The 72089-nt window shown below is 43.9% G+C and overlaps 2 protein-coding genes across 2 annotated transcripts; both read left to right on the top strand.

Moving 5' to 3' along the window:
* The first annotated feature begins 25621 nt into the window (after window positions 1-25621).
* On the top strand, window positions 25622-26191 carry FERD3L (Fer3 like bHLH transcription factor). Its single transcript, XM_009821315.2, has one exon. The coding sequence runs from the start codon at window positions 25622-25624 to the stop codon at window positions 26189-26191; it is 570 nt and encodes a 189-aa protein (XP_009819617.2).
* Window positions 26192-43810: 17619 nt separating this feature from the next.
* On the top strand, window positions 43811-45438 carry TWIST1 (twist family bHLH transcription factor 1). Its single transcript, XM_059818985.1, has 2 exons — window positions 43811-44423; window positions 45087-45438. The coding sequence occupies exon 1, from the start codon at window positions 43811-43813 to the stop codon at window positions 44378-44380; it is 570 nt and encodes a 189-aa protein (XP_059674968.1). The 3' UTR covers window positions 44381-44423; window positions 45087-45438.
* Window positions 45439-72089: the final 26651 nt, after the last annotated feature.

Below are 72089 nucleotides of genomic sequence, written 5' to 3'. Positions count from 1 at the left end.
TGTAACTGATTTCAATGAGTGCAGTACTGACTTTATCTAGCATGACACTAAACAAGCCATCCTTTAAAAGTGCAAGTTTCATGCCTTTGCCTAGATACCGTTTCAAAAAAATTACGTCAAACAAGTAACAAAATTAAAAACTACATGATTATAAAACTACTGAGGGGAATTATAATAGTCTGTAGAAAACACAGGACCATGCTGGTTGGTCCTTTCCCTGGGACTGGCTGGCAGGTCTTCTGCAGGTGAAGCTTAGACCCTGTAACTTCACCTCTGCCCACACTCCTTTGGTACAATTTCAGACAAGTTGCTTCCAAAAGCTGACACAATAAGTAAACAGCAAATCCAGGCTTATTCTTAATTATCAGACCACTACTGTTACGTCTTCAACCACCAAACAGGAGATTCTTCTCACTCCTTATGTGGCACCTGATCTCTTGAGACCAAGGAACAACACCAAGTAATAGCTGGAAAGCATGATGGAGCACACCAACGTTGGTTCCCCTCATTGATATTTTTCTAGAGGATTCCACAAATATACCACATTCCTACTGTTAGCAGTGTGGGTAATAGCTCCATAACCTAGTATACTCACCAGCTTTGGGAAGACAAGGGTTATAATTTGAAATGCTTTGTTTCAGGACAAGGAAAACTCCTTTAGTGTGAGTACAATCAACAGCATAAAGTCTCATGTTTTATAGGGAAGGAGAAAGCATATAGGTCTTTTGGCCTTACTGAGGTTGTAGGAGCATCTCAAACCCATGAAACAAGTGAATGAAAAATCATTATAGAGATCCTATGTATTTTTGTTAGTTACTGAGTTACATTGTGATCCAGTGCCTGCTTTATTATCTCTGCCTATTGAGCTAAAGGATAAGCTTGTAGTTTTTTAACAATCATGACCTACAGGCCAAAGGTTTTAGCCTCATGCCTCAAAAATAGAAAGCTAAAAAAGTGCTGAACACAGCTTAAGATAACACAGAAAGCAGTAAGGCTCATTTAACACCTCAAAGCATCTTTCCTCAAGAGAAGTAGAAGAGGGTTAAAATCTTTCTTGATAAAAAGGAATTTGAGTGTAACCAATTACTTTATATCAGTGGAGAATATGGTCCAGTTAAAATCAAACAGATAGAACCTGATATGGAGAAAAACACTATACTTGTATACAGCAGAATGTCCAAGAAAAAGCTATTACAGAGAAGGCAGTAAAATTCCAGCTGATACAATGAGCAGGAAACACTGGGTAGCAGAAAGCTGATTGTGTACATGTCAATTGGAAGACCTTTCCTCAGGCATTCAATCACACAGAGTCCTGGGGAAAGTCCAGAACAAGAGCTCTTCATGTGAATTGCCAGGAAGGGGGAAAATGCACCCCTTCCTGGAAGGCATATTGTCAAACAGTGCCGAAACTACTAGAAAAAGTGATAAAAGAGGAAAAGATAAAGAAGGAGAAAAGAACAAAAACAAAACAAAAAAAACACCCAAACAAATAAATTGTAGAGCATTTTGAATGAGTAGGTATGTTGAAGAGCTGAAGAATGATACAGGTGTGGCAGGCCTTTACAAACCATTTATAAAGAGAGAACAAAATAGGACCACTCAGGAAAGTTCATCTGAGTGAGAAATTACATAAGCTACACTATGTCTACACTGGTATTTAATTCAAATTAAACAACCCACTTGAATGAAATATGAATTTAAGCTAGCTTTCCTAAAAGACATTATGGGGGCAAGCCCTAACACAAACACATAAAAGGAGAAGAGCTGAGAGGAGGAGGACAGCATTAGTGTAGCGAAAGACACTATTGAGTCAGTTGGTTGCAGGCCAAAAATTCGAATTACAAAAGACCAATCTTGAAATTGAATACAAACATTGTATGTATCCTTCATCTATGAGAGCAAATGGGATCTCCACGTATGCTTTTTGCTGTCTGTGAAGTGCAAGTACATGACAGCTTACAGGCAGACACAGCAATCAGACAGCACACAGCTGTCACAGAGATGTTGAAAGAATAGCTACTTTCCATAGAGCAGAGAGTATCTGATTTTCATATTGTGCACTTCAGTGCTGTGCATTTCAGTCAAAAGGAGATGATCTAGTATATATGTCAGTGGACATCTATTTATTTTGTGTCCTCTACAGTGATAATCACCAAAGGGCACATTCACTATTAACACTTTCTGCCAATGTGTTCAGCATACAAATTCTTTAAGACTGTCTTCACTAAGAAGGCGTAACCTGGATTTCCTGGTTAAATCGGCTAACCACTGAGATTGTCTCTTGAGTGTCAAAATGTGTACTAGTTTTCTAACAGACCCTGTGCTTGGCAATACTTGAGAAAGTGAGAATTTCACTCTGCTCATTTGTGGTTCTAGAAAAAAAAACTTGACTATCAGACACAAATAAGTTGTGAAGAGTCCAGTATACAGAGGCAAATAAAAGAAAAACCCAAAATGCATTATGGTGTTTCAAGTCTCAAAATTGTGAGGGGCTGATTTGGAAACCAATAACAAGCTTGTCATCTCCAGAAAAGTAAACAAAACTGTACTGAGGCACAACAGAATAAAAAGGCTGTGGATTTTACTGACAACCTGTAATTTATCTTGGGAAAAATAAATTAAACTACTTCTGCTTATGTTTTAAAGAAAAGATTTTATAACTTTATTAAAATGAAGCTGTGCTTGTTCAGGCAAGTAATTGGTGGTTTTAGGTGCCCCTTTCCATCTAACCTACTGACATTATTATCTGTCCCTTAGAACAGCCCGGTTTTGGGGACTTTACCTCTCATATTTATGAGGAAGAAGAAAACACTCTTAAGCTGTGAAACAGGCTAAGCAACAATTTCATTCTTAATACTCTCTTGTCCTTTCCCTCACACTCCTAACCAGTAAGTTCACACTTACAATCTTCTAAAGAATTCAATGAAAGCTTTCAGTGTTGGTATGAAAGTAATAGTGATAATCCATTAATAGTAATGATTAAAGGTGAATGGATTGACATTTTTGCATCATGTGTTATAGTGAAGCAATGGCTAAATATGTGGGAGATTGTTCCTATACCTCTAATTTTTACAAAAATATTTGCATGAACGACTGTGGAAAAAAAAGGTGTCCTTACATAGATAATTTAGTCTTTCCTTTCTGAAAGTGTACTGCTCAATTTAAGGCATCAGAATTTTGTGTGGGATGTCAGAATTCCTGTCTTCAATTAGCATGCTGTCTAGAAGAACTTGGCACCTCCAGCATTCCCATGGATTTCTGGTCAACTCACACTTTTCATAAATGTAAGCTCCATGCTGATTTTTCAATCAACTCTAATTAGAATAGTTTTAATTTAGAAGGGTACTTTGAAGATTCAGGGCCAAATTAACTTGAGATAAAGTAAGTGTCATTCCCTGAAGACACTGGAAGTGTGCCTGGTCCTAGTAACAGCAAATATGATTCACCATGTTTAAACCTTTATAAATGACAGTCTAGTGATGGTTATTTAGCCATCACTCAGTGGACACTGGCCTTCAAATGTGCTAAAAGCCAAGCACTGCTTCATCAATAAAGCCAATGGATGAGTTAAAAGTTCCACTGCTTGTTCATGCTGAAGGAAAGCCTCAAAGAATTCAGTACAAATTATAGCTAAAGATTCCCATGGTTCACTCTCTCCTAGCAACGAAAATATGGTGCTCCACACAGTTGCAGGGCCACTATGCCAACATATATAAAGAGTAAGGGGTGGGAGGGTTAAAGGAAGGATGTCAGTCATATTTGGGGGAAAAAATGACAGCAGTGGCTCACCAGAAAGTGTTATGGCTGACAGTCTCCATCATTATCTTATTTCTTAGTATCATAATCTGTAATTAGAGTACAGCTGATGTGCTGAGAAGTATCTTTTCCTCTATTTACAGAGAAGAGGGAAGCACTTATTCAAAACCTAGTCAGGTTTCCAAATGGTTTAAGTCCCATGCTAATTTTCCCAGATATTTTATATTAAGAAAGATGGATAGGCTTCTAAACCAATACTGTTTCTATGTCAAGAATTTGTTTCTATTTCCATGTTTATATTTATCAGTCTGAAAAAAATAGCATATAGGTGTCATTTGACAAGAAATATTGTGCTTGTCTTGTGAAATCCTGAAACTGCTGAGGTACACCAATAAATTTATTTTATGTGGTACACTATTAAAAATTACTTGCTTGACTTAGAATTATAAACATATATTTTATGTTACAGCTAGCTAGAAGTTTACATCTTAGTTGTGGTCTTTCTTCATCCATTTGCAGGCACCACTTTTGCTAGCAAACCATTTTTATTTATATGGGTATAATGTCATAACTGAAGCAGCAGAAGAAGCTAGCCCAAAACACCTCAAAACCCTCTCCATTACAGGAGATGAGATTTATAGTTCCAGGGTGAGCTCACATAAACACAATTACCATATGAACTGTCTGAGACGTAGATAGCATTGCCTAGGGCAATTATCAAGGGCCTCCTTACCTTTTTTTTTATCATGTCCCATACTGTATCATGTCTCACAAATAATGAGACCGCAGCAATCCCTGCAGAGCCATTGAGACAAGAAAATAATAGAAGCAGAAAGGATTGGTTAATCCTTTCTGCAAGTTAAAAGTTTTGCAATTTGGCACAGACTTTCGAAGCAATGATATAATGAATTTTGTACTTACATGATACATGATCTAAAAGGAAGTCCAAAAGTTAAGAGCATACATCTTTTGGGGGTCAGGTTTAAATTCCCAGGACTTTCAAGACATGAAGAGTGAACAGCCTGACTACTGAAATATGAAACTTAGCATTATCATCAAGCATATCCATCACTTCTGTTTGTTAACCTATCTGGAATGAGAGAAATTAGAGGGAGAGCCGTGGTGAGCGTCTGGCATGTACTAGAGTAGCCGAAGCATCTTCAAAAGGACCATGTTTTAAAGCGTTCATACCAACAAAGATAAACTAGAATGGACTCCTTTAAAATATAACTCGATCATTAAGTGACTAATTTAACAAAACATGTGGAGTCTGATTATGCCCTTAAGAAGAACTGGTTTTATTATTCCAAGCTTTATACATAGTTCTGAGCCACGAGGACTCAATATAGCAGACCAACCATTCAACAGATGGAAGTTGGCACGTGCAAATTTTTACCAACTCTAGAGTTTTTCCAGTACATTTAGGTTTAGGTCCACAAGTTGCTCTTCATCTCTCAAGTGACAGTTAATGCTCACTGAAGTCACTAGGAACAGAGAATACACATACCATGCAGGACCTCACTATCGCTCAGTAACTCACCAACCCATTGATACTGTTCGCATATGTAACAATGCTGTTGGAACATCTGCATAAGCCATTTATTCAATAGAGTCAATTAATCAACAGGGTGGAAATCACTTTATATTGTAAAGGATCATCTTACAGATGAGTTAAGCCCCAATTAAACAAATCCCACACAGTTCAGCTGCCCACGTGGTCTTCTCAATAAACAGCCAAAGTCCACATTTTTAAATTGAACTAAATAGCTGCATAGGAAAAAGGAACATGCATATGTAAACTTTGACATAGAACATTCTTACTCCTTCAGCCCTCAGGGTTTCAGATCTGCCATTCTATTAGAGGGATGTCATGTTGCACATCTCTGCTCAGTCTATGTCTCTCCTCTTGGGGTCAGCCTTTGAGTAGGAACATGAGACATCATGTCTTGCCACAGGAGCCACTTCTAGAGACAAAGATATCATGAAAGGTCTGATCAACCATACCAGCAAGTCACATATCAAAACTCTTCTCATACTCTTTTGGAATAAATCTCCTGAGAGCACCATCCATGGATTATGTATACTGCTGTTATTAGTGAACTATTATAAGCTGCTTATTTGAGATGACACAATTTTGTGTGTAGTCTTTTACAAATAACAGTTTTTCTGCTTTAGCTTGCTGAGTAGGGACCCACAAAAAAATTGGTATGGGGGATTTAAGTTAACTCCAAACCAAAATTTTGCAACATTTTCTGACTGATCAGACGAATGAAAATATTTAATTTTTTGGGGTTGGAAAAAAAAAAAGAACCCAGAACTAAATCATATAGTCAAGTTCTGCTCAACCCCAAATTCTCATTGACTCCAAACCTCTTTAAATAAAAATACCTGATTGGATTCATCTTTAGCACTAAGGAAGTCATTGCTGCTCTGCTTACTCAGTGAAACAGCAATACTGTGGTACCACACTCTTGGAAGACTCACCACCTGTGCAATGGATAGGGATGCAACACAGATAAGAACATCTGCTGTTTCTGAATTCTTCAAGTTGGTGAAAAAGAACTGGAGCTGCTAATATTTAAAATTATAAGTACTATAAATATGAACATATTTAACTACCCATTTTTAAGGCAAGTAATGTCAAATTGCAGTTTTAAAATTCTACATTCTCCAAATACAACATTTTATTAGTTACAGCAATATTATTAGGCAAAGCCAGCTGCTTGCCATTGCCTGCTGATCAGACTGATAAAGAATGCCACTGCATCTGTTTTTGACAAAAATAAAATAAAAAGAAATCTTGCAGAATACATTGGTGAGTGTTCATAAATGGTCACTTGGACAAAAGCTTACAGAGATCAGTGTCCATATGCCAATGAGGAGCGAATGAAATCACTCATATTGTACGGAAAAGCATCCCCAGGGCAAGGACTAGTGTGCAAATACACTGATGAGCAGAACCAGAGCTAAGGGAGAACCAGAACCAGAGCTAAGAGATGCCAAGTATGCCTGAATGAGGTACGCTGCTGCTACTTAGGGCAAATAGGGAATATACAGGAGCAGGTGTCAGCTGTAGGGAACCTAAAGAAAGGAGGGATACCTTCAAGGTAAGAACAAAGTTTGTGTGTGTGAGTGAGAGTGAGAGTGAGAGTGAGAGTGAAAGAGCACTGCAGGTGCTTAAGTGCTATGGCTCTTCTGGGGATGCTACCGGGTGGTGGAAATATTTGGCTGTTAATCCTAAAATAATACTTCTCTTATTCACTGGAGTGGGGCAAATATGACATGATTTTTAATGTAACATTTTTATTTTAACAATGCCTGAAGGCAGAACTTGAGCCTGACTGTGTAGAGACACTGAACAAAACACATGAAAAATGGCCCTTGTCTCAGGAAACGTAAAGCCTGTTAAAGCTTCCTGTTCTCCTTGGATAATATTCTGAGGAACGACAAATAGCGATGTGTTCAAAATGATGTTTATTTAAAAGTCTGTATGTCCTTTCTGAATCCAGCCAAACATTTTACAAAATTTCAGTCCACCACAATTATAAACCCTTTTTCAAAGAATCCTCACAGAACCACAACCCTTTCGGCAGATACACAAATCATCCAAATACATGCAAACAGAGATGCATACTGGAACAGAATAAATCCCTCAGTAAAGCTCCCTGTATTAACACTGGGACAAGAATTTATTCAAATGCTTGGAGATTGTAACCCTACCTCTACAATTTTCTTAGCTAAATTAGATATCAAAGCCTCTAGCTTCTTTCTAACAGTTATGTGGTAGCAATGAAAGGAAAATCCCAGCCTACTTAAGTTAAAATTCATCTTCAAAAGCCTGCTAAAATTATGCTTTTGTTCCTAGGCTTCCTCTTTGGCTGCTCCTTGTATTCAGCCCTGAAAGTTTCTAGAGTCCTGGTTGTCTTTCCTGGGTTTAGTCCAATCCTGATGGAGGCTGAGAGGAGCCTTTGTCCCCTTCCTCCCCTCCTTTCTCAAGGGACTCTTCTAACCCAGAATCAAGATAAACTACACCAAATGCAAGCTATTGACAAAATTTCTTTTATACCTGACTATAAATTACCTACTCTGCATAGTGCATCATGATGGGCACCTTGGAAATACGTTAAGGGACCAGAGCCAGAGCAATTCCCAGTCCAAAAATGTTAACTACGTTTGTCTCAGCTGGATTAACTGTATGGAGGAAGATGTAGCTCACTCCCTCTCACATATCAGTTTGTTTTCTCTCTTCTCCAAGTGGTTGGGGATAAAGCTTCATCAGTGGTGTATGTGACTATAAAATGATGGATAGAAATAAGAACTGAGGTGCAGGGTGTCCCTCATGCTGGTAGCAAGGCTATATCAGCATGGTACATGTTTGCCCTTGTCTTCTCACATCCTCACACAAGACCAGCAGAATTTTTTTTCAAAGTATTTATATAAAATAAAGTTTCATGGATATCAGCAAAGAGAATGATATAATTGAGCTCCAGTGGTTATACATACACACACAGCAATGCAATTTAGAATTTTGCACTGAAATATCTGAAAGATAAAAATCTTGGTAAAATGTCAAGTGTTTGTTCCTGTTTATAGAATATTTTTTGCCTGGATGTTTACCTTGAGCAATAATTCTGCATTCAAGGTCTGATGTGACTGTTCTACATGTAATCTCATTATCTTCCTGACAGAGAAATGTAGGAATGTAAATATGAAAGAACTATGTTTTTTGACCTAGAAACCATGCATTTTGTTGCTGATGTTTCTGAACTGTCCTGAAGCTAACCCAGCCTGTTGTGAACATTAGAATAGAAATCCATCTGGGCAAAACCTTGTTATATAGTAGTATAAGATCCAATCCTCAGAAACTCAGTTCCTCTAGTCAGTAGGCTGCTTTTGAAAGAGTGGTAGTGTGTCTTTCAAGGATAAGCTTTTAGAAGTTTAATTATTTAGTCTATGGGAATAGGCTCTGTAGCGAGCTTGTATTTCATGTAGCTGTTCTCCCTGGCAGGATCCTCCTTGATAATTGGTAAGCCAGACACACACTTCTACCTACCTTTCTTACTTGAAGGCAATCCCTAATATACTGCCTTTCTCAGGTGGATAGCGGATGAAACCGTATTTTCTTATATTCTTGCTTGTGCACAGAAAAACCTCACGTGCCTCTACTGATTCATTTCTTGGCTAGATCAATTTACATTGTGCTTTCTAAATTCTCTGGCTAAGACTTGGCATGTGTGCCAGTGGCATGTGATGCCCAGCATCCATATGACCAGCTTCTGTGGTGTCACCCTGCTGTAAATCATGGAAATAATGGAAAGCATTTCTGAATTATGTCCTTAGCCAATACTAGAAACCTGGCCTACTGTTCTCCATAAACTACAGCAACTGAAATTATTCCTCCTGTCAAGAAGTCATTTCATTCTTGATTTGTCTTACTTTTCCGCAGAATATTCTTATTAAATTCATATAAGCATCCCTCTGTAACAGGCTGATTACAAGGGAAGAACTGTATTTCATCCTGAGCTCATGTGCAAATATTTCCTCAGTTAACACGTCTCTCCATTCCCAGTAGGATTAGATCATTGTACCTCTAATATTTCACAAGAATTTGCTGCTGGTTTGATAAATTGAAAAGATGGCATCTTCTCTACCGCAAAGTCCTTTGCCCCACAAAAAAGCCATACTGTAATAAATAATAAATATACAGTACAGCTTCCTTAGACAGATTCCAAGAATTTTATATGCTGTAATTTAATCCTTAGAAAACCAGAGGATATTAAATGAACTAAACTGTCTTAGCCAGAAATCTCTGATTTGGGCTGGTCTTTGATGTTTATATCTGAAAGTCTTTGATGTCTTAAAATTGTTTCAGAAATTAGAAAAAAATCTTGACTTTGTAAATCATTTTGTGATTACATAAATGACAACATGATGATGAATGGCACAGAGTTTACAAAAAAGAATCATTTCTCTGAATATTAAGTTAATCAAAAAGCCAAGACTGTCTAGTATGAGCTCCTAGTGCCTTAAAGATCCTTTGACATTCCAGATGCACAATGAAACAAAAATAGTGTAGCCTTATTATGAGCACCTTTCCACATCTGCAATCCTGTTATACAATAAACTCTTGTTCTTTTGTAGCAAGATTGCACTGGTTCTTTTTTTCTTTCTTTTTTATTATTAATTTGAAACATGTGGGGAGAGGGTAATCCAGTAAGCCATAGGCATTTCATATCAGAGCTTTCATGCAATCACATGTAACGTCAACCATCTGGGTGGAAGGATAGATAGAACTTGTTTTATATCAATAGACTGTGAATGATAGCAAGGAGCAGAAACAGTAGAGTTCAAATGAATATTTTATATATATATATATTTTCATGTGTATGAACACAATACTAGTAGTATTCACTTGAACATAGGCCCATTGATGGGTTAAACTGGTTTTGCTACTAAATAAAATAGCAAGCACTATACAATAAGGATGTTTGTTCTATTTACAACACTTTGAATGTATAGCATTGTAAGTGGATACAAATGACATATATGAAACATAAAAGAGAAGGAGTTGTATGCATATACGTGTGCAAAAAGAGAGATTTCTGTCAGCAACATATTTTTCTGATTGGTAAATAAATGCCATTTTGAAATTCCACAAAACTAGTGATTAGGTAGACAATTAAAAGATAATAATTTAGAAACCAGATGTCTGCTTTTACTTTGAGCAAAGAGAAAGCATTATCTCTGAAAACACATTCATTTATTGTTTATTTTCAAAGTGAACTTTAAAATTAAATTACAGTGTTTGAAAGAAAAAAATTATATAGACATCTGAAAGAAATAGAATCTATTTATAATTTTACCTTTTTGATGTCAAAAGATATCCTAGAGGAAAGCCTTAGGGATATAAAGTCTTCTCAGACTTACAGTAAAGGCATGCAGTTTTTTAAGATGCATAATCCTGTATCAAAGTTTTGTAAAAACCTGATAAAAATTCAAGAGTTCGTGCATCTAGAAGATTAAAACCAACAACCAATGCAAACACTTAAGATTATTTACAGTCCTGTGAAATCCAAACTGCATGCATGTGGAGTACTCTGTATGTTGTATAAACTGCAGATCAGTCTGGAATTCTGTACAATAAAAGCAGAGAGGAAAATACATGACACACAGTATCTTTGCCTGTACAGTACAAATTAATGAGTTTCCACTCCATGTTTGGGTAACTTATCATCTAATCATTAAGACAATTCTATGCTTTTAATGTTTTTTTTTTTTTTAATGTAGCAGTCCAGATGTTTGTTCTCTGTTCTCTACAAGTGACTGAATAGGAACAAATTCCAAGGTGAGAATCTGAACACTGAAATTATGTTCTGGTTGGCTGAATAGTTTTGTAAATAAGCCATTAAAAGAGGTATTGTCTTCTAGGTTAGTTTTTTAGAGAGTTAATAGTTTGACTGATTGATTACTATTTTTTTTTTGCTTGCTTGCTTGTGAGTAGTGAGCATTCTACACAGTCCCCTACCTTTTACATTCATTGCTTCATTTTCAAGAAGAACCGAAGCCACAAGCTAGCAAATCACTTAAGCACTTGATAATTTCAAGTTCTCATCACACTTGAAGTGAATGGCACTACTTCTGTATGGATATCTATGAACACAAATAAGTGTTTTGCCTTTTTGGGACCTAATCATTGACTAAAAAGATGAGACCTATTGTATCAAAATATTCTGCTATATTTCATGCATATTTTCTCAGATGCCATGACCACAAATGCAACCAAGAGCTTTTATTGGCCATCTATCCTAAATGAACTCTCTGTGGAAACTTTTTCAGAAGCTGAGGACGAGGTGACATGCCATCTCCTCCTGTTGGGAGGAAGTGTGGTTTTTCAAAGGAAAAAGGTGTCGGGGTTTAGAACTCTGGATTCCAAGAATAGCAGGATCATAGAAATGCTGTTTGTAGGGGACATTTGGAGGTCTCTCCCACACAAAGTTTACTTTTGCTAGCACTAGATCAGGTCAGACATATCTTAGTGCTGTTCTGTCTAGAAAAGTTTCAAGGATGAAGATTTCCCATCCTCTCTGGGCAGCCTGTTCCAGTGTTATACTACCTGTCTGCCACAATTAAGACGTTTTTGCCATCTTTGCATCTCCCCTTCTAGTAGTTGCAGGTTGCTAGGTTGCTAATAGATCATTCCTTAGCCTCCTCTTTGTCAGACTAAACAAGTCCAGCTTCTTCAACCTCTCTTCATGATCATCTTCAAAGTACATCACTCCAACCTCTTGTTTCTCAGCATCCCTCAGGTATTCGGGGGGTCCAAACTAGGCTTTGTTTTCCTTATACATCTTCATCAGTGCCAAGCAGAGGACAATAATAACTTCATTTGGTCTGCTCCCATGCTCACCCTAACATAGTCCAATACATGGTTTACCTTAATTGCAATTTGCACCACTGGATTATATTCTACCTGTAGTCCATCACAACCCTGTCCTTTCCAGGGGACTTTACTCATTTCCCAACCTGTACTGGTACATGAGGTTGTTCTGCCCCAGGCTCAGGATCCTTATGATGTTTATGTCAGTCCAGTTCTTAAGAACACTTTGAATTAAAGTTTTCCCATTCTTCATGTCAATCATTCCTCCTAATTAGTTCTACCTGCAGATTTACCTGAAGACATATTCTGTGTCACCATCTAAGTTGTTGATGGAAATACTGAACAATGAGTCCCAGTACCAAACCATAGGGTACTTCGCTCATTACCAATTGGAACCCAGATCATTGATTTTACTACCCTTTTACTGTGGTGGTAAAGCCAGTTTTCAATGCATCTAAGAAACTGTTCTTCCAGTCCATACTTCCTCAGCTTCCACGGGGAATCCTTTTGGGGAGAGTGCCAAAAGCCATCCTGAAGACCAGGTATCCATTGCTTTCCTCTTGCCCACTTAAAATGCCATCTCAAGGTAGCAGGCAAGCTGGTCAAGCATGATTTGTCATTGTGAAGTCTGAGCTAGTTATTCCTGATTGCTTTCATGTGTTTGGAGACAGATTCCAAGAGGACATGCTTTATGATCTTTACAGGGATTAATATGGCCTTTAATTCCCCACGTCCTCCTAACTCTTTTCTTAAAGACGGGCATAGTGTTAACCATTTTTGATTGTAAGGGATCTTCTCTGATAACTACAGTTTTTTTCTGAGACAGCTACCTTGCAATCACTGCAGCCAGCTCTTTCAGTGGCCTTGGATGAATCCCATGCAGCTCCATTGTTTTTAAACTTCTCTCAGTAATACTTAACTCTTTCTACCGCATTATTTTGTTTCCCTCTCTTTACCAAACTGCATTGGTCCACACAGAGGTGTGAGATCAGGCTTTGCCTGTGAAAACTGGGACAAAAAAGATGAAGTCTATTTCAACCTTTTCTGTATCATCTCTCACTAGGTTGTCTACCTCATCAAACTCAAATTTTTCCTGAACTTTATTTTGCAACTAAGATATCTGCAGAGTCTTCTCTCACCACCTTTTATGTCCTTGACTACTTTCAGCTCTGACTAGATATTGGTCTTCACATTCTTGTCCCTAAATACCAAAGAAAAGTACTGTAAACATGCCTTTTCAGCTGTTTTCTTTCCACTTCTTGTATGTTCCCTTTGCATTTTAATTCATCAGGAAAATTCCTGTTTAGCCAAAAGGAGAGCTAGTGAGAGGTCTGAGACTGGTCAAGTGGATGCATAAGGCTACACTGGTCCTTGATGTTCCAATCATCACTTTCTGGCTTGTGAAGCTGAAATGAGGAAGGATTTCCATAGGTTGGTGGACAAAAAGGGTTCCTGTGGCTTCATGGTGCTTTTCTGTAAGACGTCTGCTTAGGAAACATGAAAAGTAAAATGGGAAACAGTGGCAGATAAAATCTGGAAAGTCCGAGTTCTGGAAGGGACTCACTGGATCTTTTTGCCTTCTTTTCTGAGTCAGTGTTAGAGAACTTCTCTCTGCTGGAAAAAAAAAGAATGTTTATTTTTAAACCGTTGAATTCTTGTCCTCTTAAGTTCCTCTATTTTTCCTAGATTTTGCTGTCAAGCTTAAGACTGGCCATATAGCAGTAAGTTCTATCATTGACTGAAAACATAACACCTGTGTTTTTAGCTGCGGAATGGTATTGCAAGTTTTTTCTTCTTTTTCATCCCTCTGAGCAGAACTATTTTGTAAAAGGCCTGAGATGCATCACGTATGGCCAGTGGGAATTTTTTCTGAATCTATTGTCACTGAAAAGAACACTGGGCTAATGTCTTTTAGTAACTTTATGCAACTACCTAGATCTACAGGTTTTTTTACCCAATAATTAATCTTAGTTTAATTATTGATAAGGTAATGGTTTTGAATATTAAAAGGCTATTAACTAGAACTCCCTGTTCTCCCAACTTCTTTAAAACATCCTTGCTATGTTTGTCTTTGAATAATAAATCAAATAATATTAAAACTTTCAAAAATACATGATGCAATTAAAACAGATGTGGTTTAAAATTTTTTGAAGAAGTTAACCCAAGTACTAAACAGTAAGTGAAAAAAGAATTACAAATGATGTGATTGCTTCAGAATGCATTAAGAAACTCCCTTTCAACACAGGCTTAGAGGAATGAGTCAAGAAATCCTGGAAAAAATCTCTCATAGCAATAAAGACTAAACCAAAACCACCATGGCTAATCTTTAACATCCTAGGACACTCCTTCTGAATGAATACTGTGTACTACTGTATATCAAGGTTTTAATTCCCAATGCTGATTTTCTACCTGAGCTAAGTAAAATGAGGTTTATATGTGTCCTTCTTTATTTCTGAAAAGTAGGAAAGAAAAAAGATTTGCCCAACTATTCAATTTTTCTGGAGCTAAAGTTAAAAGGGATTGTTCCATTCCTAACTTATTTTCTCTGGATCTGGTCTCACAAATGAGATAATCCCAGAGAGGTTTAGCTTTGAAAGAAAAAGTGAGTGATTTGACTTTCCTTGAGTTCGTGAGCCAGGATTACCTAGCAATTAAAGAATTAAGCTAGTAGACCAGAGATAGTGTTTGTGTTCTTAGCTTTGCAACTAATGTATTTTGGTAATCCAATGCATATAATTGAACCTACTTCTCTCCAGTTTACCCCTTCACAAAGTGATATACATTTTACAGGTGTATTATGTACTTGCCTATAATTGAAGTTTAGACTATTCTACATGATGTTTGAATGGAAATCGATATGAAAAGACAGAGTAACAGAGTATTACTCTCTACAACTCACTCACTCACTCTAGTGTTTGCAAAACATGCCATAGCCAGGAGCCTGTATCTACGTGGGTAGCAGTAAATAATTGCAGGTCCTTTTCTAAATGCTTACATAATTGCACTTGTGGTCTGTGGCTATTTTAAATACAAGGATGAAGTTGTCTGTGATTCACCATGTTCTTTGGGCAAATGAATTGACACTGTTGTTCTTCTTCGCTAGCCTGGGGAAAATCCCTAAAGGGGGATGACACTGCATTTTTCAGGAATTCTATGAAGTTGGGCAAATCTGGAGCAAAGATGACCTGGGGGAGAGGACATGAAGAAACTGTGTTGAGATTAGTGAGTTTACAGAATAGGTGGAGTACAAGTCCTCATTCCTCACTCTCTAGCCTCAAACGTTCACTTGGGTGCATTTTTTATTTATTATTTGCTTTTAAAATTTGCTACTTGTGTATGGTTTTATTTACTATTGTGCCCTCAAACCACTGTGTCCATGAGTAGCACTACAATAGTTGCTAAAACTTTTAGGTTCAGCCTTCCTATGTTATATTTTCCCTTCACTGGACAGAATTTGGAATTTGAAAAATTGAAATTATTTTCAATCCCAAGAGCTCTGGGCTTCATCTGCATGTGATAACCTTCCCAGAACTAGCTCTAGCTTCCTTCTAAATCTTCAGCCCTACTGGTGCAGTAGGAAAGGGTTCACCTTCCCTCCACACCACCACCATCAAGGCAGTGTGTACTCACAACTCCTGCTTCCCCTTCTCCAGCTAGGCTATGACTCTGTTTAACTCTTCCTCCCTTTAAAATACACTTTTTTGTCATGAAATGCATGAAAGGTAACCTTTGCCCCATCTTCTGGTAATGCTTAAAGAGCCCAGTAATGTCTGGGCTTCCCTTCTTACTAGTCACAGCAGAAATATAAAGGAATATTCAGTCCCTGCCTGGAAGATCTAATCTGTGATGGGAAGCAACATGTTTGTGATAAATCAGAAGGCATAACAGAGGAAAATCTCCCCTTCCTCTTTATGTTGGGAAGGTAATGGGAGAAACACTTCACCTCCACAAAAGTAATGTCTGGTCATCTTCTTTGATAGTCAGGGCCAGACCAGCACTTCCCCAGGTATTAACATAGTCAGCTCTTCCTTATTTAGTTCTAAAAACCTTCTACTCATTCATGATAATTCCTACACTATAACTACTGACAAGCACCAAACTCTGCAGTATACCAAGATTTCAGTTCTGACATAACCTAAAATGCACAGGAAATAGGAGGAATGATAACAAGTGATGCAATGACCCATCTACAGTGAGGAGGAGAGACTGCTTTGGTGTGGCTGTTCCAAAAAAAAAATCCAGCATCTTGACACATAGTGTATTTCTAACAACCCCAAAAGATTAATGTTATTTTCTTTTTACCCAAAACAAATAAAAGCTGGAAGACAGGGATGGAGAGCAAAATAAAATCCCCATGATCCAGGAGGAAACAGTTAACCTGCTGTGCCACCTGGACACTCACAAGTCTATGGGGCCTGATGGGATCCACCCAAGAGTACTGAGGGAACTGGTGGAGGAGCTTGCCAAGCCATCATTTATCAACAGTCCTGGCTAACAGGAGAGGCCCCAGATGACTGGAGGCTTGCTAATGTGATGCCCATCTACAAGAAGGGCCGGAAGGAGGATCTGGGGAACTACAGGCCTGTCAGCCTGACCTCAGTGCTGGGGAAGATTATGGAGAGGTTCATCTCGAGGGTGCTCACAGGGCATGTGCAGGACAACCAAGGGATCAGGCCCAGCCAGCACAGGTTCATGAAAGGCAGGTCCTGCTTGATCAACCTGATCTCCTTCTATGACCAGGTGACGTGCCTAGTGGATGAGAGAAAGGCTGTGGGTGTTGTCTACCTGGACTTTAGTAAAGCCTTTGACAAAGTCTCCCACAGTATTCTCCTGGAGAAGCTGGCGACTCATGGCTTAGATAGGTGCACTCTTCACTGGGTAAAAAACCGGCTGGATGGCCGAGCCCAGAGAGTTGTGGTGAATGGAGTGAAATCCAGTTGGTATTTGGTCACAAGTGGTGTCCCCCAGGGCTCAGTTTTGGAGCAGGTCGATGATCGATGATCTGGATGAGGGGATTGAGTGCTCCCTCAGCAAGTTTGCAGTTGGGCAGGAGTGTTGATCTGTTTGAGGGTAGGAAGGCTCTGCAGAGGGATCTGGACAGGCTGGATCGATGGGCCCAGGCCAATTGTATGAGGTTCAACAAGGCCGAGTGCCGGGTCCTGCACTTGGGTCACAACAACCCCATGCAACGCTACAGGCTTGGGGATGAGTGTCTGGAAAGCTGCCTGGTAGAAAAGGACCTGGGGATGTTGGTCGACAGCTGGCTGAATATGAGCCAGCAGTGTGCCCAGGTGGCCAAGAAGGCCAACGGCATCCTGGCCTGTATCAGAAACAGTGTGGCCAGCAGGAGTAGGGAGGTGATCGTGCCCCTGTACTCAGCACTGGTGAGGCCACACCTCGAATGCTGTGTTCAGTTTTGGGCCCCTCACTACAAGAAGGACATTGAGGTGCTGGAGCGTGTCCAGAGAAGGGCAACAAAGCTGGTGAGGGGTCTGGAGCACAAGTCTTCTGAGGAGCGGCTGAGGGAGCTGTGGTTGTTTAGTTGGAGAAAAGAAGGTCCAGGGGAGACCTTATCACTCTCTACAGCTACCTGGAAGGAGGTCGTAGGGAGGTGGGTGTCAGTCTCTTCTCCCAAGTAACAAGTGATAGGACAAGAGGAAATGGCCTCAAGTTGTGCCAGAGGAGGTTTAGATTGTATGATAGGAAAAATTTCTTCACTGAAAGGGTTGTCAAGCATTGGAACAGGCTGCCCAGGGAAGTAGTTGAGTCACCATCCCTGAGGGTATTTAAAAGATGTGTGCATGTGATGCTTAGGGACATGGTTCAGTGGTGGACTTGGCAGTGTTAGGTTAATGGTTGGACTTGATAATCTTAAAGGTCCTTTCCAACCTAAATGATTCTATGATTCTACAATTCTAAGCCCAAGAAAGGGGACAGGAGAAAGGACAGTTTAAGAGAGAAGAGATGAGACATGACAGTGAATCATAACACAAAAAGAGACAGGACATTGATAAGGACAGACCAGAGGGGATAAATCAGGTTGGATCTAATTTGTCAGAAATGAGAAGGGGCAATAAGTCACATTCCCTTAATAGACAGGAACCAATCATCTTCTTCTCAATATGATTTTGCTGCCAGCAAATATCTGTGTAATCTTCTGGCAAAGTATGCCATCTTCCCTTGGGTCCTGATGGCAGAGGGTGGGCTAACATTTGGCTTTATAGATTCAAAGGTAGGAAGTAGCATGATGGATCTAAATATCTCAGCCCTGCCACAGACACATGTAGAGAAAATGCGATGGATGGAACCTTTCATTTTGCAGTTTACTTCAAAAAAAATCTAGCAAATAACAATAAAACTGGTATGTATTTTTAAAATTACATTTACAGAATCAAACCCTTTAAGTTAGTAAGCAATCAAATCCTTCCCCATGTTGTTAATAAAACCATGTTCCACATATACATTAATAAACCACTTGATTAATGTATATTACATGTAATTCATATAAAAATTGTATATCGCATACAGAGGGGCCAAGTGCTCACAGCTGAGTAGTTTAATGGGTTCTTCTTAAGGTTAAAAGGCTGTATAACACAAAAGCTCCCTAAAATTAAATACCAGGTAACTCAAATTGGAGCCTTCAATTCCAATTTACCATATTGTTCTATTTGCCATAATTGTTCTAGTTCTCTTTGCCATATTGTGCTATTTCTCCTTTCCATCTCCAACAGAAATAATATTTATTCAGTCCACATTTATCAAGCACATTGATACGGCAGCTGATAAAGCATGAGAAATGTTTTTGAACAGCTCATATGAAATTATTAATCCTGTCTTTAAATGATGGCTTACATAGCACAGAAAAAAAAAAAAGAAGGTGAATCACTGAGCAACAAGAAAGAAACAAAACACTATTCATTATATTAGCAGCTTCTAATATGTTGAATGGGAATGAAATGGAAATTCAGCAGGAAAGATACCATGCGATACTGTAATTGGAGATGATGGTCATAAATATGCACAAAGCCACAAACTATTAAGAGAATATTCAGGACTAGCAAGGAAAGAAATTCCATATCCTTAGGAAAGTATCAAAGCCAGAAGCTAGCAAGGCAGTGGATGGTTGAGAAGCTTGGCAAAGGGAACACGTTCTTTAGAGATACGTTTCAGTGTAGGCCTCCTTGCTAGTTGCAGAAGATGCACCTGTGAACTATGAAAAATCATCTGGTAATTCCAGATTCTATAAAATGAAGCAGGTAATGTCTGGAATCTAAAAAAATGAAAACAAAATAAAAGGTAGAAGATCCTACCTGGTATGTGTACTGTCAGTATCAGAAGATCCAAAGATGAGTAGGTCAAAAGACAAAATGGCTCATTTGACCCAAGGTGATCCCACCAAACAAAAGATGGAGCCTATATATAGGGTTCTGGTAATGAATCTTGGTTGACCGTCATACATACATTTATTCTGATAATATATAAGCAAAATCTTTAAGTAACTATAGCTTTCAGCCTGACGTTTCACTGCATTTTAAAAATTGTGAGAAGTGGAAGAGAAAAAAGCATTAGTTAATGGCTCTAGTGCATAATTATGTAATAATAAAATTAATCAATTGTAATAAAAATTTAGACAAAAAGTCTAGACTCCTAAGTAAAAAATACATATTTTTATTGCATTCCATTTTCCACAAACAATATTTGTATCGCAAGATCAAGATGAAAGAAGCTATGTTTAAATAACATTACATTTTTTCATGCACACTGATAAAAAGCCAGGAAATTCAAAGTTAAGGTTGACGTTCCAACCTTAATAAATGTCCTGTTCTCAATCCCTCCCACCCCTAAGGTTATGATTAAGGAAAAAAGTATCATTCATAAAACTTTGCAAGCATGATGAATCACATCACACCCTAACCACAGCTATTCATTTCATTTGTCTGTGATTTACTCAAGATTACACTTTCAAATGTTTTCTTCGACATTTGGTCCTATATGGGGAAATATCAACAGTTACTTCTTTAAACTCTTCAAACGGTGTGCAATACCACTGTAAATAGAAATGAATTGCACTTTACTGGCAGAACGTACTTAGTTTTATTAGGTTTTGCCCAAAATATTGATTTTTGCTAATGATTTCCTATGTCAGGGAACGATGATGTTACTGAATGTCACATTTTTGTCAGGAAAAGCCGAGTTGTGAAACCTGATCTTTGTAAGTAGGTGCTTGTATTCAAATTGGAGTCCTATTAAAGACAGGCTGTGACACAGAAATGCATTCATACAGTCAGATGCATGTAGAATCAGTGCCTGAAATTACTTCTGGGACCAGACTGTGTTGCTTTGGCTTCACTGGATATATTCCGGTTTTAAGAAAAAAACTGATCCCTATGCTGGACTGGTACACTGGACTTCACCTGCTTTGTGAGTCACATATATCATCAACATAAGGAATCAAGTTAATTCTTATGCTGCCTATACAGGTAAAGTATTTGGGAAAAAAAGGTTGCAGAGAATTCTTACAGACTCAAATTCTAGTCACTGCACCCAAATATATCCAGTTGTGTTTGCCCATGTGCTCTGGATATATATCCTACTGGATTTTTTTTTTTTTTAGTGTTTATTCATAAACTGCTGATTCTAGAGTCAAGGTTCATCCCACAGGACTGAAGTGATCTGAGTTAGAAGCCAGTATCCCCAAGCCCCTTAGACAGTCCATCAGGGCAGACAGACTTCAAGTGGACTGTGGAGTCCACTACAGGTGCTCACATCTCTGCAGCCCTCAGAGTGTTTCCATGATGACTTGATACTTGGATAAGAGCCAGCAGTTAAATAATACGAGCCCATATCTAGTATCCATTTTATTTTTCTTAACTGATGGAGTCAATCAATTCTTTCCGCACATGAGATCCGCAGAAGTCAAAGTGAGGTCCTCATCTCCATACACTTCACATATCTCCAACATACCAAAGTCTTTCCCAGCTGTTTCAACCATCAAGGCACTGCTTCCTCTGGTCTACATTAGCTTTGACTTTGACTTCAGCAGTCTCCTCCTTTCCGCTTTTGTTGCAAACCACTCGAAACAGTACTGACCAATTAATCTGATACTTTTTGTTTGGCCTCCTTCAGCTTCACAACTGACTTAGACGTATACTGTTTGAACATAAACTCTATCACAGTCCAATGTTCCCTGCCTATATAACCCCATAATGCATTGAGACATCAGAGGTCTCCTTTACCCTTCCAGTGACACCACGTTCAATCACATTTTGCTCTGCTCTCATCTGAATAATACTACATTCTTCCAGTATCAAAATAACCAGTCTTCAGCTAGCTTTGCTTAAATACTTACTTTTTGTATTAATTCATCGGTGGTGCCCATAGTGCCTTCCTCTCCACCACTGATTGAGTAAGTGTCAGGATAAGATATTGTCCAAACTCTATCCATTCTCTTGCAAGTTGGCCCCATCTCCACACATGTATACTGCACTGATCTGGTCTGGTCTGTCAGGAATGCAAACTGTGAGCTCAACAGGACAGGAACTGCCCTGTGTTTTGAGGTAATGAGGTCCTGATTCATGGACATTACTGTAATTTTAAGGTTTAACAAGAAGATCAGACAGCTGCAATGTCACTAAGTTGAGAGAGATGGCATTAGTCTGCTACACACTACACCTGTTTCTGTTAGTCAGAGCAGAGTTTGAGAATTATAGCAACTCTCTGACTATTAATGGATCAATTAAAGGAGAGATTTTTCCCATTTTATAAGAAAATTGTGTAGATAGTTTTTTTCAGTTGCATATCTAACTTTTTGTGGTTTCTAGAGTAGACAGTAACTTCCAGCTCCTTGCTTACTGAGTCATATCTGATGGACAGTGTCCCCTTATTTCAGCATCCCAGGATCACCACTGACTGCCAGTGAATTTTCCAGTAAAGCACAGGTCACTGTTAAAACCTACAGCATTTCAAGCAGTAATGTTAAGTCATCAGAGTGGCTGTCTTTTCCTGTATGATAATGTGGAAAATTATCAACACAGGGAGTCAGCACACAGGATTATAAAAGGACTAAAATTATTTCCATAGAAGTACGCCAAATGAAAATGCACGTTGCTCTCATTCCTGCTAGTACTAAGGATATTAGATTTGTTATATAGGGAGACTTGTTAAGAGATATTGATTTTCAAAATTGTTAACAACTGGGACATAATCAGGGATGGGTAGAAGAGGATATATATGCTTTTCTGATAGGGCTAATAGATCAGAAAAGCTGTTGTGGCTTGGGTTTTAAACCCAAACCCTGCATGAGCATCAAGAATCATATCATCATATTTCTGAAGAAAAATATTTATGGAAATAGCTGCAGACTTTCTTGAAATAGCTGCAGACTTTCTTGAAGATGTAGTCATCAGTGCTCAGCATCTGTAAGCATGTTGTGAGCAAATTTTTTTGTGATAAACAAGTGAAATGAAAAGGTGGGATAAGAGGTGGGTGAAGGAAGGTAAAGAATCATAGAGCAAACTGTATTCTTAGTTAAAACAAATCTAGAACACGTGTTTGAGCACCTAATGTGGTTTTAGAAGATTTCAGAGTATTAAGCAGCCCCTCATGAGTGTTTGTCCTGCTTCCCCTACGTTGCTGCATTGTCTATGCACTGAAAACCTGTCCCCCACAGCATTGGATATCCATTATGCATTTCCTCAGCTCCATACTTTCCCCAATGTGATAAAAATCACCAAATATGAAAAAAATGTTAAAAACCATACTTCAAATGGCAGTTCATTAATCTTATTGTACATAATTTAGAAGTTGCTATAAGAGAAAAGTCAATATTTTAGCAAAAATAAGAGGAAAAAAACAGGAAACAAAGCAGCAATAAAAAAATTCTGTTTGACAAGAGGATTCACCTTGGTTACAAGTCTTCGTTTTCTGCTGGGACCTCCCAGTCCTGGCTTAGTCCTGGCTTTAGTGCTTCCTTTAAGGATTCAGTGATAGGCACACCCTGCATTAACCTTTTATGCTTTATGTCATATTGCTTTGTGGTGCAATACTGACTCAACAATCTTCTCACTTTACGTTCTGGCAATATAAAATGCTTCTGGTCCCGGCTGTCTTTGTAGTTTGTGTCCTGCAACAATCTGAAACTAGAGATGTGAGCAAAAGTTTCATTCTGAAGAGACCGTGGTGAAGAGCTGCTTTATCCTCTTCTAAGCGCCGATTTCCTACACGAAGGGAAATTTGTGTCAGGTTGACACAGAGCCGACGAATTCACATTTCTCCATTAATTTCTTTAGTTATCTGAAGTATTTGTATTTCCCCGATAATTTCACACATCTTTGCTGGCATTTGTCCTTAATTTGTCTTTAAACGAAATACTTGCCACCTCACCTAAAAGGAGCTCAAATAAATTACGTTGCTCTGCGGATCGATCATACGTATTTATCCAATCTTTCATCCACCGAGCGTTTTTACATAACACTTAACATTTAGACCTCTTCAACTTACTATTACTTTTGGATGCTCTCTAGTCAACACTTCTCTTAACGGATGTTTTACAGCTCCTCTTTGCCTTATTAGTTCATTCACCAGGTGTTTTAATGAACGATATGCATCATAAATAAGCACATCTCTGAGCGACACTCTCCTGGTTCGTTCAGAAACCTCCTGGCGCTAGTAAGAATGAAATCAGTCTCCCCGCTATTTGCTCTTTATTTAGCCTTAGGCATGCCACTAAATCATTAGAGCCGACACAACGCCGCCGATCACTGCCGCAGCAGTGGCGATGGCGGTGGTGCGACAGGATGGGGAGAGGTTGGCTGTCGGCCCCGAGGAAGGGTGGGGAGGGAAGGTCCCCCTTCTGCAGGGCCGCCGGGTACCTGCAGTGCCGCCACGGCCGCCGGGACCGGCTGCGGCCCGCTCCGGAGCTGTCCAATGTAGCCCCGCTCCCGCTCACCTTCCGCAAGCCGCCGCGCCGCTCCGCGCCGCGCCGCGCAGCCCGCGCCCTGCCCGCCCCCCGCCTCTGACGGCCCGCGGAGGCGGGGGGCGAGCTGGGAGGGGAAGCGTCCTTCCCGCGGCATCATTCCCAGGAAAAGAGGATGCGTGGTTCGCTCGCTGTGTTGCAAATGACGGCAGATCCCGGTCCGCGGTCGGAAATGTTTGCGGTCCTGTAAGCAAACAGGAAGGATTTTCGCGGAGCGGAGCGGGATCCTTCGGCCGCCCCCACCCGCCTCCTTTGATCTGATGGGCTTTGAAATCCCCTTAGAAATTAGAGACTAATTAGCCCCAAAGCGAGAGTGGCAACAATGCATGACAAAGGCGAAGATTAGGCTTTAAGAAGGCAGTGCAAGAGTAATGGCCAGCCACTCCTAAACGAGCTGTGTGCACAAATCGTGCCCGAAGGAAAATCGATCCGATCCAACCTGGGTGTGTCTAACACTGCCAGCGACTGCCAGGGCCAAACTGTTTCTTTAAAGACAGTCTATGGTGTGGGAGGGTGAAGAGACAACCCCTAACCTCTTCCAGCCTCCCAAGACAAAAGCAAAACAATCCCCAACGTCCGTCCCCAAGGAAACCTTCATCAAAGAAAGGTATTCAGCGGTGTCGGGTGTACGGGTGTGTTTGTACGCATTTCACGGTATTTTGCGCGGTGTATCCAGCGTTATCAGCGCGTGCAGCCAGGTTGATTCCCTTGTGCAGCGCCGGTGACCGGGACGGCTCTACCAAAGGTGTGAGAGCAACCGCTGCCCTGACTAGGACCAGCTTATCCTCGCCTCATGGGCAGGAGGAAGGAGTTTCAAAGCAAGTGCTTTGAGATTGCCTAAACCGAAATGAGCTTTACGAAGCGGCCTTTTACTGGAAAGGTGTTTGAACTCTAGTTGAAGGGGATTTAGGGGGAATGGAGAGACGATTCCAACAGTTACTACTGGGAATGCAATATCGGGTCCCCTACAATGCTTACTTAGGCTAATGGAGGTCCTGTCATTCAGCTCCCATTGCGCTGGGATACAGGGTAAACATTCCCCGGTGACCCTCTGCGTGCAGGTCCCCTCTTCAGGACATCATTAAAAGCATACATGCACTTGCCTGACATCAATTGTCAGGCTGGCTCTCAGGGTTCAGAGATCCCGACAGAAAGCAGGAAAACAAGCCCAGTGGAGACCCGGCTCTGCGGCTGCGGGCTTTAAAGAGGCTGAAAATCGTTTGGTTGCGGGTATGGAAGAAGAGATAAAAGTGCTCAGCAGGTAAGAGCGGAGGGTTTTGCCAAGAAGGAACTGTCCTTGATCGCTGTGACAGGATTGACTCTCTGGGGACTCCTCTCTCGGGAGCATCCACGCGTCCCCGAGGGGGCTGCCTGTCTCCTCTCATCAGCATCACGGCGAGAAACTTTACAGCCGCTCTTTCTAGTCCTGCTAATCCTGTTATCCGGGAGGTTATAAATATTAACGCCGCCGGGGCTGGGGATGGGGGACCAGATTAAGCCCTGTCTGAAGTAAGATGTCAGCCGGCCTCTTCCCAGCCCACCAGCGCCCGGGGCTGCTGGATGAGTTGCACGGCAGAGCCCCGCAAGTGCCCTGCCCAGAGGCGTTGCTGGGCGCCTCCGTGCTGGATTTCGTGGCCGACCTCTCCCTGGGCGCTCCCCAGGGACCCCCCCGGGCCGGGCCGAGCCTGGGGCTCTGCCAGGTCACCTCCCGGCCTCCCTTCGGGGACAGAGCCCTGTCGCTCCGGGAGGGGATGGCCCGGGGGCTGCCCCTAGCTGCCTTCGGAGATGGAGATCCCGAAGACGACGAGGAGGAGGAGGAAGAGGAGAGGATGCAGAGCGCTTCCCTCCTGGACAGACCCAGGAGAAAGCGGGTTATCACCTACGCCCAGCGCCAGGCTGCCAACATACGGGAGAGGAAGAGGATGTTCAACCTCAACGAGGCGTTTGATCAGCTGAGGAAGAAGGTGCCCACCTTCGCCTACGAGAAGAGGCTCTCCCGGATAGAGACATTGCGCCTGGCCATAGTGTACATCTCCTTCATGACTGAGCTACTGGACGGCTGCAGCAGGCAGGAGGCGAGCTAGGGAGCTCCGGGGCCCGGCGGGATGGGGCTGGGGGCCGGGCACCACCCACGGCACCCACCAGGTGGCCCCGGGCGCTTCCCTCCCCGGGGCGCAGAGCCGTGCTCCTGCCTCGGCTTCTCCCAGCGCAGCCAGGACCATGTAGGTGTAGGGTGCAAAACGAGGAGTGTTTGGGGAAGCGTGCGTTGGGGGCGGGGGAAAGGCGGGGGGAGAGGAGGGATGGAAAGGTTCGGCATGTGTAGGTTTGCTAATATATGTAATTGTTGGGAAGGGAAGGGGGAAAGGGAAGGTCTGGGGACTTGCGGTTGTTGCTGCGTCGCCCGCTTGCTTTAAAATTTTGCAATTTGTTGCCTTGGAGAAAGGTTGGGCCGAGACAGCAGAGCCGGTCCGCTTTGCGGAGTGGGTTTCCAGCGGATTCACTTGCCTACCCAGCTGCCTGCCAGGGAGTAGGAAAATCTCGGCGTGTGCATTTTAAGCTAGCTCTTTCTGCTTTTTTAAAAAATAAACAACTCCTTTTCTTTGAAATCCAGCCTGCCAAGTCCATGCCGTGTGTCACAGGGCCGGTAAAGCGGAACATCTGGACACAACCGTTTGTTGTCACGACTTTCTTCCCGGGACCAGTTCTGCTCTTGCGTGCGGGCGGCCAGCGCCGTCGCTCGCACCGAGCAGGAGCTGGCGGAGGAGGGCCCGGCGCGGGGCGGCACGGCGGGGGCTGGCCGGGCTGCCCCCCAGCCTCCCTGGCAGCGGCGGGGCCGGCCTGGGAACCCGTCCGCGCCCGCCTGAGAGAGAAAACTTGTGAGCCTGTGGGCTTTGATTTTGGGGAGGTCAAGCGGAGACCTTTTCTCTCTCACTTGATCACCACCCCACCCCCCCACCCCCAAGGTTCACTGCTGCAAGGAGAGGAGATACAGAAATTCCGAAAAGCCGGAGCGGGGGGGAAGGGGGAAGCCCGGGCCGGCCGTACCCTGGGGATGGGGACAGGGTCTGCCGCAGGGATCGTTTTGTTAGCGCTATCTACCAATGCCTCGCAGCCGCTTTTACAGGGGCGAGAGCCAGGGAGAGGGGCAGCGGAGGGTGTGGCCGTGGCCGGGCTGGGAGTGGGACAAGGGGCCCGGAGGTCTCCCCTAGAAGCCTGTCCGGCCCTTCCTGATGAGCCCCTGCCCTCTCGCTCGCCCCCCGGCTCTCCCTGCTATTGGCACCTGCCCTCCCCGCTGCCGGGGAAAGACTTGGATTTCTCCCCGTATTTGCAGCGGGCAGGCAGCAACCAGCCTGTCCCGGGCCCAGTCCAGCCTGCGTTCGACTTAAGAACAAATGTCCCATCCAGGCCAGTGGTTCTGCATGACTTTGCAGCACAGCTTTTATCTCCACTGTATAAACTTGTCATGATATTAGTGAAATCAGGATTTACCCTGGATGCAGACTAGTACGGCTAAGACCTAAACCCACCCTAATATCTCTTTGATTTCTTCTTTCATGTTTTTGTCAGCTCCTATAGTAATTCTTCTTCTTTTTCTCATTCCATTCACTTTAATATTATTATGAGTGAACTAATATCCTGTATTAATACCCTAATATTCTTTCTCTTCTCACTTGTTTCCTTGGTTTCTTTTTCCACTTGTTTTTGTTGACCTCCCTGACTCCACACATTGCATTTGCTCTACAGTTGTCAGAATGCTTTTTTTCCAAGAGGCAGTTGGATAGTTAACGCAGCTGGATCCTCTCTAGGAACTGGGGTGTTTCACCTCTTCAGATGGTTGTTGGGGTTTTTTTTTTTTTTTTTCCTAAAAATAAATTGAGAAAAGGAACTAAGAATGAGCCATGTTCCAAAATCAACAACTGTTCGCATGATCCAGATGCATTTTACTGTTACCACTGTCTCAAGCAAAACGATGAAGACAAATTCTTTTAGGATAATGAAATGTGCAATTCAATATTCACTTCTTAGCACTATTTCTCTATGATCTCTATAGAACTGTGCTTTCCACAGCATGATTATGTATCTTTTCATATTTTTTTCTTGCTCATGTCACTGGATAAAATTAGAACTCTATAGCACACAGAGTCTTAAGTTAAGAGATTCATAACGTAAACATGTCTGTAACAGATAATTCAAAAATTATTGGTTTTCTCTACTTGGTTCAATAACAAAATATTGGAATTTGTTCAAGATCCAAGGTTTTTCCATACTTGTGTTAAAGACTAGAGAAAAGCAGAAAGAAAATGTTACATTTTATTTTTAAATACAAATCAAAATCTGGATCCTACATTATGAATCCTGATTTTTAATGGATCACTGGAAATTTTGCAGCAGCAATACAGAACAGTAGTAACATTCTTATATGAGCCACTGATTCTAAAAATAACATTAGAACTTAAAAATGCAGTTGCAGTATAAGCCAATGAACACAATAAACAAACAGCACAGGTAAAGTATCGAGATACATTTCACGTTGCACCAAAGATGTTGGAGGAGCCTCTCAGCCGCACATTGATTTATAGGAGCTGAAAACCTGATGAAGGTTTAATTTTTTATATTTTTCTGTCTCATGCTTTTCCAAAACTGGCAAGGATTTACCACAACAGTAGACTGGATGCAATTTTTTCTTAGACACCTGTGTTAAAACCGCAGCGTGTCCTTATGCCCATGAAGAGCTCAGTGAAACAGTGAGATACCATACTGACCCATCACTTGGCCCATGTGGATGTGTTGAAGTCCTGGAAGCTCAGTATGCTAAGAATATCAACCAATTATGGGAACATTGCCGACAAGCTTCTCGTTGGAGTGCCATCCCATCTCCCTGAAATACAAGACTGAGGGGTCCCTTCTCCCCTCATTCTTATATCAATCCAAGATAGCTGCATCCTAGTCTGTGGAGTCACAGTGCGATAAAACAGCATGTCAGGCTTGGGAAGCCAGTGAAACCCTGGCCCCAATGAAGTGAGTGCAAAAGTGCTGCTAACTTCAGTAAGGCTAGGATTTCACCCACTGTAGCAAAAGGCCTTTCCCTTGCTCAGAAACCCTGCTTGCCACCAAGGCTGAGGCCAGTCCCGGTCCTTGGTCTCCCCAAAGCACCGTGCCATTATCACCGCATTAAGAACAAAAGCTGACAGTGTCAATTACTTCTGGGAAAAGATAATAAGGGGGGTTTTAAAGCCTTAGAGCTGTTTGATCATAGCCCATTTTTAGATCCTGGTCTGAGGCGGGTTTGTTTATATTCTCTTTGCCCACTGAAGGCTGCCTTTTCGTAGAAAGTTGAGTTCCCTTGAAGCTATCACATTACAATTAGTATTCAGACATGTAAACCAAAAAATAAGTCTAAATGAAATCGTATTTGAGGGACATTTCCAAGCTTTCTAAGAGAAGTATAAATAATCAAATGATTTTGCAATCTATAGTCAGGCTGATCTTGTTTTACAGCTGCTCAACCTGAAAGCAGGTTTGAGAAAATTAGTGCTGGAAACAGAACAAAATATTATGATAGCACTGCAAACTCCTGCATCCACATTCTGACCAGCTACTATGGCCCCATGATTGGTGTTTATTATCGCATTTGTCAGCGTTTCCATTATAAACACTCTAGTATGGAGGGTTTATAACTCAGCTATAAAAATTCCCTCCAGGATGAAACTTGATAAGTGAAGTCTTAGTCCAACAACACTTTTTTTTTCTTTTACAAACTTTAAAATAAATTCGTTTTTGAAGTCATGGGGGTACTAAGCAAAAGTGGTGGAAAAGAGTTTTTTATTTATTTTTGTTCTCTGTCAGATCAGTGGTGCTTCTCAAAGAGATTTTCTATGTAGTCCTTTTGGTCCTTTCAATGAACTTGGGCATTTTGGGGTTTTTTTAATAAAAAATAGCCGAGATCCTGAGGCTTGAAGTGTGACTGCTGTGCATCCTGAGTCCCCGTTTTCATAAGCATTTGTTGATTTTACTAGGCTTGAATACTACCAATCTGCAACAATGACAGCCAAGCTTTTCCTATTACTTACACACCAGAAAAGTTACAAGGACGGATAGGTATGCTGATGACAATCTTTTTGTAGTACATTAAAAATTGTTGTCTTTTCTAAAAAGTTGCTAAATATGACCAGTTCAGATTATTTTCTCTCAGACTTTACTCCAAAAAGCATGCTGGTTTCAGATATGGAAGTGAATATTCATCACAGCAGCATACTCAGAATAAAAGAATTGATCGAATAAAAATATTCAACTCCCATTACCTTAAAAATGTAGCTGTTTAAGAATTGCTGCTCAGATATTATTTTAAAATTTGCCTGTATTTCATCCATATTTGACTTTTTCCCTTCTCTGTCCTAGTTTCAGGGGTAACTTTTGGAGTGCTTGGCACTAAATTTTAAGCCCCTAAAATTTTTCCCAGCCACCACTCCACTGATCACCAGCCACAGTCCAGTTCAGTGGTCCTTACACACCTGAAAAGAAGTCAAAGTAGGGAAGAAATCCTGTAATCTCTAGATTTCAGTTCTGTAGTGTCAATTTTCACATGAATACACACTTGTGAGGACCATAATGTATTCAAATTGTTGTGTGCGTTATATTATCTCAGTGTGGCTTATACTGCTCTCAAAGGCTTCAGTGTCGTAACTGTGACGCAGACCATCTCCTCCTACACTGAGGGATTTTAAATGTTTCCCACGTAGAGTTATTGTAGTGAGGAAGGACAGGCTTCACTATTGTCACACGGAGCTTTATTTCAAACCAAAGTAATCAGGCACCCTAAGATGCTAGGGTGTTTATGTTTATGCTTTTGCCATAATTTCAAAAAGAGAGATAAAGAGCCTCCTGTTGATCTAACTGTCTCTCTTTAGCTCTGAAAGCAGAAAAAAGACAATAGTTGTCCATGTTACTTCCAGTTCCATCTTGTCTTGCTCCAAGCTTTACAGGGGTTCAAGGGAAGGTAGTGCATTTTCTGATTTTCTACACAGCAAAGAGGAAATCTGTGCATGGAGGGCCTTCACCATAAATAAATGAACTGAGAGAAGGAGGAGAAGTTAATTCAGATGTTGATACTTCTTTTTTTTTCTAGCATTGTTTACTTACTATACAGTCTTTTACTTTGTTAATGAATTCTAACCTTTGAAACTTAGAGTTATCAGAGGAAAGAGTGGTGACTATAGCACAAAGTGTACAGGAATAAATATACCACAGCAAATGCCGTCACTTCTTGAGCATTTTAGGTTTATGTGGGATAGACGATGTCTCTGATCTGGATAAAAGGTAGCTTAACAAAGACTTTCAAAACAACCAGTGATTTAGGATCATTCATTTTTTGTGTGACCAAGATGAGATATCATATAAATATCCTGATTTTTTGGAGGTCACTGCTGAAACAAAAGGCGTTAAAAAGTTGTGACCTGAAGCCATAGCCATTATTTTGGATTTTGCTAGTGAAATGAAGGTGTGTGGCTCCACTAGCCCTTTTCTCTTCAGCTGTGAGTAGTGATTGCAGTGCACTTACTGCTCATATCCAGTATTGCTGGAAAACTATATTGCATTTATAGTGCCCTGGGATTCCTACTCAAGCTCTTAGGTGCTTGGCAGGGGTGCTTCTCTGTGGAAATCCAGGTGCAAAGGAGGCAGTGGCCCTTGCTCCCAGAACCCTGCCAGGGGAAGGGGCCGTGCTGTCTCCAGGTGGTGTTTCTGGGTATAATGCCAGTTGCAAAAAGCACCCACCCTAATAAATACAACGAGAGATTAGAAATAGAAAGAAAAGTTTCAATACACAGACAAGACACAGAAAATTTTGCAAATGTAAGGGAAGACCCAAAAAAGCCTTGACCTCCCGTTCCAACCCCAGGACTGGTGGCTCTTTGAATTTGCCTTTCACCCCTCCACTGCTCTTCTTCTCTCTCTCTTGGTGTACAGAGGGCCCTTGCAATACAAAAAATGTCTCCTTTAAAACATATTTGTTTGAAAAATGAACACAAAACCTGGTAGAGCTAGACCCAGCCACCGCACATCAGATTTCATGTTGCAACAGTGTGCTACATTTTCTATTAAAGCTGGCGCCAGTGATCACATTCTGCCATTCAGTCCGCTCTGGGTGGTTGTATATTTTCTTAATGAGGATCTGAAATCAGCCCCCTTCACTTAACTGACAGGCTGCCAGAATTATGCCATCTTTCCAAACGCAGAGATCATATGATCCATCTGTTGTCTGCAGCCATGCAGGGGAAACATTTTCCGAAGAGAAATGTGGGTTGGCCCCAAAAGTATGTAATTATCCAAATGCTGAAGTGTTTCAGATGTTTCAAGGTGCTCTTGGACCTGATCTTGGCCCTCTAAGCTCCTATGAAGTCTTTTAGAATAATGTACAAAACTAAGCCATTGAGTTGGCAGGAAATTTTCAGAGTAAAGGAATAAGTTAAAAATTATTCTTAAATAACTTTGAGCTGAATCAGAGATTTAGGACTCAGCAATATCATCTGGGACGTTTGGGAGTGCTTACACTTTTAAGTAGTTCACATTTTTGTTGTTAATATTATCACATATAAAACAAAAAGTAGAGAACATTAAGTGAATATGCAGAAAGATGTTTTAATCTATTTTTAATCATATTTTAATGGTATGCCAGAACATTGCAGTAACACTGCAGCATCCTTGACTCTCATAACTCTGCAAACTACCAGATGCAAGAGAAGTTGTGGGGTGATGAATAATAGTCATGGAGAAGAAAAAAAAAAAAGAAGAAAAAGAAAAAAGATGATTGAGAGACTGTGAAATGAAGGGCTATCTCAGATCTTTCCCTGCCTTACTTGAAGACGCGTGGAATTAATTTCATGTTACATCTGAGCCAGTTTAAATTTTCTTTGCAGATATCTTGAATGTTGCCAAATATGATTAAACTGATAGTTTAGGTCCTCATCAGGTGCCACCTCCTTGACATACAGAACCCAAATTTTAATCATGAGCAAATGGAGCTTTCACCGAAGTACTGATAACTGTGCTTGAACTACTAAACCAAGCCTTGGTAAGATGGAGTTCAAGTCCTATTGCTGAAAACACCTTTACCAGCCCGGAGGTATTAAATTTGGAGACATGCACATGTCCATTACTTTATTCTGTCAACCATACATGGGTTGACAACAGCACAAGTCAATTCTCACAGTTTTATGTTCCACACATCCAGGAACTGAATGATTACAGTATCCCCTGTCAGATCACAACTGCCATACCTATAGACTGAACCACTGAGGAAGTTCTGTGATGTTAATATCATGGGGTTTGCCCTTGCAGAGAAATGAGTTCTAACAAAGCTATGATGAGAACATACGGTACTTGTCATATTTAAAATATACAAGCATACTTCCTGAAAAAAACAGAGATTTCTCATATTCTCTTTGAGAGCAGTAACAGCATGAATCTTCAGTGCCCATTGGCCTAATCCTTTGAAGGATCCAGTGCATAAGCCAACTCTTTGACTGAAGAGGATTTTGGAGTATAAGCTCAGTGCTTTTTGCCTCCAAGCTGAAAAGACATATTAGGTAGCTGAGAATGGCACAGAAAGCTAAAAGTTCTAATGACACCTCCTTCAATCCTGCTTCCCCACCAAAACACAGTTCTTGTGAATCTATGGGTCATTAGGACCATTTATTGAGAGGGTTTCTGAATCACCTCCATACTACAGAAACACCCGGTATCACCCCAAAGATGTAGTGTGACCTCAGAGATGAAAACAGGAGGCTTTATGCCCGAAGTCTTTTCTTTTGCTGAAAACATCCAATGACACATTTTCAAACGACAGGAAGTCTACATGGAGGTTGGTAATGTTTGCCTTGCAGTGGCATGGTGGAAATACTGGCGGCACCGTGGAGGATTTCTAGTCAGTGAAAATCTAGGGAAAACACGAGCTACATTTGCTGTGGTTTCTTTCCACTCTATGCATAATGCTACTACCACCTGTACGGTGCTGCTCTGCTGCACCTGTATTGCAAACGGGGTGATGTTATCCGCATCATTTGCAGTGGGGAGCCGCTAATCCATTCCCTTCAGTTTTGCTGCCGTTGCAGTAGCACCTATTTCAGTGTGGATTTCAGATACCGTTTTCAAATGTTCTTGAGCAAAGTTTAACTGCAACTTTTTGTCATGCAATATTTTGCTAACCTCTATGACTTAAGGAGAGGTGGAAATCCTTTTTTGCCTCAATGGACAGTTTGGGAGGATATGTGTGAAGAAATACAGTGGCTCCCATAACCACAAGGAATGAAAAAGCCTCTTCTATCTCTTTATAGCAGTATAGCTTGCCTCTGATCTACACTAGGTCTGTGAGAATATGAAGGGCTGTTTCTTGCAGTGATAGCTGAGTGACTGTATTGCCTTTTCCCCCTCCTGTCTATACGCCTTTGGGTTCGCCCCTTACCCTTGATGTGAGCAGTTACGAAGTACCTCCTATTATACATCAGATTTAGCGTTAAGAACTTAATTTCCCAACAGTGCGTCTAATCTTTAAACATGGTTATTTTTCTTCTTTTTTGGATGAAATTTACTACCCACAGTGAATTTTGTGCGGAAGTGGTAAGACTTAGACAGTTAACCTGCCAGCCACACTAACAAATCAGATAGTTTGACATCCAGACCAGACTATTAGTTCCTGCAATGAACTGACAACATGAAACCACAGATGGAAGGATTTGGTGTTGCAAAATTTTACCTGCCAAGTTGGAAGCTATGTTGTCCTCTTGACAGAGACAGCCCATTCTGAGATGCGTCTTTGAGAAGGAGAATGTGGCAGCTGTTTCACTTTGTGCAGCAACATGACACAGTGTTATAGGAAAGAAAATACAGAAAATTATCTTAGTTGATTGAAATTAAGCCAAATGACAGTGTGCCATACCACAGCCACTCAATTACATACATTGAATGTAGATAAAGTTGTAGTTACCCATAATGGAATCTGGCCAGAAGACAACATCATGAGTCTTTCCAAGACACTAAAGGATCTCCACTGACCAAAAGTTTAACATGTTGGCTGATAATAACTAGGTTGAAGGCCATTTGGGGATAACCAAAATAGATCGTAAATGTCAGTGTAGATAGCATATGGCTGTAAGCCATTGCAATATAAGTGATCAAACTTCTATCTCTTTGAAAGGAATGACAACCATTTTACTGTCAAATAATCCCCATTCAGCAAAAATTCCTGCAGACATACATCATTCAGATTACCCAAACCTCTGATACAATGGCTCCAAGGAAACAGTGCAGCGAACACTGTGAGGCTGTAGTTTGTTTTTATATTGCCTGCTTTTTTATTAAAAGCTATGCTGTTAAATACTATGTATTGTTGTAGAGAAAAGGATTACCAACTGAAGGTGTAAACTTCACTGTTTTGTAATAAAGCCCTTGCTGTATTCCACTGCACATCCTCTGCCTTTAAATTAATTACATCTGCTGTCACCAAGAGCTGCATTAGCCCATTTGCAAAGTGTGTAACAGCAAAGAATAGCATTAGATCAGACATTAGAAAATTTCATAAACTTCCTGAATACAAATTGAGACATAAACTTGAACATATTCTAGTCAGCAGAGTATTTTGGAATGAAGCCTCCGCTCTGACTTTGAAAATCTGGGCCACATCTTACTGCTTAGGGTCCAGCCCATAGATGTACCACTGAGCTCAAATCATCTTTGCTCTTACTAGGTCAACATACTTTAACAACATTTCTACCATGAAGCAAAATATGGATGTTTTGAAGACTGAAAACAAATTGCAACCTTCATGCAAAGGATTATTTTTTAATTATGGAAAATTCCACAATTCAGCTAAATATTAAGGAACAATGACTGACCCTTTACTCCAAACGCAGCCTGTCTTAAATATTTCTTTTTATTCAAAAATTCTCTCAGGCTGGACCTGTTTTCATTTTTATTTTATTTAAAGTTTAATTGACCCATTTTAGGGCTTGATCCAAAGCCCACTGAAACACTCCCCTTGACATCAAAGGATTTTGGACCAAGTCCTTAATGAATGCAAGCACAAATGTTCTAAAAGGAGAAACAAATATTTCTCTGCTTCTGACATGAACTATTTTTAGTGCTGCAAGGTCAGATAGTAGATTTTGGCATGAGAATATGTTTGAGATAGATACTTTTCAAGGTAGAAGCAGCATCAGTGTGGTATTTTACAATACCACATAGATACAAATACAGATGCTTGTCTGGAGGTCAGAGTACATAGACAGACAGACACATACATACATGCATGCATACATGGACAGTGAACGTGTGTTAATTTACTTTAACATATTAATAAACTACTGCCTCTTCTGGAAAACTGCCCTAGGAGTTTGGTAACAAAGATTTGTGCTCTAGATCAGCTTCATTGTGTGACCTTCTATACGGCCTTTGGTCAGAAATTAAAACTAGGGTATGGCCCTATGGAACAGATCAATCTCTAGTGAACAAGGTGCCCTGACTGATCATCATCCTGTTTTCTAGAAGTGGGCGAATGAGATTGGGGCTGTAAAATGAGGGGTAATGGTATACAGTAGATCTTTAAGCACCACAGCAGATAGTCCATAGCACAAAATAACTAGACTTTGATTCCACCCTGACTGCCTTTTCTGAAAGGAAATGCAGTCTGGCAGAGATGGAGATAAATCCCTCCTCCCTCAAAAAGTCTTCTAGCTCTAGGTAGGTGTCCTTAGAGGTAAGGCAACTGTGGAAAGATTGAGATGAGTGTTCACTTCTGTGAACCTTCCCCTTCCAGGATCCCCTCCCCTGCATGGCTACAGTCAGCCCCTGTGTGGTCTCAGGGTGGGAAGAGGTGGATGGTTTCCAACTTGCAGCCCTGGCATTCAATCAGGCTACCAATCAAAAAACCATTTCCATTTGCCTAGGAGAGCATATGTGTATGTCAAGACAATCTTCCATGCCGTTTCCCTCACACCAGGCTTTGCTGCCTACCTCAGAGGTAAAGGAGAGCCTATTACCCTGTCAAATGAACTCTTACAGGGCTCTTGTGAGTCATGGTTGTTTCTTACATGACCTTTTGTTTCATCTTGTTCTCTGAGATCCCAAGAGCAGCTGTAAGCCTAAAGGAGACCACACTGAGTAGGAAGCACAGGGGGTTCTTCCCCAGGGTGCAGACATGGCTAACAGGGGAAAAGCCCACTCCCATGCTGAAATTCTGGCTCTAGGATTCTGACTCAAATTGTACGAGCTGCAGGAAGAGTTTGAGTGCGTTCCTAGGAAGGAGGCTTTGTGGAATGCTTTATCCATCATCTGTGCCCAAGGTGCGCCCTCCCCCATCTCGTAAGAAAAAGCAGAATTTGTGGCTAAAAAGGCCTGAAATTTTATGGAGTTTCCATGGGCTGAGTGTACTGAAAGATTGAATATATAGATTTGAGTAATGTGTGGGAGCAGGAAGAATACAAAAAAGATATATTTACGTAGTTCAGGAAAGATGGAAGAGATGGAAAAGCAAAAAAAAAAAAAAAGTCAAAGGAGCTGAAATTGCAAATAAGCTCCATTATTAATATAAATAACTAATATCCCCTGGAGTGTAGATAAGCTTGTTTTACTAAGCAGTCTTTTCAGATTTAGACATGAAACTACATAAACAAGACCCAGAGCCATAATTAGGGGCAGAGCTCCACCATAGCATAAGGTATGTTGATCTCTTGTGATGGGAAGGACTGGTATTCTCTGGGGTGGAGGTACTCATGCTCTTCTTAAAAAGCCCCATCCACTGCCATGAATTATTTCTGGAGCTGAATAAAACATCTATAAATAAAAGATTTTATATTAAAACACGTGTTGTAAATCATTCCAGATCTTAATCTACGAGGACACCTGTCTCCTGTGTGGGATCGCTTGTTTGATAGTGGGACGGAGGTATTCCTTGGCCTTGCACTGAGGCGAAAATTGGGAAGAAAGGGCGATGCAGAGCAAACCAAAGCCCTGGGCGCGGGGCGGCGCAGCGCTCCCTGCCGCCGGAGCAGAGGCGGGGCGGGCTGGGGCGCGGGGCTGGCCGCGCACCGGGGAGCCCGGGAGGGCTGGAAGCACGGCGGCTTCCCTTCAGGAAAGTTAAAAAAAAGCCATTGTCACGTCCTCCTGTGCCAGCCAGCCGTTAGGACTTCTAGATGAATGACCGCATCACGACGAGCTTAGAAAATAAAATAAAAATGACTGCAGTCATTTTGACAATGAAACTGATTCCTTGAAGGATTCCCGTCTTATCCTTCCTTTTTCCAGAGCTTCCGAACGGAGCGAGTGGCAAAGCGCCGTGGGCTAGAAGCACACCAGGGAGAAGTGTCCGTGTGTCCGCGGAGGGTCCGCGGAGGATTCGCGCCGCCCAGCCCGGGCCCCGCTGCCCCGGGGGGGCGGCCGTGCCGCTGCGGCGCGGCGCAGGGCGGGCAGCGGCCCTCGGGGCGCTCGGGTCCGCCTGAGCGAGAAAAAACACTCGGGGCTCGCTGAAACGCGGAGGTTTTGAAGGAATCTGTGCAAACAGAGCCGGGAGCGGGCGGCCAGCATCTCACCCCCGTGAAAATCGGGTGAAGGGACTTGGGCTGCCCGCCTTGCTCTGCCCGGGGGGGAGCGACTCACCTGGGAGTCGTGCCCGCCGCCGCCGGCCGGGGCGGGGACCGGCGGGGAATCGTGCCCTCCGGTGGCCGCCGGCCGCACAGCCCCACAGCCCGCCGGCCACGCTCCCCGCGGCGCGGCCCCGTCCCGCGGCCCCCGCAGCCCGAGCCCCGCCGGCGGAGCCGAGCAGCACCGCGCCCACCGCCGCCAGGCCCAGGTAGCGGGGCCTCATTAACTGGCGCTTGGCAGCGCCTCCGTGTCCTTGGTTGCATGGGCTGCCGCGGTGAATAGCAGAAAGAAAAAGGAGAAAGAAGCCGAAAAATGAGTCCCGCTCTCAGACGCTTCATATATTCTTTCTGCCCGTTTGCTGTTGCTCTGTGCAAGTTTGTCCCAGGGCGCAGTGAGAGTTCTCAGCGCATCTCGGGGCGTGCTTTGAACGCGGAGCAAATTACAGCATAAACGACAGTGTGGAAAGTGGCTGGGTTCTCTCTTGTCCCTTTTGAAGGGATTGGGTCTCGACCAGGCTTTCACCTAGCATCTGTAGGAATTAAAATACATGGCCATGGAAATTACTGGGGAAACTTCAGTTGATTTCAGTGTGCTTTGAAATAGGTCTTAAAGGTACAGCTTCTGAGGAAACTCCAGACTGAAAGCTTCCACATCAAAATCAGTCAGGCGGCCGTCTCTAAGTGTGCATGTGTGTAATAGTGGCATTGCTGAATATCCCAAGAAATCCCTACCAGTGAGAGAGTTTGGTATTTTACCACAGTCAACAGCCTTTGAGAGCTAAATTACAATGTATGTATGTGCATGCCGTATGAGGAACACCGAACAGCCTGTTGCAACCCAGTTGTAATTTTTGTGTACGCACACAACACATTGGTGAGCAACACTGGAGTTGTAACAGCCAGATCTTGTGCACATTAGTTCTTAAACTTCTGCACTGATTTATTAACAGGCAGTCAAAATCAGACCTTTCATTCATTCCTAAACAAAAATCAAAGAAAGAATCAGACTGTTGGCCTACTCCCCTCAAAAACTGTGATGTTTCTGCCTGGCTAAGGCAAACCCTGCTTGTCCCAGCATGAGAGTGTCTCAGCAGCTGACAGGTGCCTACACAAGGACCAGCGTATAGTTGGGAGGATTCCTTCCAGCTGTTTCCCCGTGATCAGCCATGACCACAATGAACATCACAGCCCAACTTGTTCTGTCATTCTGCTAAGCTTATTTCTCATTTCATCTTCCTAGAAGCTTGTCATTTATTTAGCTCCATGTTCGCACCCACACCTGTAATCTAGGTGGTTACTTTACCAGTGTTACACGTTACTGCACAGATGACAAAATGCTGGAGTTTTCTATGTCCTGACAGTGCCCCATGCAAGGTCTGATCACACAGCACACATTTTCCTTAGCTGAGGCCCAGCAAAGCTTGCAGGAATGGACCTGGAAATAACCCTGGAAAGGCCCTGAAGCTGCTTGTAGCTTTGCTTGCCACCTCCAAAGAGCAAAGCAGGGTTGAGAGCCTGCTCAAGGAGCCAGGGGAGTCCTCACCCAAGCCATGCCTATGCATAGCAGAGAACAGGACATGGCATCCTTCATCCCATGCTCCAGAGTGATCTGCGGGTCTACCTTCGTGGCTTTTGGGGGTTCAAAACAGATGGTTTAACACTGTATGGACTACACTCTGATTACTGTTTTGGTACAGAATAAAAAGCCTCCATCTCCATCTCCACCAGAACTGTATATTTCAAAATAAACCAGAGTTGAATTGATTTTCTTTAAAGTCTGCACTGTCCCTGCTCCCCTTCCCTCCCAACACAGGCATATGCATGCACATGGCAAAAGACCAACTGTACATGCGCACACACACATAGAAACACACCTCACACATAAACACACCAGTATGTCTTTCTCTCTCACACAGCCCCCCAGACGTGACTCTGTGACACATCCACCCTCCTCCAGACACACCTCTACACGCCCGCACAAGGCAGCGTTGCTGCCCACCAGCAGGCCTGGGGGATCCAGGCGGGCTGCCACAGCCAGCCCAGTGGCAGGTCCCCTGGGCCGGACCGCTCCCACCACAGCTTGCCTGGCCTCTGCACTCCTGTGGTGGGTCTTGGCAGTACCAGCATGGACTCAGTTTCCTTTACGCTGAAGCACATGAGTTGTGAATCAAAGACAAATCAAAAAGCAAAATGAAAATCATGGGATTTTCTGCATAGCCATGGATCATACAGCAGTGTGCAGGTCCCAGGTAGCACCACATGTGTTCTGCTAACTCCTGCTGGTTGCTTTTGCTGCAGTTTCCATAAAGAGTAACTGACCCTAAACCCAACCATCTACCATGGTCAACCCCTCTTCTCTCTCTTCAAGGTCACCCCCTCCCTACATTTCTCTGTGTTTTCTAGTTTTCCAAATCATGTAACACTCCCTCTCTACCTATCCTTGCCTCTCCCACACACCCTCCTCTGCACACCCTCCTCCTGCCCCATGGCAAGCCGGTGGTGTCCTGCATCCCACTCAAAGTTCAGCTGACCCAGACAAGCCATGCCTCCTGCTGTAGCACCAAACCCCCAGGAGACGCTGCCCCTCCCTCCTTTCAGGCAGTGGATCACTTCCATTGATTTTGCTGATGTGGGGCTCCACCGTCCAGGCATGGCTCCAGCATCCTGTTCCCAGCAAGGTAGCAGTTACCCAAAACCAGATCTTGTTTTGTACTGTGATGTTTTTGCTGTAAGAAGCAGGGAGGAGTGAGAAAAAAGGGGAAGAAGGAAGGAAGGAAGGAAGGAAGGAAGGAAGGAAGGAAGGAAGGAAGGAAGGAAGGCAGGCAAGCCCCCAGAGCTCCCCACAGATGCTCACCACCACTGTTTCCAACCTTTGGTCTGTATGACACTGCTCAACACCCCAGAGGAGCACTGGGGCTCTGGGCTCAGCCGAGATTATTGGTAAGGAGGAGGTGGAAGGAGACCCAGCTCTTCTTACCTTGGGGGCAGCAGCTGCTGCCAACACAAGGGAACCCCCAAAGCTTTGTGGTGTCAAGGTGAGAGGAGAGTCCTAGGGGTCGCAGCACACACGGCAGGGACAAGCTGAAAGCAGGGAAGCTGTGCTCGATCACTGCGGGTCTGTGTGCCGACGTGCCTTCCCTCGCCTGGTAAGTCGGCCCGTTTCCTCCCCTGGTCCTGTTTCCGGCTGTTCCCCAAAAAGAAGGTTTAAGGCAGACTGTTATTTGCTCGCATGGCGGGAAGGAAGACTCAAGGAGGAAAGCTCACCCGGGGGGCAGCAGAGGAGCGGCGGGGCAGCTCCGCCCGCGGCGGGTGCCCGACGGGCGCTGCGGTGGGGAGCGGGGCCATCGGCCGGGCCGGGCCCGCTGCCCCTGGGCGGCGGCTGCGCCGGGGTCCTGGCCCCTCGCAGCGCCCGGGGTGGGAGGGAGGCCTCTGCCCGGAAGGCAGAGAGCCCCCAGGCAGAGGGGAGAGGCGGCCCTTTCCCCCGGAGCAGATGACAGCGCTCTTCCAGAAGCCTCGTCTTTTTCGTCTCTGGGATTTATTGCTCCTCTGCTATTTCGTTCGCCCTCTCCGCCCTCCCACCTCAAAGGCAGCCGGGGAGCCGCGGCACTGCCCCGGCGCTGCCCGCTCTGCCCCACGCCCGGAGGTGCCCCGTCTAAGCGGTGGCTGCCAGGCCGGCAGCGGAGGCGTGCGGTGCCCTCGCAGGGAGCAGGAAAAGTGCATCGCCCCATTTATTAATGGATGGCAATTTCTAGCTTTCCCTCCCAGGCGTTCCCCGTTTGAATCTGAGCTGTTGTTAAAAAGACACACCACCTGCTCTGTGCTGCTAGCGAGCGGGCAAGAAGGCACAAAGGCGGGGGATGGGGAGAAATAGTTTTGCCTGCGAACATAGAAGAGAATTTAAAATAAATAAGCTCGGTTCCCAGGAAGTGCTGGGCTCAGGCGCCTTCAGGGAGGGCGAACTGAAGTGAGCGGTCAGCAGGCACAGAGTGTCGGCAGAGAGGGTCTGCACACCCTCCCGTCTGCCGGTGTGCCAGGTTGGGGGCTGCAGGGGCGCGGATCCTCTCGGGTTTCTCTTAAGACGAGCTCAAGGACTGATGCGTATGTACGAAGCCAGTGCCTAGTTTCCCCGCTGCTTCCACCTCTGAAGATGGCTTTCTCCGAGCGCAGTCCTCCATCCTGACAGGACAAGGCTGTGCCGTCCCCCGTCCCCAGCCCAGAAATGTGCGGGTCTCTCGGCAAGCCAGACCTCGGGGGCGTTCGGTGATGGGAGCGCGGTGCGTGCGAGAGCGGGACAAAATTAGGATGTGCCTGGATGCTGCCCCGCGGGTAATTTCCCCTTCCTCCCTTTCGCTGCAAGCCGTGCCCGCTGCCGCGGGGAAAGCCCGAGAGATGCGGGCTGCCTCACGGCTGCTCCGGGGCAGCCGCCCCCCAGCGCAGGCACTAAGCGGCCCTCTGGGCCCTCCGCAGCATCGCAGGGGGTGCACGGGCACCCCCATAACCTCCCGGCCGCCCAGCACCACCCCAAAGCCGAGTGGGAACCGAAGGAGCCTGAGGGAGAAACCGCGGAGAGGGAAGCCGAGAAAGGGGTTGGGGTAAGGATGTATGGGGGGGGGGGGGGGGGGGGGGGAGGCCAGATCACTTGTGAATGGCTTGAAAAAAATAATTGGGGGAGGGCGTGGGGGGGAAGCGGAAACTTTCCTATAAAACTCAGCAAAAGTCCCTCCTCTCCACGTCAGGCCAATGACACTGCTGCCCCCAAACTTTCCGCCAGCAGGAGCTATAAGAACCTCCAAGTCTTCAACTTTCTCCCAATCCCAGACACCTCGAAGGGGCTCCAAGGAGGGATCGGGAGGGATTTTTTTTTTGGTTGGCTTTTTTTTTTTCCTCTTGGATCCTGATGCCATCCCCCCTCCCCCCAAAGTGAGGTCCTGCCTCCCTCCCTCCCTCCTCCTCCTCCTTCTCCTCGCAGGCCAGCGAAGCAGCCGATCAAGGGGGAGCTGGCGGGTTAGGTGCCCCCCTCTTCTCCCTGCCCTCCCCCCCCTCCCGGCCCGCTTCTCGCGTCTCCCCCCAGAGATGATGCAGCAGGACGAGTCAAACTCGCCAGTCTCCCCCGCCGACGACAGCTTGAGCAACAGCGAAGAGGAACCGGACCGGCAGCAGCTGCCCAACAACAAGAGAGGGGGGCGCAAGCGGCGCTCCAGCCGCCGTAGCGCCGGCGGCGCCGTCGGGGCCGCGGACGAGCCCTGCAGCCCGGCCCAAGGCAAGCGGGGCAAGAAGTGCGGGGCGGGCGGCGGCGGCGGGGGCGGCGGCAGCAGCAGCGGCGGCGGCAGCCCCCAGTCCTACGAGGAGCTGCAGACCCAGCGGGTCATGGCCAACGTGCGGGAGCGGCAGCGCACGCAGTCGCTGAACGAAGCCTTCGCCGCCCTGCGGAAGATCATCCCCACGCTGCCCTCGGACAAGCTGAGCAAGATCCAGACCCTCAAGCTGGCGGCCAGGTACATCGACTTCCTCTACCAGGTCTTACAGAGCGACGAGCTGGACTCCAAGATGGCAAGCTGCAGCTATGTGGCCCACGAGCGGCTCAGCTACGCCTTCTCTGTCTGGAGAATGGAGGGCGCCTGGTCCATGTCCGCATCCCACTAGCAGGCGGCGTACCCCACCCGCATCCCCCCGGCAGGAGCCCTAGGTAAGGCAGGGACCCCGAAACCGGCGGGGAGGGGGGGGGGGGGGGAGCTGAGGGGCCGCCGGCTGCGCCGTGGGCCGGGCACGCGTGACCGTGGGGAGAGAGGGGCCCTCCCCGTCCGGCGGGGCCTGGCTTCCAGGGCCGGCCGGAGAGCAGGGAGGCTGGGGTGCCCCCCCACGGCGCGTCCCTCCCCCTGCGCGTCCCGAGGTGCGCCCCTGGCCCCGCGAGGCCCACGCGTGGCGGGGCGCTGCCGGCGGCCGGCGGGGGTGGGCTGCGGGCGGGGAGGCGGCGGCGGTGCGGGTGTGCCCCAGCCAGATGGGGCCGGCCTGAGATCACTTTTTCACCAAGCGCTGCGGAGCCAGCGGGGCTGCTGGGATGGCTCCTGCTGCTGCTGCTAGTATTTTGAAGTGAATCCATGTCCGCCTGCGTGCTTCCCGACGAGCGTTTCCTACCGCCCAGCAGCCCCCTTCCCTCGGCTCTGACACCGCTGGCTGCCGGGCCGGGGTGTCACCCGGCCACCGCACCGCCTGCACGGCAGAGACACACGTTTCGCCCTCCGCTCGTCATGCCCGACACGTGTGTTTCCAGAGACAGAGAGGTGTAGGTGGATGTGTGTGTGTCTTGCATTTCAGTAACGAGTTTTCCGCCCTCTCTGGGTTTTTGCAGATGACATTGTTCCCACAGAAGGAGAAAATGGACAATCTAGAGACTCTGAAGTTGGATACGATTTTTTTGGTCTTGTCTAAAAAAAAATGTACCAAGGATTTCTTGGAAATTAGAAGAGCAATATCCAAATTCAAAGCAGGGCGTGGGGAGCACTTAAGGAAAGAGAAAGAGAGAAGGGCTTTGGACAGTGACTACCCTTTGGGCGTCGGTACAATCCACACATCTCTGCATTCTGATAGAAGTCTGAGTCGTTCGATTTTTTTTTTAATTTGACGAAGAATGTTGGAATTTAACTTTTTTTTTTATTTGCCTTTTTTGCATGCATTCCCAAGAGGTCGTGCCTATGAGCCACTGATGAAAGGAAATACATTATTGTGAACTTTCTTCATTCTTGAATGAAACCAAGCAACCAACCAAAAAATATCCCTGTAGAGATGAAAACCTTTTTTTTTTTTTTTTTTTTTTTTAGGGGGGAATAAGCTGGGCTCAAGCTGTTATATACCCGGTTCCTAACTTTTTTATTATTATTATTTTCCTCTGAGAAAAAAATTAAACATTTTATTTATTTATTGATGACCCATGTTAAAATGCAAATAGATCCGGTGTCTAAATGCATTCCTATTTTTATGATTGTTTTGTAAATATCATTGTATATTATTTTTCTGCAATAAATAAATATGATTGAAATTTTAATAACCTTAAAGTTTGGTCTCTCTGAGAACTCAGGGTTGGAACTGGAGATAAATACCTGCTTGTTGAGTTGTAAAGACACCCAAGAGAGAGGGGGCACTAGTATAAACAAACCAGGCGAAAAACGCAAATAAACTAGCTACTGACAGACACAGGCACGTTATTTATTGAGACAGCTTTATTATTCTGCGCTGAAGCTCACTGCATTGGGGGTGGGTGGGTGGGTAAGATATTATTTTCGCTCTTTCTCTCTCTTTCCCCCTTTAATCTTAACGCCGTGGGCCGCGGAGTTCCGCGGGGAGCGGAGCTTTCACCGCGGAGCTCCGGCGCTGCCGCCGTGCTTTGCCCCCCAGATGTAGGGCAGGAGCAAGGCCCATTCCCCAGCCCCCAGAGCAGGCATGTTTGCTGATATCCCTGAGGAAGAGGCATCGATTTTAAACAGGGATTCGTCCATCCACAGGCAAGGCGAGAGAAAGTGAGATTGAAACAGGGAAGTGTCTAGCGAGTGGGGTTTTCCGGTGGAAGTGATGTTTGACTGCTCTGCTCTCTAGGGCTTCATATAATATATAGACTAGCGATCACGTTTTCGTTGTACAAAGCTCGGAGGGATACGCTAACCCGCCCTCTTCTCCTTTTCTACATGTAGGGCGCATGTTGCCTCTGTTTCTTCTCACCATACCCTCCGCGGGGTCCCAGTATGCGGCGAGACCCCAGCTGTAAGAGAGAGGAAACCTCCAGCTCTGAGGGCTCGGAAGGAAGGTGAAGAGGGACGTTGTTCAAACAAAAAACCCAGCAACCCAAGGCAAACCCAAACCCCCACCCGTATAACCGGACAGCTGATTCCGCCGCTGCTGTCACTTGTTCATCTCCCAGCGCTTCGCAGCCGGTCCATGCCCGGGGAGCGGCGCCTCCTGCCCCTCCGCGGCTGCGAAGGGTGCGCAGGGGCGCCCGCCTCGGCCCTGGGAGCCGAGCAGAGTCCCCCGCGGAGACAGGGACCCTGCTGCCGGGATTCAGCCAGTGTCTAGGGTAAATAGGACGGGGTGTTTTTTCAAAACAGAGCCTGTTTGCATAGCCCAGGTTGAGTTGACTTTATTGCCTGAATGTTTTTGTTTCCATATCCACATATTACCGTCTATTGCTGACATAACAGTATTATGAATTTAATATCGTGCATATTTTAGGCCAGTGCGCAATGTTTACAGTAGAGCCCGCAGCGCTTGTTTGCACTGCCGGATTAGCGAGGACTTGGAAATTGGATGGGGGCTCCGGTGGTCGAGGCCCTCCGTGATGGAGAGGAGAAGGAGCCGCTGCGAGCTCCCGGGGGGTCGCTGCCCGCCCCTCCCCGCCGCCCCGGCACCCGCAGCTGCCCGCTCAGCGACTCGCACCTCTCCAAAAACCCCGCTCCGATGCGACCCGGCTGCCGAGGACGAGGTAATGTCTCTCCGCGTTACTTCGGCTGCAGCAAAAGCGAGGGGCAGGGGCAGCCGACGCGGGGCTTTGGCCGTGGGGCTGGGGGGATTCGAGGGGTTGGGGTGGTTTCCGTTCTTCCTTTTGGGGGAGAAATCACACCGGGGAAAGGGGGAAAACCGCCCCACGTTTAGGAAGAGGACAGGCTCGGAAAAAAACCGAGATGAGCTGCTCGATGCTGAGGGGAAGGCGCGTTTCGTGGACGGGGATACCTGCGAAATATGAATGAGGAATCAAGTGCGTTTTAAAAAATCCTGCTCGCCCTTAGGAATGGGCCGAGAGGTGCGGAGCAACTCCGCTTGATGGACTCAAACCTGATTGACCCCATCGCAACCAGCGAGCGGCCTCTGGGCCAGCCTGTGCCAGCCCTTTCCAGCAAACTGAAGCACCCGGGTGAGAAAAATCCCCGGTTCCCGTCCATGGGGCTCATGACACCTTCGGGTCTCCCCGCCTCACCCCTGAGTCCCTCCAGTCGGGTTCCTGCGACCGCCGCAGCCCTCCCCGAGCACACCGGGGCGCTCAGCCGGCGCTCAGCTTTCCTGGCTACGAACCGCTACCTGTCCTTCATTAAAAAAAAAAAAAAAAAAAATCGTAAAAAGGGGATAATCCCGATTTAAAAATAGAAGCGTGCCCTTTCCTGGGTTGGAATTGGGGCCTGCAGAGGCATGGTGCTCCTAGGGCTAAAGCCAAAATCGATTAAGTCAGAGTCAGGCTTACTGAAGGAAAAAAAAAAAAGTATATTAATTTGTCTTTTGGGAATTTTAAACACTTGCAATGACAAAACGAACTCTGCCTTTGGAAGTCCTGATTGATTTTGCTTCTTTCTCCGAGGCATCAGTATGTCCCGTTTATTCGCAGACAAGCAAACCCAAGCGGAGAAGAGGCCCGGGTCCAAGCAGCTCCCCCATCTCATCGCCGCGGCCCCGGCCGCGCCGCCGGGCCCCGCGGAGCGCGGAGGCGGTGGAGCGCGGAGGCGGCGGGCGCCGGAGCTGCTCGGCCGCCGCGGGTGCCCGGCGCTGCGCCTCCTGCGGGGCGGCGGGCGGGGGGGCGCCGGCCGCGGGCCCTCGCACATTCCTCGGTTTGGCAGGGCCGCCCCGCTGCTTTCTCCAGGCCGGTATCGGATTCCTCCCAGGCGTATGATTTCACTTGAAGTCCTGCCCAGGAGCCCTTCAAAGTGCGCGCTTGTCCCGCTCCCATGATGTCAGGCGGTTTTCCCTGCATCTGTAATTTTAAGCAAAACAAACAAACGCGCGGGGGGGCGGGGGGGGGGGGGGGGAGCGGAGAACGAGGGACACACAGAAGTCACGGAAACGCCGGGGAAAATGCAGGGCGAGAGGGGCTCACCTGCGGCGCCGGCAGCGCGGGCACCTGCCGCCCGGGGAGAGCCACCGCCCGGGCTCGGCGTCTCCGGGAGCGACGCCCGGGGACGGGGCTCAGCTCCCGGCGCCGGTCCCCCGCCGGCCCGGCGCTGCTCCCAGCCGTCCTCGGCGGCTGCGCCCGCCCGGTTCACACGGCGCTCCCTTCACCTGCCCCGCTCCGGCAGGCAGCGGGCCCGCCGGGGGGAGAGGGAGCGCTCTGCCATAAATTAGCATCTTTGGGAAGGGGGAGTGGGGGGTGGTGGTGGCGGCAAGTCCAGTCCACCCCGTAGAGGGATCCGGGAGGCTAAGGCGGAAAAAAGAGGCGCACACATCCACATCCCGCCAGGACTTGTTTTATTTGCTGCACAACGTAACCTGCCCGCAGTAAACATGGCACAGGATGTATTTTGCATTAACTTCTGCACCAGCTTCTTTCGACTTCAGTCCACTTAATGTTCTTGGCGAATCAAAGCACGTGTCCTTTGAAGAAGGTGTGTAATTGGAGTTTAAGGCATGTATGGAATTCCCAGATGTCTATAAAGTAAGAAGGAGCATTTGGCAGGTCACTTGAAGGTGGAGCAGGTTAAAATCACTTGTACAAAAGTCCCCCTTTTCTTTTTTAAAAGCAAACAGCCGGCCATTTATAAGGACCAAGTGATCGAGATTGCGGGAGGCTTAGAGCGGTTTTACAGAGCAGGAACAATAAAGCTCCGGAAACATAATAATGACGTCTAAAAATGATTGTCTAAAAATCCGAAATAAAACGCGAAACGAACCCAAATATTCAGATCGGGGGAAAAGCCGTCCGTTCTCCCAGTAATTCCCCTGTCTCCTCCGCCCGCTCAGCAGCGCTTGCACCCCTCTTATTTAGGCAGCCTTTTTGCCTTGGGTAGCCGACACTTCCCCGCTCTTCTCATAAAGAGGCAGCATTAAATTTGTGGGAACTTTACGAAAATTCTCTTCTTCCCTGCATGGACACGGGCGAAAGAGGACACGTTTCACTCCCAAATAATCCCGACGAACCACGCCGAAATCAAGGCGGCTACAATGATAACAGTAGCAATTAATAATAGCAGAAATAATAACGGAATGGGTTTGGGACAATTAAGCGGTCATCATTTGGCTTTGGGAGCTTTACCAGTGCTCGTGCAAAGTAGCAGCCCGAGCAGGACCGCGGGTTTGCTTGGGGGGTGCAGCAATTCCCGTCTGCTGCGGTGCAGAAATCCCGCCGCACAATATCGCGGCGGGACGGGGACCCGCTCTGCCCTCAGTGCGGGGAAACCTGGGGGTGGGAGGGGGCGGGGGTGGGTGGGAAGGATGCTCTTGGGAAGGGTCAGGATCGCCCCCTCATGTTTAGGGTTGCTTTGTTCTGTTTGGGACGAGGCAGAGTTACTAAACAAGCAGTCCAGAAAGGAGCAGTACACACGGCTGCAGTGGTGGGGGAAATGGGAGCTTCAGAGGCGAAGGGATTTTGACATGTGGAAAGTTAAGCAGGTACCTGAAGGGGGTTTATTTTGACCAGATGTTAGAGTTTTTATGAAAATGTCACGTGAAGCGAACAGATGTACAACTGGCAAATGGAGCCCCGCCTTGTAAATACTGGGAAGAGAAAGACTCACAGAAAATCAAGCGTAAATCACTCCTGCCATTTCCTATATGTGTATATTTACACATAGATATACAGTATGTAGGTTCTATTTAAATATTGTTTTTTATTTGTTTGTTTGCGGAAAAGAAAACGCAGCTGTTCAGTCCAAACTTGCTATCCTCTTCCAGTGTGCCGAGCCAAAGTCACTTTTTCCCTTCCTCCCTTTCCTTCCTTCTTTCCTCCCTCCCTCCCTCCCTCCCTCCCTCTCTCCCACCCTTCCTTCCTTCCTTCCTTCCTTCCTTCCTTCCTTCCTTCCTTCCTTCCTTCCTTCCTTCCTTCCTTCCTTCCTTCCTTCCTTCCTTCCTTCCTTCCTTCTCTTTCTTGCTTTCTTTTTTCTGTCTTTTCTTTCTTTTTTCTTTTTTACTTTATTTTTATCTCTCTCTTTCTCTCTCTCCCCCATCTCTTGCTCTCGCTTTTGTTCTTGCTCTTTTTCTCTCTTTCTCTTGCTCGCTGTCTTTCACTCTGCCTCTCTATTTTTCTTTCTCTCTTTCTCTTTCTTTCTCTCTTTCTCTCTTTCTTTCTCTCTTTCTTTCTCTCTTTCTTTCTTTCTCTCTTTCTCTCTTTCTCTCTTTCTCTCTTTCTCCCTCTCTTTCTCTTTCTTTCTCTCTTTCTTTCTCTCTTTCTTTCTCTCTTTCTTTCTCTCTTTCTTTCTTTCTTTCTTTCTCTCTTTCTTTCTCTCTTTCTCTCTCTTTCTCTCTTTCTTTCTCTCTTTCTCTCTTTCTTTCTCTCTTTCTCTCTCTCTTTCATTCTTTCTCTCTCTCTTTCTCTCTCTCTTTCTCTCTTTCCTGTCCGTCGACCCCCTCCTTTAGTCTCGGGTCCGTTTGATCCCAAGGAAAGTATCGGATCTCTGCTGGGAGGAGAAACTGAGACTAATCAATTGCCTTCTGTTTGAAGGTGGGTAGAGGCTGCTAAGAGGAGCAAAGGCGAGCCTGGGCTGGCAGCCCCGAGCCCTTCGGGCGCGGCGAAGGCGGGCGGCTGTGCCCGGCTCTGCCCGGCGCTCCCGGCCCCGCGCCCGCCGCCGCGGAGCGGGGGCCGCGGGCGGCGGGACCCCTGCCCTGCCCCGGCGGAGGGGAGAGCGGCAGCGCCGCGGCTCTCCAGGAAATTAAAAGCTGTCCTCGGTTTGACGGTTTCCGAAGGGCGCAGTCAGTCCTTCGCTAGCTGCAAGCCCTGCGGTCCTGGGTGGGTTTTGTTCTTTTTGCATGATATTGCTGTTTTCTAGAAGGTGTTTTGGTTTAAAAACTACGGTTCGTGGTACAGCCCCGACGCCCGTGGCTATCACTGTCGCGGCAGGCTGGCAGGTAGGGGGGGCGGAAGGTGGTCCCTCAGCAAGCCCACCAGCCTGGAGGTGGGCAGGTCAGTGAGACGCAGCCGCTGCCAAGAAAAAGACGCCCGCTGGAGCTGGGGGCAGGCTGGGGGGGCTCTCGGACTTCCGCAAGCACCTGCCTATCTTCTGGACGTTTCATTCACAAACCATTTCGATGAGCTGTAAATATGCCTTGCTTATTTCTGCAAATCTGCTTGTGCAAGTGGGTATCCAGCTATCTTTTGATATATTAATTTTGAACTCTGGTGGAGGCTTTTATAATAGGTACCTGTACTAAGTAATAGAGACGTTCTCGCTGAACTTCGCCAGAGAGAAATGAATCCAGGCTTTATTTTTCTTTTTATGCAAATCTTTTCGAAGGTAAAAAGGCTGACATTAAGCACATTAGTTTTGAGAATAACAATGCAGGCGTATATAATGCAGATAAATAGACTGAGGTGCTACCCATAATCTATAGCATCAGTCTAAAAATCCCTAGGGATCCTTAATCTAGATTTATTGCCTTTGAACCCCAATCACATGATCTTGTAAAAACGTTTAAAGTGAATGCAAATGGAAGGTTTTAAAAATAAAACACTAACTGTGAAGTCCTTTTCTCCTATCCATCGATGCTATAAATGATGGAGTCAGGATATTCAGCTGATAGCACAATTTTCAGCAACAGCCGATTTGTCTTGTATTCTTTAATGCAATTTAGAAAACAACGGGAGAATGGTTTTTACATCTGTCTCAGAATTTGAAAAGGAGTAAGGCTTTTCTTTGCGTGTGAAAGTGTACATGTTCCGGACACACAGACACACACACGCGTGCACGCACACACACACGCACACTCGCTTCTGAACCCTGGAGCTATCAAACATGTTTAGTGACTGAGTGAGATGCTGTCTACAGAGAGGTTGTTGATGTAGGAGCCAAATTAATGTTAATTTCAAACAGGCAGCTAATTCCTCCACGGAACCTCAGCACATTCAAAGTGCTTTGCTGTGCTTCATATTTAATTACTTGCGATGGAAAATATGTCCATTTCCCACATAGCAAGGTTAGTTAATTAATTAGGTCTCTTTCTTTCTTTCTTCCTTTCTTCCTCCTTTTCTCTTTCTTTCTTTCTTTCTTTCTTTCTTTCTTTCTTTCTTTCTTTCTTTCTTTCTTTCTTTCTTTCTTTCTTTCTTTCTTTCTTTCTTTCTTTCTTTCTTTCTTTCTTTCTTTCTTTCTTTCTTTCTTTCTTTCTTTCTTTCTTTCTTTCTTTCTTTTTCTTTCTTTCTCCCTCCCCAACCATCCTGGAACACCTTTCAACTTCAAGGTTTTTACACCAATATAAACCAGATCCAGAACAGACTCCCTTCCCCCTTCCCCTCGGTCCTCAGATCTGAACTTAAAACATATATCATAGATCAGTTTTCATCCAGCGAATTTAGGCATAGTCCTCGACCTGTATTTTCAAAGAGATTCTGGGCTGGAGTCTGCAGTATTTAATCCAGTCAGCTATTAAATGTCCTCCGGCTTGAATCAAGAATTTAAACAGGCATCTGTGTTGGGGATAATGACAGTTAAATCAGTTTGGGGTATAGTGTGTGTGACAGAGAGGGGGGAAACGGACAGAACGACAACGGTTATGTCTTTGATTTGGAAAATTCCTGAGTTTTAGGAGTTCTGTCAGAGTATTGGTGGGGGAGAACATGAAAGAAACCCCTTTGCTCAAAGGCATGGCTTTAATGGGGAGAAACAGTCCTATTAATACCTGACAGTGCCTGACACTCGCCTTTCTTCTGCCTGCCCAGCAGTAACGTGATACCCGCTCCCCGCAGTGATGGCCAGGCCCGGGGCGGGCAGCCCGCTCCCCGCGGGGGACCCGGCTCCGGCGGACGGGGCGCTCGGCCGGCGGGAGGGTTCCCCGGGGTCCATCCCCGCCGGGGGGGCTCCCCGGGGTCTTTCCCTGCCGGGAGGGTTCCCCGGGGTCCATCCCCGCCGGGAGGGCTCCCCCGGGTCTTTCCCCGCCGGGAGGGCTCCCCCGGGTGAATCCCCGCCGGGAGGGCTCCCCCAGGCGCCCCAATAGGAGGGGTCACCCTCCCTCCCCCTCCCCAGGGCCTCTTCTTGAGACCTCGGGGTGGATGGGCTGGGGAACCCAACAGTACTTCAGGCAGAGAAGTGTTTTGGGTTTTTTTCTTTCTTTTTTCCTTCCTCTGTCAACTATTGAGCCGATGGCCAGTTAGATTGAAAGATGGGGTTAGGGACTGGGTGGATTCCTAAAATCTTACAGGGCTTGAATCCAAGGAAGAGAAGAGCAGGGCGTGGGGAAGAGGCTCAGCTTTTGACTTGATGAAGCACGTGTCAGATTCTGCAGTTCAGGCAATTAAAACTTGCTTCTGATCAAAGGGCTTCATAAATCACTAGGAGAAGTGAATTGGTCAGAGACAGCTGTCTGTGTGAGCAAGTGGGGGGCAGCTGCCTATCCCCACCTTTCGGACACTCATCCATTCCCACTGCCTCTGAGGAGTCTCACTGGGAGTGGATTTTTCCTGCTGTTTTATGGAGGCTTATTTTATTTATGGAGGCATTTCAGCAGGAAAAATATATGGAGGGAGTTCATGACCACTGGTGACTACCCCAAGGGCAGAGGTGCCACAGCATTTTCTTTTTTGAGCAAAGCAAAAATGCTGGGTGCTGAGGAAATAGTGACAAAAAATATTTCCCTTATCCTTAAAGAAGCATGAGATATCTGATTCTCTGTGCTGGGCTCAGCCCCAGGACAGCCCTGAGTGCAGAGTGGGGGACTCATGCCCAGGAGCTCCTGGCTCTACCCTCAGCTGGCTCCTTTGCTAGGACCTGCACAGTGAAAGGGAGAGATGGAGGGGAAAAGGAAGAAGGGTCTTGCAGCTAAGTGAAGGCAAAGTCCCTTCGTTTCTGGAGCAGGGCAATGGAGCCAGGGAGTTCATGCAGCTCTGTGTGTGCCAGCCCCTGCCTGTGAGTCCTGGGGTGTCAGGGACAGTCCCACCATTCAACTCCCCACTAATGCATCTTTTCATGTCAGACTTGGTGTATTATAGGAGTTTACAGCTTGAGGGGCTGCTCTTTGATATTGGAATTTAGGGGTGAGCCTATAAGTGGTCTCAAGACGCTTGTCAAATTTGAGTGCTTTTTGGTGTGATTTATGGCAAAAGGCTCCTTTCTGACACTTCCAGATGCCAAACCTTTCACCTTGCAGAAAAAGTGCTTGCAATAGCCAGGGTGAGTTTATGCCTGCTCTTTAAAACAGCTGCTCTGGGGTAATAAGATGGGATGCAAGCCCAGTAAGGAACCTTTTTATGAGATTTGCCAATAGTTCAAATGGTTTCTACGATGGTTTCTACTTCCTTCCAGCATCCAGGCTATTCACTGACATGCAACACTGAACTTGTCCTATCCATCCGGAGGAATGCAGGACACACTTTCTCCCTCCAAATCCTTCCTTCAGATTGACTTCTTAAGTTGCACTTCAGTCAGCTTGTCAACCTTCCTCTGCCCTGTTTGTCATTTGGCCAGCAGAGTCATCAGGAGTCTCTGGAGATCCTTTTAATACGAGGCTTTTCAGAGGTTTCTCTGGACAGAGGGAAACTATGGAGTGAGAATTGGAGACAGGAAAACAGGGGGCATTCATCTTCAGAGTACATCAATCACCATGAACTCTCCCAGGCTACTCCAACAGGCTTGGGATTCCCTTGCCAGAGATGAGTCACAGATAAATTACCAATGGCCCACAGAGAACAAAAGGTTTGGCCAAAAACTGCAAGGGGGTGGGTGTTCTCCAAGAAGTAGCGGAAGCCTTGCTAACACATGCCTCTCGATGGATGATGGAGCCTGATCTGCATTCCTGGTTCTCATGAACAGCAGGAAATAAAAACAAATATAGCTCAAAATTCACTATGTACTGACTTCTTCCTTGCATTTCTTGGCAGGTGGACTCAGATGTTTGATCTCACTAAGAGACAGAAAGACTTTTCCATCTGAAGTTGAAATAGCTCTCCTCCCAAACTGAATGCATCAGCAAAACCAATTAACATTGAGCTTGGCTAGTGCTAGGTGGCGAAAGGACCGTCACCACGTTAGAGTTAGCACTGTAATGGCAGGTAACTGTCATCTGCTCACTTCCCGTACAGAATGTCAATATGACCCAGTAAGGCTGATTTTCTAAGATTCTTCATTGCTGTGATCAAATTATGCAATATGGAATAAAAACAACAAAGGAGGAAGTGAGAGAAAGAAAGAGAGAGAAAGAAAAAGAGAGAGAAAGAAGAAGACAAAGAGAAAAGAAATTAAGGAAGAAAGAATAAGAGAGAAAGAAAGAATGAAAGAGAAAAAGAAAAAGAAAGAAAGAAGAAAGAAGAAAGAAAGAAAGAAGGAAAGAAAGAAAGAAGGAAAGAAAGAAAGAAAGAAAGAAAGAAGGAAAGAAAGAAAGAAAAGGAAAGAAAGGAAGAAAAATAAGCTTTTAAGAGATTTTCCTGAATACAGAATTAGCACTGTCTGGTGCATGGTTGTCAGCATTTATCTGAAAATTCCCAGATAATATTTGTTGCCTGTGCATAAGGTTAATGGGAAGGGGAAAATAGACCCCTCTGCTTGCATCCACATTATCTCAATTTACAAGTGTATCTGCTTCCTGTGGATGATAAATGGGTCAGACCCATTTTTTATTGTTTTGTGCAGAACTGATCCTGTTACTTTGAACCCTAATTGGAAGCCCAGCAGAAAAGTTAATATATGTAAGACTGGCAGTTTGACAATCTGCTCTTTTAACAAAAGGCAACCTTGCTCCTCTCTCCTATCCTCTGTTGGCCAACCATATCGAAAGACTTAAGATTGCCTTTGTCCTGCTGCATGCATATTTTCCATGGAATGAAAAGAAACTTCCCCAAACTTGAAACCTATCAAATGTTTAGCATCTGAAGGATATTCATCTTTAGGAGCCAGGCCAAAAAGTCAATAAAAATTTAATTATTTCTGTAGCATATGGGAGCACTTACAAGACCAAAAATGTGATACTGTGTATTGGTATTGGGAAGAAACTCAACAGTATACTTCCATATTTGCTGGTCAAGACAGTGTCCCCACCAAAAGGCAACAAGAGCCCTTGAAACTGCAATTAATCCTGACAGAGTTTCTAAAACTAGCATACAAACAGGTCAGTGATCAAGCGAGTGATCACCTGCATCCCACTTAATGATAGAGTGGTGCTGAATGTCTATATGCAGGGAATAACACGTGTTTGTAATTTCTTTGTATGGTCAACAGGAAAAAGAATATTTGTATTGATAAGATTCTTGCTGTCTGAAATGAGTTATCTCCTCTTGTATATATGGGTATGGGAAGAGAGCAAAAAAATCCCAAACATTTTCCTGAAGAAACAGAAGGGAAATCCCCAATTCTAAAGTTAAAAATAGCTTCAGTATGCCAATCATCAGCAATGTCAGGCAGAGGAATGCTCCTTGTAGGGCTTGATCTAAAAGGATCAACTCTGTGGGAGTCCTTCAATTAATTTCCTGGGGCAATGGAGCAGGCTTCTGCTGAGTTATTTTAAGATATCCCAAACTACGTGTTAGATAAAGGAAAAATCAATCTGATAGAGGTAGGGGACTGACGTGGAACAGCTGATGCCTTTAGCAAGACTTGCCATCCATCCAGATCTAGTCAGTGAGTTTTAAATGTGAGAACCACCATTTCAAGTGATACATATCAGAACCTGCTGAAATAAAACCACACATCCATGTCATCACTTTCATTATTTTAATTAAGAATAACAACTATATAAGGTACTTATAACTATATAAGTTACCTAAATGAATATACATTTAAATTACACCCTATTTGTCTACCTAACCCGAACACATTCATACATTGAAACCTTCAGCCTTTGTTCGTTTCCTTTGTTGGTCTCACCAACTCTTTGGTCACCAATCTGCTTTGTTTAGGATGACTTGTTCCTGCGTTTATATGTGAAATAAACCTCCTCTTCTTCTTCTGCCTTCCCATTTTCTTCTACCCCAATACAGAACAGCACATGAAGCAAAGTTCTAAAAAAAAATTCCTGGAGCAGAGTTAGATTTAGGTCAGATGAGACAAAAAAATGCAGTTTTCCATTTTTTGTCCAAATACACCATCTGCTTCTAGTATTCATAGGTCCTGGGTAGTAGGTATTCAAATAGTGATGTTTAACTGGAAAGGATATTGTCTACTACCTGGTTACTAACTGGTTATCAACTCTTTATTACATGGAGACTTGCGCAGTTGGAGGTAGGACGACTAGTACATTTTGGCTTTATAGAGGCTTTGTTAGTCTCTCAGGTATAAAAAAGAAACATTTTTTTTCTTTTTTTCCTTGCACTGTTAATCCCTTCCTTTCCCTCACCCCAAACTTGCTTGGTGGTAGAGTGTAGTTTAAAGGATTTATTGGTATTAATTTGTTACCTTTTACCTCCTTCATACACAGCTTCACCATTGCTGAGTAATGCAGGCATCCCAGACAAATACCAATACCATCATTACACTCTACCATAAGTGTATCTTTTATGCCCTATAATGGCTGAGAAAACAGCTAACATCAGCCAGAAAAATGAGGCAGTCCAAGCTTTTTCCAAGTTGTGTCCTATACTTCCTGCAGAATATAAGCATGTTCTTACGGTTTAATACTTGCCCATGTTACAGGATTGTGGGAGGCTTACTTCATTAACCTCTAAATAGTCTATCAAATGGAAGGTGTTACCTAAGTACAATTTATTTAATTATTTATTTCAATGTATAGCATTATATATACCATATAGTTTAACTGCATATAATAACATCTCTATAGAATGCATATACACCTACACTACTGGTTATATTCCCACTGGTGTAATCTATGAAGACGATTTAAACCAGGCAGTCTTAATAGATGTTCATAGCAGACCATGGAGAAGAGTGCGACTGCCATTCTGAATATTTGCTTTTAATTCCTCATCATTAAAGAATTTGGGTAAACTAGATACCTCTATATTAATACTACATTAGTAATAGTAAACCTGTTGCCCCCTTAAAATCTGCAATATTTAATTCTTTCTTTTCTCTCAGAATGAAAGCTAGTTCAGTCTGAGCCATGTAGACTCTGTTAAGGTTACCTTTATCTGTATTGCTTGTAAACGAAGTATAAACTAATGCTCCCAAGAAATTATAGACTATTATGGCTAGATTTTTTATGGGAACAGTCAAGCTGGACGCTACACTTACTGGGTCAAGCACTGACCCTTTTACTCACATTGAGTAGCATTTCACTCTATAAATAGTCCCACCAAAGCCAATGGAGCCATTAATGAAGTAAGGAGTTACTCACTGTGAGCTGGGATCCCAGAACTGCCCGTAGTACTTCTTGTTAAAAAAAAAGTATTAATATCTACAAGCAATGGCAGGCTTTTGACAAGGGAAAATGGATTTCCATTGTCAGTGAGGAAAAAGGATTCACAAAGTAGAATGTGATTAGTGGAGTGAATTTTGTACCACATGCTGCCAGTAATAATATGTCTTCCAGTCATAGCATGAAGTGACTAATTTTTGCAAACCGTGATGTGGCAAGGCAGACTGTGACCTTTTTAACTTCTTTCCAGCAAAAGAAGAATATGGCCAGTCGGTTAGCAACATTGGAGCTAATTGTCCATGAAATTAATTTTAAATTAACTGTTAATTTTTAATTAATTTAGTAATTTCTCTTAGGAAATCTTCAATAATTCAATAAAGTAACATTTACGTAACTTTCTAGACTGGATATTTTGCAGCCTCATCAAATATAGTGAGTTTGCCTTTTCCAATGCTTACTATAGATCTCACAGCTGTATTAACAGAAGAACATCCCTCTCAAAAGCTGTAGCTGAGAGATATGAGCTGGTGTTTATTTGAGAGTCCACCCACTTTTTTCTGCTTTAAACCTTTTCTTCCCATCACCACTGTTAGGGCCAGGAATAGCTGTATTGTAAAGAGAAGGATCACAATCTCAAGGCAATTTGCAGTTTTCTTGATAACTTACACACAGCACATCTTCATTTCCTTCAGTTCTAACAGAATGCATGGGAAAACAGTGCAAACAATATTTTCCTCCATTTTCACCGCTCCTTTAATTTATGGTAACTGGAGTGAGGAGCCTACAGAGTTGCTCCTGAAGATGTCACTGAACTAGTGGCATTCTCTCTTCTACTATCCCAGGAGCTACCTTGAAAATGTTACGAGAAACCCAAGCAAATTCATTTTCAGTCCTGCAGTTTAGTGCTGAATACATTTGGTCTCTCTGGGCATCAGACAAGGTAAATCATGCCAGCAGAAAGCCTCTCTTTTCCAAGCTAGAAGCAAACAATTGCTTCTGGAAATCTGCTCTGTGAGTGATGCAACCAGAGTTTTTAAATGGTGCTGAGAACAAAGCTAGTATTAACAATCCTCAATGTATCTGACTGTCAGTACTGCCAAAAGATTTTTCCTCCTGAAAAAAATCTTGTTTTTTCTCCACACTTACTCTTCTTACCCAAATGTTCACAAGTAAGGAAACAGACACTTTGCTGTTCCCAGCAAAATAAGCTCTTCCCTCGGGCTATGACGAACCAATGACAGTTTCTTTTCATTGCACAAGCCTGGCTTAGAGACGTGGGCAGGAGGTTTGCCAAGGCCACCTGCCTCAAGTCAGTTAGCCACCCCTCGGGGACCTGCAGAGAAATGACCCACTGACTTTTGTGGGGCTCACAGTAGGCATCAGTGGGCACAGCGCTGCTGTAGGAGGGACTCTCCAGGTCCTCTAGTCTTAGTGCCTGCGTGGTCATCTATCCCACAAGGGCTGTAACCAGTGCTTTCAAGCCTTGCAGTCAAAACAGTTACTGGAGGAGACTGGTCTGGGATAATGAAGCTAGTTATTGTCCAGCGACACAGATTGTGAATTCCTAAGCTTCATGGATTTTATCTGACAACGTCAGTCAGCTCTTCACAACCTCTCTTCACTCAACTTTAGTAACATTTCTACTGCAATTTCAGGCACCAACTCACCTTTCTTTCCTCTCCATGGGAAAGGCTAAGTGAGAATAATCAATTACTAGTGGAAATAAACCATTTTTTGATGCAGCATTTTTTTCATTGCTTGCCAGTTTGGGACCTCTTCTCACAAGCTGGGGTACATCTATTACTCAGCAGTTCATTTTTATGGGTTGTATATAAGGGAGTGGGGGCATTGTTTCAAAGTGTTTGCTCATACAGCAGACAAAAAGCTTTTTGTACTGATCTGCAGAGATGATGGACACAGGTTGTGTTTATTTGCTACTATGCTTCGTAAAGGTATTAATCATCAGCCTCATACTGAACTTTCTTTTTCTGCATGTAACATCAAAAGGGAGGTTTAAAGCTCTATAACCTTTTCTCAAGAACTCTACTCTTGAGTATTTCTGTTTCTTGTTTTGCTTTGTGGTAACTAACCACAGGAGAAATTTGTCTTTTTTACATATGCTGGAAATAATTTACTGCCCTTAGAAATATTAAACCAGAAGAAACCCCCTACATTAAAGTAACATTAAGGGTCTGCCTAAAGCCCACAAAAAGCCAGGAAATTGAGAGTTAAAGCTAAAACTCTGATCTGATACTCCAGGCTTAATTTACCTCATAGGGTACAGGTACAGCTGGTGTCTCTAGTGAGGCAGTGAATGTTGCTGTGTGGAGTACTAAACATTCTCTGTAGCACCTAGATGCAACAGCCTAAGTGAAGTACAAATGTACTAAGGGTGAATTTGCTAAGGGTGACCCCTTTTTATACTCAGGTTAATTTAGTAGGATGAATGGCCACATGGAGCCTCTCGACAGCTACTGCTAACTTTACCTCCAAAGCTTGTTGGCTAGCTTTCCTCCTTTAGCCTGTTCCAAACAGCTTTTGGTCAGGGCATTCTCCTAACTTTAGACATGTTCTGCTGGACAAATGATGAGCTAAGGTTTGCTTTGTTGCGCACAAGAAGATCTCAGCAATCACTTGGTTGGGTTTGCTCGTAACCTTCTCTCTGATACTGGTTTCACTGTATTTTTTGTGCTCCACAAGCCTTTACCTGCCTGAAACACTGTCCCATCAATACATGCAACAGGATCTTCTGGACCAGCCACAAAAGGTTGAAAGAAAAGGATGTTGACAACACCCAGAACACCTATGCACACTGGTATATGCAGAATTCATAGCAATAATCAAAGCATGGATCTGTAAACCATAAGGTTAGCGTCTAGGGAACTGTTGGAGTGACACATGAAGAATCCATGGAAGTTAATGCAGGGCAGTGAGAGACAAATCTTGGCTGTCTGGGTGCTCATGGGTATTGCCTTTGTCTTTTCTCACCAGCTGAACACCACTATCAGTCAACAGAAGGTACCTGACCAGGTGGTACCTTTAGGCATCTCCTTAACTTTCTAACAGGACAGGTGATTATTGTTAAAATGGAAGGAAAAAGCTCAAGGTCATCTCTCACTTGAGGAATGTTCATCTTCACAAGGGACTTTTTGTCACCGCAGCCTAACTTGCCTTCTGGAATTTGCTGGCACAGGAGGCTGTGGAAGCAGAGAGTATCAGTAGGTTCAAAAGGATTAGAGAAATTCACAGACAATATGTTGATAAACAGAAACCTAATGAGTGGTGTACCCCTAAGATCGCTAATAACAGCTGTGGATACTGAAGATGTACGAGGCATATGTGTGCCAGCCTCATAGTTCTGTTGTCTCTGACATCAAAAGTGGGCTGGTTGGACCACTGGTGTCACCCAACAGGGGTTTACTAGTATTCTTATTATTTGACTGTCCAAAATCGTAACAAATGACAGTTTCATACTTAACTCTTACTTATTCTTCTAATCTCCCTTGTGAAAGATTTTTTCTTTTTGATAGATCAAACCTCAGGCAACCTTGAGTAAGAGCTGTCATAACATTGCTCTGCCTCAGGAGCTGTGCCACGAGGAAAAGAACAAATGTCCCATGCTTTTCTTATTCTGCTGAAGAAATACTGCCTTGCTCAATCTACTTTGTATTTAGATCTAGGTACAGCACAGTCCTGTCCTGCTACATACACCAACTTTGCTTCTCTACCAGCGAGCAGATAAGGAGAGAGGAGACGCAGCAGGGAAGTGGAGCTTTGCTGCTTCTCTTTCTTTGCCAATCAGCCAGAGGAAAACGAAACCAATTTGGGAACCATAATCTCGACCCGCCATGGAGTACTTGAGACACTTGTTTAAGAAAAGCAGCTTGTTTGGACCTGATAATAAGACAGTGCCTCTCATATTACTTTTTTCAAGATTAAAACCACCAGTTCACTGGATAGTTCAGTGAATTGGGTAGGTTCATCTAAAGATGATGAGATGGTTCTGGGTGTCTTGAGCAGGTACTGAATTGTAGGCACCTTTCCCTTTCTGTGTTGATAACTGAGAGTAAAGTCTCAGCTAGGTGGAAAGCTGCCCCGAAGAAATGCTGATATACGAGAGGAAATGTCACTGTGAAACCAATTGAGACTCACTGACTTTTAGTATCAACAAAAGCTGTTAAATAACATATGTATCTATTTAGGCCTATAACCAGTTAAGTCAGGGGCAAAAGTTCTGCTGTGAACATAGTCTAGACCAGTGGAATATTATAACTCTAATATTCTACCCATGGTCTAATTTGCAGTGAGGGATAGTTTTATTAATGAAATGAGAAGTGTGGGAGAATTAGTAGAGACCTGACAATTACTAACCAAAATTCTGGTATTTTACAACATTTATCTTCTATAGTATATTTGTCATGTTTCAGCAGTTTATCTCTGACAATCAAGTTGCATAAAGCTTTTTCACCATAATTGTGTGAATTTGCCAGATGTTTGACAATAATTTCTAGTCTTGTGTCTGCAAACTGCAAGTCTTCATGGAAGTCGCCAGGGCTGAGAGGATTTAGTTGCTGAGATCAGATGAGATTGGTGCATGGAAGGTAGCCAGGCTGGAAGAACTTGTAATACCTGATGCTATCAATGACATTACCTCTGTGCTCTCTCAGACTAGGAGGCTGCTCACTGTTAAGGTAAAGGTATTCACATTATTAATTTGAGGCTTACACGTTTTGCTACACACTGATAATGGAGAGTATGGTCATACCAGTGCTTTAACTCTTTCTCTTGGTATTATCTTCTGCTGTTTTTTTTTAAGGCTTTCAAGAGGCAATAATCCTAAATACTGTGCATGGAAATGATAAACTGCTTGTTGTGACTTTACTTAGAACAAGTTCTCCTGCAGAGTATCATATTTAAGTAAATTGCCATCAAATACGGAGAGCAACACAATCGCTCACATTCAAACAGAGCCTTTTGATCATATTCTACAATGCAATCAAGAATCACATGAGAATTCAAGTATGCTCCGACCTCATTCAATGCTAGATAGGTGAGAGAGAAAGGAGGATTAATTGTGGATGTCAACTAATTGGCTGATGCATTAACATACAGAAACTTGCACTACTTACATGTAATAACTGCATATAACTGTAAAAGGCTCATGTTCAGAGTGCTCTTCAAATGTATGGTTGCTCACAGCTGAACGATTATTAACGTTGTCTCATGTGGGTACCTCCCCCCCATTCTTCTCAGATCAGAAAAAGATTTGGAGCTTTTTAGCCACAAGGCACGTTAAGGTCACCAATTGGGAATTGCTAACTGATGGGTTAATTGGGGAAACTTATAGACTCTGTTGAACCTCAGCCAATAATTTGGCTGATAGATTTAAGCAGAGCAACAGATGTGGAGGTGGAACCTCTGAAGGAACACATGGCACTGGCAGAGCACTATCTCTGCCCCTATTTAAATTACAGGTGGAACAGCAATATGACAAGGAGGTGAGAACTGATGCTGTCTGAAAATATCCCTTGGTTGAAAAAAATGTGCACATTAGAAAAGAAATATTTCTTAGAAAGAATATTCATCCTGAATTCATGCAGACACAGGAACAGCCTGCAGTTATAACCTTGACCACTGTTAGTGCCACTCATTCACAAATAGCTTTGTACGCTCCTCCATGAAGTCCCTTCTTCAAGTGCTTTCTCTTAACTCTCCTGGAAGGCAATTCTCTCCTTTCTTCCAAACTCAATCTCCAACTTGCCTTTTTCAAGTTTGGTTGCTAGAAATTAGCCACCTAATGTTGTTTTTGTTGAAATGCGTTTGGAAATAACTCTTGTGTCTAATGCTCAAAGTAACACCTTTGTGACTACATGGTGTTATTTTCCTTACTTTTTACTTGACATGTCCAGTTGTACAGGCTGTGGATAAAATCATGAACTAATGGGAGTCACTAGCAGGACTCCCATAAACTCCCACAGCTGCCAGATTTTGGGCAGCGTGAAGCATTGATGAATATTATAGTGTAAGGGAAATATTATTGATGGGCTCTCTTCTCCCATCTTTTCTTTGCTCTTGGATATTGTTTGTGCCAGTTTGAGAACATGCGCTTTGAGCTCCATCCTTCAGGGAATAGGAAAGCAGATTCTGCCATCCGTAATTCTACCTGAAAATGAACATAAAAGATGGATATCTTTCATAAAGTTGTCTTTCTTCTACTGGGCAGTGAAATAAAGTTTGTAAAGGAAACTGCTAAGAAGCCTGGGCTGGAGTGCATCATCCCCCAAAATCTGCTGGAATAGCCAGTTGCTATGATTTAGTGAGTTACCTGAAAGAGACACATATCCACCATTGCTTTCCACACTAGCTCTTTGCTTGTTAGTGTACTTGTTCTGTTTAAAACTTCTTACAGTGGAATATGCCTGGGGGGACAAGTAATCATTGCCTGAAAACACCACAAACTTCATTTGCCACTTCCCTCTCTTGTTGAGAAAAAGAGAAATCGAGGTGGAGTGAATCTCCCCTGTTAGCCTGGCTCTTGTTTTCATTGCTAAATGAGATTGGTCACACTGAGTCTGGGCATAAAGGGGACAACTTCTTAAAAGTGGTTCCAGGAGTCCCTCCTAGCAATACACAATTAGCTCTAGCTGTGGGGATAGCAATGGATCTGATTTTGCAGAACACGTATATAATATTTTTTTAAGATGACTATACATCCCTTTACTATTTAGGAATGAGAAGCATAGTGTGGAAAGATTTTCCAGTTTTCCAGTAGTTTATATCTCTAGCTCAGCTTGGGGTTCTTCTTGGCTTTGCTTTGATATGGGCATTTTTGGGCAGGCAAGGAACGAAGGGGACTGTATTCAGGCCGCAGTCAGATAGGCAGTTCTGGTTGCAGCTGAGCTCGGTCACAGACTACCTCTTTCTGTTCACATTTCCCTCAGTCCTTATGCTATTCTCCTTTGTTTCTTTACTCTCTCACTGTGCTTGGAGGCAGCAAAAAATGACTGGGGTTAGAAAAATTAATGGATCAAAAATGTCCAAGTGAACCAATATTTTTTGTTACAGCTACATCAGAGAGACTATATACACTGTCGTGCAGGCAGATTTTAGGGAGCAATAACCTCTGGGAAAGGGGAGGAAGGAAAGCTGGGCATAGGTTCAGGAACAGCTGTAGTAGCACACTTCACAAATTCATTTCCAGCCTCTGGTTCAATGGGCTATAGAAAGCACATCACATCTACACACTGGCACTGGATATATTCCCTTTGACCTCAGGGGAAGGAGGAGTTGATCTCTGAATGATGCTGACTTCATATTAAGCCTGGTTCTTGAAAGCTAGGGCAAACCAACTGTTTTCTTGGAACTAAATACAAATGTGAATTTATCTGAAATTTCAAGACTGATCAGTGACGAGAACTTGTGAACCAACAGAATGGCATGCTTCACATCAGAACTGAAGTGTATATGTGCTTGTCTGTGAATATATATATGACAGCTTAAGGAAAAGGGGACATAATTGTGCTTCGTACTGGGTGTTGCAGAAGGAAAAAAGATCTTGATTGTTCTGTTATCTTACTTTTTGGCAATTTTACATTTTGCCACCCCTGATGTGTGCTTGGCTCCCACCTTTCACACTTAACTTTTGATTTTGAGATTGGATACATTTGAAATTTTATCCACCTTTCCTTGACTGTGCTTAGAAGTTTTAACCAATTTTTAGTTAAACGTTTTGTTCCTTCTTTCCAAGAGCACCATTTTCTTTTTAACTGCTACTTAATTTTTTAAACTTAAGCTCTATCCCTATCTTTCTGTTGTGATGAAGTTTGTTTATTTCTTCTGAATTGAATGTCACCTAAAGCAGATCAGTTATGAATAGTCTATCTATCCTGCTCTTGTTATTGTTGAGCATCCCAAATCCTTTGTGGTTTTGCTGCCTGCTTTTCCTTATGAGGAAACGGAATCAGAAATGCTATTAGGCATCAAAAGAGATACCCAGGAAGAGCTATGAAACACCTGAACTGAGTACATGTCTAGCATATTCAGAGTCTGTCATCTGCAAGTAAGAGCAGTGACTTGGCTTTAAAGACTTAACCATAAGATACCTGTCTAAAAACAGTAGAAAATCTGGCAAAGCAAGAAGTCAAACATAGCGGAATGTGATGCTTGAGACACTCCCTGTCTGGAGACAAGATGGTGCAACTTTGACCTCACTTTGCAAAAGGTGGATTAGATGCAACCTTTTGCATGCAGATGCTCTTTAGACATCCTTTCTATTGGTGGCCAATCTGTGACACCAGCATTGCCTTTTCACTGCCTATAGAAGGGGAAAAAATTCTGGGTATGCTAGGGCCAGGGCAGAGAACTGGGTGCATTTCAATGTGATAGAAGGAGCTGCTGAAATACTAGAAAGATCTGGTACCTCTCTTTCTCCAGTCTGCCTGGGAAAGGATTCAACATTCCAAGATGCCAAGTATTACACTTGTCTTTCTTAGGACTTACTTTTTCAAGAATCCTGGGTTCAGTGGTGTTTCTCTAAAGGGTAGCACTAGCTAGGGTAGGGCCTTGGATTCTCTGCAGAGCCAGAATTTCGTTGCCTGAGTGTATACAAAAGACACTTCAAGAAATGAATGAGATTTCTTGACTTTCCTTTCTTTTGATTGGTTCGGTTTCACTTGGTTTTGGGAGTGTTTTCCTGAAGACTTGTCTTTGCAATACTGTGGCTTAAATGCTGCCACATTTTGATCATTAACCCTAATTCTGAACCTCTGTAAGCATCTTGGATATCAAAGAAACCTGCAAAATATGCTTAATTGAGAACATACAGAATAATTACCCTTTCAATAAAAAAGACAGCTTAGACATGAAAGAGTCTAGTCATCCCAGTGGGTGTTTGAATTCCTTGGCACTAGCACCAATACTTCAGGGTGTCTACCATGCACTGTGGATGCTCTTCCTCAATTCCTTGCATAGAAGGAATATGTTATAGCCTAGCACTGGTGAGTAGTTAAGCACCATGAATACTTTCTCTCTGCAGTCCCTTTCTCTCTGCAGTCTCAGTCCTAGCTTCAGAGGCAGATGGAGGCATAGAAAGAATGACTAAAACCCTCTTCAGGTCTAATAGACTACATGAGGTGGCAGAAACAAACAGCACTTTGCTGAGCAGGACCCCAGAACTCATACAAGATGGAGTACATAGAGCAACCTAAATAGCCACTGGAACACGGGGTCACCCTTCCCTTCCCTTCCCTTCCCTTCCCTTCCCTTCCCTTCCCTTCCCTTCCCTTCCCTTCCCTTCCCTTCCCTTCCCTTCCCTTCCCTTCCCTTCCCTTCCCTTCCCTTCCCTTCCCTTCCCTTCCCTTCCCTTCCCTTCCCTTCCCTTCCCTTCCCTTCCCTTCCCTTCCCTTCCCTTCCCTTCCCTTCCCTTCCTCACATAAAGAGGAGAGGAATGTGGATGTATGCCTCAGCAAGAAGTGGAGCACAGACCTTTCACATTTTGCATAACCAGGTGGAGCAGAGAATTCAGATTTCTCCCAATACTCAAACATTCAAACAGACCCTGAATAGGTAGCAACTGTAAGTACTATGTATTAACTATCCCTCTCAGATGGACAGGACCCATGGGTGCAAACAGCTTGTTGCCTACTCAGTTTATACAGGCACAAGGTAAGCCTCCCAACTCACTCCATAGTGAGACCCAGTTTTTCTGGAATACCATTCTACTTCTTACCCTGAAGAAGCTGCAGGACCAAGGTACTAAATGACATAAGCAGTGGGTGACCTCATCTGTTTTCAGGGTAGTCAGTGTGACTCTCTCCTCTCACTCACCTTAGCCTGAGGAGAAATGGAGATGTAATTTGGTGGAAGAGCTTCCTGTTACTAATTCCTTTCTTTAAATGTCTGCAGAGCTTATCTCACAACTCTTTGGGTTCACAGTAGATTTCACAGTGAAATCAGAGATGGATGTTAAAACTCTAAGAAAAACAGAAGTAATTTCCCAACTCTGGAGCACTGCTGTAATATCCCTAGTCAATGTTCTGCATTGTTTTCTTTGTGGTATGGAAAACTTCTTGGAGAGAGGAAAAAGCTGAGCACACATTGAAGAGTTCACTTGCAACATTCGTTTTCCAAATCTAGGGTATCACTGGTGGTCAGCTGTGCTATTATTATAAATCTATTGCAGATGAAACTGAGAAAAGCCTTTTCAATATTATTTTCAGGTAAAGTGGTGACAGAAAACATTACGAATGCAATAAACAGAAAGAGAGGGAAATGCAAGCTTATACAGAAAGGCAGATTCACATTTTCTCCAGCTCTTCACCAGCTAACAGAAGTACATCTCTGACTCTGGGGTCCACTTTTATTGGAGGTTGCTGCAGCAACCTCGCTCATGCATCTGGCTAAATTTGGAGGTTGCAATAAACTTCCTTTTCCCCTTGATATTAGAGATGCTAGAGATTCTGGATACTCACTTCAAGCAAAGGAATCCCTCAAGTGAAGCAGGTGTTGAAGATGAATCATTTTACTTGACAGCTTATATCCCTATAGCCCTGACTGGAAAAGCTGTATCCAGCTGAAGAATAGTAAGATTTTCTATTCTTTTTATCATAGTATTTTATTGATCACTGTCTTGTAGGATTATTAGTTAGTAAATCTTAATGTTTCCCTGTCAAATGAGGATTCTGTGAGGAAATACTTTCTGTTTATTTATAGGCAGTGGAAATCCTGATTAAAACTCTGTTCCTTTCTTTAAAGTTCTCATCTCTTCACTCCTTCTCTGACCATTCTCAAGTGCCCATCTCCTTGGTCCGCTCAGAGCTGCCACCAATGCTTTAATCTCCTCTCACTACTGTAAATACATACCCAGAGTAGAAGGTTACAATTTCCCTTGATTTTAAAGTCACACTCTAGCTACCTACCAAAAGAAGCTTAGTGGCCTTAAGGCAGACAAGCTAAGGAAAGATCATGGTCTCACCCTGTGAGGGTATCCAGTAATGAAGGACAAGTGTGCTTCTGAACAACTGAACATCTCTCACCCCAGAATGTGAGGAGTCCAGGCACTGAGCTGGGAATACAGGGAAAGCCAACATGAGTCCTGGCAGTGAAGTTGGATAGGAGCATCGTTACTACTGCTGATGGCCCTCCATCGCTGCATCCTGTAACTGATGTGAGGGAGTATAGCCTGAAGCACAGAAAGATGGCACAAACAGCCAACTTGTGTTCTGTCATAGGGAACAGCATGGCAAAGCAGCCACCAGGATCTAACACCTAAATGTGAGCTAGGCGCATGTGCGTTTAAGAGGGTTGCAAACTTCTCACAGGATTTCTTTCCACAGTCTGCTGAAGAAGCCAATGCTTTTCTAACTAGCCAAGGGGTGTGACCTTCCATGAGATCCCACCCAAAATTGCTTTCATTTGGCCTGTGTCATGAGCTTGGTGACTCTGTGTTGTGTGACAGAGCAGCGAAGGCTTTGATCCACTGCTTGCATGGGAAAGAATTTGAAAGCATTGAACTCTGTAGAAATGAAATTTTCTTGGACCAGCCTGAATGTTTGCTGGGCATAGCTCCTTCCCAGGGGGTTTTCTCTGATGTGAACCAGAACCATCCCATCTCTAGCTCTAATAACCTAGTATATTTTACTTCCTTCTGCACTTTGACTTTTAACACAATCACCTTTTAGGTCCCAAAGCTGCAGTTGTACCCCTGTTCAGTAACCCATGGAGCAGCTTCAATAGATGAGGTATACTTGAGGAAGAGCAGATCATACTATAGCACCCTGGGGTATTCCTAATCTGGAAAAACTTTAAATACTTGTCTTGAAGGTCTTCCACTGGATTGGCTTTGTACGGTGTTGAGACCATCTCACAGATACCTTAATGACTGCTACGAGTATTCATGCCAATTCTGACCTGCTGTCAGCTACAGTGTCCTAGCAAAAAAAGTACTTTTCATAGAAGAAAACACAGAAGAAATACATAAAACAGATTTGTGTAAGTGGGATAGATAGAGTATGGAAACTACAAAATTCATCAGCTATTCATTGTGTTTCTAGGTGTCTTATATAACAAATATAAGTCATGAAATGGACTCAAGACATTGTGGCTGACTTTGAAACAGTAATTTATTTTTTTAAATTTAACTTTAATCTTTTTAAAGATTAAAGGCTACTTTCAGTTTGTTCTTTTTTTCTTTTGAAGGGGTTGAGGGACCTCCAGGGATTCTTCTAAATGTACAGAGAGCATCAGAATGACTAATTTAAGGCAACTTCTGCTACAGTGAAGTGAAAGTGTCAGGAGGAAAGATTGTTCCAGCTTCTGCAGTAAGCAAGGGTCTTTCTGGTGAGTTATAGGATAGAGTTTCTCTAAAACTCTTTACTTGCATTTGGAACTAAACTTTGATTGGAGAAGAAATCAAAGAATTAATCAATATTTTTTTCCTGTACCAAAGGAAGTCCAAAAATTTGAGATGTCTGTGTCCATGTTTAACCTCATGATAACAATATTTTAGTATTTTCAGAGGGGCTAGGGGAGGTTGGAGGCAGATGGGGAAAGAAGTGGTTTTGGCTCTTAGTTTTTCGTATGATTCAGATGAAAAAGAACCTGGATCATTTCTCTGTATAATGTAAAATCTTTTTCTTCCTTTTACCACGTGGCACACATCCCAAGCTGCTTCGAAGGTGCATGAAGGGAGTACAGATAGTGAAGAGAGGTCAGGAAAGGCATCTAAAAGGATGGAAGCTGTCAAATGAACAAATTGCATCTATTTCCCTCTATGCAGTATGTGCATAGGCTAAGAAACCAAGAAAAGAAAGAGACTCTTCCAGCATGCTTTGTTTCTCATATCTGGCTTCAAAGCCAGATTCAAATGTTGGCCAAAGAAAGTACATAAATTCTGGGGCTTGTTCAATGGGAGGTAGCGATCCTTTTCAAATTCATAACTCCAACAGAAAACCATCACTCATGGAATGCACTCCATTTGGTGAAAAACATTCCTTCCAGCTTTATTGAAAAAATGAAAACTCAAAGAGAGGCAGCTAAGCCACGTTGTACTAACATATGTAGATGAAGCCATAGCAGAAGTGGAACTAATAGCAGCTTCATAGATAAGGGGTAACATACTAACTAAGGTTATCTTGATTTGGGTTATTGCTTGGCTAGTGTG

Source organism: Gavia stellata, chromosome 6, assembly GCF_030936135.1.
Source record: "Gavia stellata isolate bGavSte3 chromosome 6, bGavSte3.hap2, whole genome shotgun sequence".
NCBI classification, from domain to species: domain Eukaryota; kingdom Metazoa; phylum Chordata; class Aves; order Gaviiformes; family Gaviidae; genus Gavia; species Gavia stellata.
The sequence above is the reverse complement of the archived record's forward strand: the minus strand, read 5'-3'. Positions and strand labels throughout refer to the sequence as shown.

Excerpts from the sequence above, each read along its gene's own strand:
- FERD3L (XM_009821315.2), top strand. The coding sequence starts at position 25,622 with ATGTCAGCCGGCCTCTTCCCAGCCCACCAGCGCCCGGGGCTGCTGGAT.
- TWIST1 (XM_059818985.1), top strand. The coding sequence starts at position 43,811 with ATGATGCAGCAGGACGAGTCAAACTCGCCAGTCTCCCCCGCCGACGAC.